The following is a 71,344-nucleotide window of genomic DNA, read 5'->3' as shown; positions in this document are numbered from 1 at the left end:
GCTGAAGTCGAGGTATATGATGTCTACAGCATTCCCACAGTCTACAAGGGAGGTGACTTGATCAAAAAATGAGATCAGATTTGTCTGGCAGGACTTGTTTTTGACAAATCCATGTTGGCTTCGAGTAATCACGGCATTGTTGTCAAGGTGCTTCCAGATGGATTGCTTTATGATCTGCTCCAGAATTTTCCCAGGGATTGATGTCAGACTGACTGGTCTGTAGTTCCCAGGTTCCTCCTTTTTGAAGATAGGGACAACGTTAGCCCTCCTCCAGTCATCTGGCACTTCCCCCGTCCTCCATGATTTCTCAAAGAGAATAGACAGCGGTTCTGAGAGTTCTTCTGCCAGTTCCTTTATGACTCTAGGATGCAGTTCATCTGGCCCTGGAGATTTGAACTCATTCAAAGTAATGAGGTGTTCCTTGACCATATGCCTGTCGATCTCAAGCTGCAATCCTGCCCCTTCAGCCTGTACTTCGCCTTTGCCAGGGGGGTCATAGACCCTCTTTTGGGAGAAGACTGAGACAAAGTAGGAATTGAGCACCTCTGCCTTTTCTTTGTCATCTGTTATCATTTTGCCATCCTTATTTAATAGCTGAACCACCATTTCTTTCCTCTGCCTTTTACTATGCACGTAGCTGAAGAAAGCCTTTTTGTTGTTTTTAACATCCCTTGCTAACCTCAGCTCATTCTCAGCTTTAGCCTTCCTGACGCCATCCCTGCAATTCTGTGCTATCTGCCTGTATTCTTCCTTTGTTACTTGGCCTTCTTTCCACTTCCTATATGTGTCCTTTTTTGTTTTCAGGTCATCCCTAAGCTTTTTGTGAAGCCACATTGGCTTCTTCTGTTGTCTTCCACCTTTTCTTCTTGTTGGAATTGTTTGTGATTGTGCCTTGAGAATTTCCTATTTTAAAAGCTCCCACCCATCTTGGACTCCTTCTCTCGCTAGCATCGCTTGCCATGGGACCTTACTGATCATTGTTCTCAGTTTATGAAAATCAGCTTTCCTAAAATCCAGAGTACGCATTTGATTACACTCGGCTTTTGCTTCCCTTAGAACCAAGAACTCAAGTACAACATGGTCGCTTTCCCCCAGAGTTCCTGTAACTGATACTTTATCCACTAAGTCACCTCTGTTGGTTAGGATCAAGTCAAGGATAGCCGATCCTCTAGTTCCTTCCTCTACTTTCTGTAGGAGGAAGTTATCCGCCACACAAGTCAGGAATTTCCTGGAGGGGCCATTGGTCATTCCTGTCAGGCCATTGGTCAATCTAGCCCAGAATTGTCAACAGTGACTGGAAGCAGCTGTCCAGGGTTTCAGGTGGGTGTTTTTCCAGGCCTACCTGGAGATGCCAGGAATTGAACCTGGGACCTTCTGTATGAAAAACAAACAAATAAATAAATAAATGGTCTACTACTGAGCTCAGATGACAATCAGGAGTTCTAGCAAATGGACACGATGATACAGATATATTCCTGACCCTTACCAAGTAGTTGCATGTGGACTAGGAAATCTAGAAGTTCAAAAATGGTAGTATAGTATGAACCCTAACTGGTGTAACATTTCATGCATCATATCACCTACCCGTTTGGTTTGAAATCTTCCCTTCTGGACACAGATTACAATCATAGCAACAGAATTTCTCCCCTTCCTTCTTTCTCTTCTGAGATCCAGGCTGGCAGGAGTCACTACAGACAGAAAGGGGCAGGACCTATCCATAAAGATGAAGAACATTTACAGTAGTAAACATTGGAAACATTTATTGAAATCGTTAGCTGATACAGAACTTTCTTTTTTTAAAAAATGATCACTTGGTATGGAAGATGCAGAACATGGTACATGCAAGCATCTTCTAGAACTTTCTGGGACATGGCAAATTTTACTTTTACCATGTGTAGGTTCCCTGAGAAATACTTAAAAACTCAAAGAAAGAAATGGCTAACTTTGCTGAATGACTCATTGCAGAAATTCAAGGACAGCCAATTAGTGATGTACGGACTGTGTTAAATCAGCTCCATCTGTGTTTTGGGGATTGTCAGGCGCCTTTTGTTCTGTCATCCTCTTATCGCCGGAATTAGATTTTTAGGGGTGCACGAAAGTCACTTACCTGGTCTCGCAGCTTTTCGCGGTGGGGGGGGAGGCACTTCGCTGCTCTCCCCCCGAAATTCAGGCCGGGGAGGAGGCGCCTCGCCCGGCCGCGAACTAAAAAGTTAAAAACAAAAACACGCCCCCGTGATAGGCTACGTGATGATTAACGTAGCCTATCACGGCTAGATCTGCAAAGTCAGCCGTGATAGGCTACGTAAATCGTCACGTAGCCTATCACGGGTGACTTTAAAAAAAAAAAAGCCTGTACGCAAATGGCGGCCCCCATAGGGAGCCGCCATTCGCGTTCCTTATTTGGTCGCTACAGTCTACGTAAATCTTTACGTAGACTACAGCGAAATAAGGGCAATGCAAATAGCGTAGGCTCCCCCCACAAATTCTGGCCAGGGGGGAGGTGCCCCGTCACTCCCGCTGCGAATTCTGGCCGGCAGGTAACACAAATGGCGGTGACTGTAGCCGCTGCCATTTGCATCCCTACAGTCAGCCGTGATAGGCTACGTAAATGTTTACATAGCCTATCACGGCTGAGTGGAAAAAAACAAAAAAACCCCGCGCGTATGCAAATGGCGGCACCCATGGGCGCTGCCATTTGCATTCCTTATTTTGGCACGTGTACTCTACATAAACATTTACGTAGACTACGGTGAAAATAAGGGGAACCTTTATGCGGTTGTTATTTTTTTCCACTCAGCCGTGATAGGCTACGTAAACATTTATGTAGCATATCACAGTATTTTTTGAAAATCTAGCCATGATAGGCTACGTAAATCTTTACGTATCCTATCCCTTTTTTCTTTTTAATGGAAATGGCGGCGGCGGCAGCCGGTCGGAAGACCGGCCGCCGCAGCCGCCCCTGCTGAACCGCCGCCGAACCACCGCCGCAGCCACCGACGCCAGGGAGATTCGCCAAAGGTAAGTCCCATTCCGGGGGGGCTGGGGGGCAGACCATTTCGCCACCAATTTTGGGGGGCTGAATGTGCTGGCATTCGACCTCCCTGAGATTCGTGGAGAAATTCTCTGACATCCCTACTGGAATATGGTTTTTTGAGCAGCCTGGTCCAAAATGCTGAAAGGATTCAAATGCAGAAGATTTTGCCTTATTCCCAATGGGATCGTCTTGATGAAGAAACCTATTTGCTTATGTATATCCATCCTCTTTGTCTCCCCCATCCCACCCCAGGGTATATATGGCCAACTCCCAAACCTTTATTTGTTACACTAGTATTCCAAAATTATACTCTCATGGTTGCTACTGAATAGAAACTTTCAGCTTTGTCAAATACTGTCCTAAATCCCAATGGTTTAAAAAATTTCCAGACATCACGACTTATCCTACCAACTTTATTATTTATGTACTTTTCTTTTCTTTTTTAACTTCAGCAAATCTACATTCCCCATGTTTGACTTGGCAGGAGAAGGCTTATGTTGCTACAGAGATATGATCCTGATGTCTGATATCTAGGATTGGACGAAAGTCCCTTACCTGGTCCCGCAGCTTTTTTCGGGGGGGGGGAGGTGCTCCATTTCTCCCCCTGAAATTCTTGGCAGGTAGGGAGGCACCCTGCCCCTCCCCGCCAAAATTCTGGCCGGGGGGGAGCGTCCCGTCTCCCCGGCCACGAAAGAAAAAAGTAAAGTAAAAAAAAAAAGTGATAGGCTACGTAAAGATTTACGTAGCCTATCACAGCTAGATTTTCAAAGTCAGCTGTGATAGGCTACGTACATCTTTACATAGACTACCCATGCCCAAATAAGGAACGCAAATGGTGGCACCCATGGGCGCCGCCATTTGTGTACGTTCTTTTTTTTTTCAAAGCCAGCCGTGATAGTCTACGTAAAGATTTACATAGCCTAGCACAGCTGACTTTGAAAATCTAGCCGTGATAGGCTACGTAAATCTTTACGTAGCCTATCACTTTTTTTTTTTTTTTTACTTTACTTGGAAATGGCAGTGGCAGCAGCCGGTCGGAAGACAGTCCGCTGCCGCCGCCGCGGCCGAAACGCTGCCGGGAACCACCGCCGTGAGGGACATTCGCACGAGGTAAGTCCCATCCCGGGGGGGGGGGGGTGTCAGAGAATTTGGGATTGGGATTCGGCCTCCCAGAGATTCGTGGAGAAATTCTCCGACAACCCTACTGATATGACCGTTTTTTATTGTGGAACTAGCTATCTCATTCAGGATCAGAGGTAGTGGAAGAGGCTTTAAACTTGGCCAGGGAATACCATCAGCTGATTTCAATTCAAGAAAGGCAAATTTCAACATACAGATTCAGTTGAATTGATTTCTATGTTGGTGGAGGGAAGAATATGTGTGGACATGTGGACACACTTGTAACCCAGCACATTGCAGTGCCTTTGGCCCTCAAGGCCAGAAAGCTCACCCATGCCTGACTGAGGGCATTCCTGGTCATTCATAATAGGGGGATCTTCAGGTTTCTTCCTCCCTGCATAGAATACAACAGCTTGAACCCTTCAATTTCATTTGAACCTCAAATGCTTGCCATTTTATCTCGACATTTTGCAGAAGAAGTCACTCATATCCATGCCGACTTGCAGGTTCTTCTTTTCACAAAGTCTGAAATGGATACAGCAAGTGCACCATCCAGAATGTTTTATTGATACTAGGGATGTAAGAGAATTCTGCCACGGATCTCGGTGAGGCTGAATGCCAGTGCATTTTGCCCCCCAAAAACTGTGGCGGAACGGCCTGCCCCAGCCCCCCCATGGATCCCCCCTGGGATGAGACTTACCTGGGGCGGATCTTCCAGGTGGCGGTGGCTCTGGCAGCAGCTCTGGAGGCGGTTTCAGCTCCGGCGGCAGCGGCAGCCGGTCCTCCTTCCAGCTGCCGCCACCGCCATTTCCAGGCTTATGAAAAAAAATAAAAACGTGATAGGCTACGTAAATCTTTACATAGCCTATCAAGTCTGGGGGTGGGTTTTAAAAAAATGTGTACGCAAATGGCGGCGGCTATGGCCGCCGCAATTTTTGTTCCTTCTTTTTACTGTCTTAATCTACGTAAATATTTATGTAGACTATGATGACAAAAATGAAGGGGAACGCAAATAGAGTAGCGGGCGCTATTTGTGTCCCCTTTTGATTCACCGTTTTAGCCAACGTAAAGATTTATGTAGGCTAAAACGCTGAATGAAAAAGGAACGCAAATAGCGCCCGCTACGCTATTTGCGTTCCCCTTGATTTTTGCTGTCATAGTCTACATAAATATTTACGTAGATTAAGACAGCCAAAAAGAAGGAACACAAATGGCAGCAGCCATAGCCGCCGCCATTTGCGTACGCGGTTGTTTGTTTGTTTGTTTGTTTTTTACCCAGAGCCCTCCGTGGCCATAAATTTTATCTAGAGCCCTCCGCAGCCATGGAGCACAGCCGGCCACTTGAGGATTCCGGGGGGAGGAATGGAGCGCCTCCCCACCAGCCAGCATTCCGTAGGGGTGGACAAAAATCACTTACCTGTCCTCGAAGGACGTTCGCGGTGGGGGGAAGGCGCTTCGCTGGTCCCCCCGCGAAGTTCAGCCCATGGGGGGAGACTTCCCGCCTCGCCCCGGCCGAAATTCAGGCCAGGGAGGAGGCTTCCCGCCTCGCCCGGCCGCGAACGCGAAAGTTAAAAAAAAAAAACAAAAAACGCCCCCGATAGGCTACGTGACGATTAACGTAGCCTATCATGGCTAGATCTGCAAAGTCAGCCATGATAGGCTACGTCAATCGTCACGTAGCCTATCACGGGTGACTTTAAAAAAAAAAAAGCGCGTACGCTAATGGCGGCCCCCATAGGGAGCCGCCATTCGCGTTCTTTATTTAGTCGCTGTAGTCTACGTAAATGTTTACGTAGACTACAGCGACCAAATAAGGAAGGGGAATGGCGGCTCCCTATGGGGGCCGCCATTATCCGTACACACTTTTTTTTTTTTTTAAAGTCACCCGTGATAGGCTACGTGACGATTGACGTAGCCTATCACGGCTGACTTTGCAAATCTAGCCGTGATAGGCTACGTGAATCGTCACGTAGCCTATCAGGGGGCGTTTTTTTTTTCTTTCATTGCAATGGTGGCGGCGGCGGCAGCCAGTCGAAAGACTGGCTGCCGCTCCCGCCTCGCTCGAACACCCGCCGAACCGCCGGCCGGACCAGCCACCAGGAGGGACATTCGGTGAAGGTAAGTCCCGTCCCGGGGGGGCGGGGGGCGGAGGATTTCTCCCTGAAACTTGTTCGGGGGGCCGAACACGTTGGCGCTCCGCCCCCGAAGTTTCGGGGAGAAATTCTCCGCCTTCCCTAGCATTCCAAGGGGAGGGATGGAATGCCTCCCCCCATCAACATAATCCGCAAAAGGTAAGTCACTTTCGTACATCCCTAATGGATACCTTTCAGCTTGTGCAACCCTATCTATAAAGAAGCAATGCTTAAGATAGTTTTTCAAGGGACAACGTTATATATTAAATTGTACAGATATCATTTACTGTGATGCGTAGGAATGGCGGAGAATTTCTCCATGAATCTCGGTGAGGCCGGATGCCAACACATTCAGCCCCCCCAAATTGGTGGTGAAATTCTCCGCCCCCCGCCCCCCCTGGGATGGGACTTACCTCTTAGAAATGGTGTCCCTGTGTTAGCCATGATAGGCTACGTAAGTATTTACTTTGCCTATCACGGCAGAAGAAGGAGGAAGCGAATGGTGGCCACAGGATGGCCGCCATTCTCATGGCAGCACGGCGGGAGCAGGTAAGTGCTCCATTTTGAGCTCCTTTCGTGGGGTGGGGGGCAGGGGCTTCGTTCCACATCGGTTTTCAGGGGGCCGAATGCACTCGCATTTGGCCTCCCTGACATCCCTAGTAAAAAATCAGATCAAATCATTTTATGGCTCTTGGACAGTATTGTTCATAGTACTGTTGTATTATTCCAGCATTTCATTGCCTTATTAACCAAGTCAGGTGCTGGAGCCTCTGCCTGCTGCTCCTCCTTCAACACACCCTGGAGGACCTCATCCTCTTCTCCCTCCGCCATGCTGGGGACGTCAGACACCTCTAACTGAATGCCCATCAGTGGGCTCCCCTCTTCCACTACAGAAGGAGATGCTGCTCCTCCTTGGTCAAGAGTGCGACTACTGCACTGCCCACACCAGCCTCCTCAAACACTGACCCCCGGGCACTGCACCTGGCCTCTGCACTCCGCTACCGTACTGCACTGGGATGCACTGTCTGGACTAGGGGACAGACAGCTTGCCTAAAGGTTGCTGCTACTAGGGATGTCAAAGAATTCCGCCACAGATCTTGGTGAGGCCGAATGCCAGTGCAGTCAGGCCCGAAATCCATGGCGGAAAAAAGCCCCCCACCCCCCCAACCCATGAAATGGGCCCGGATGGAGCACCTACCCAGTGCCATCTGCACTGCATTGTCTGCTTTCATATAGCCATGATAGGCTATGTAAATACTTACGTAACCTATCACGGCAAAATACAGGGACGCAAATGGCAGCACCTACAACAGCCGCCATTTGCGTCCCTGCAGGCTGCGAAGTGGCCAGATGTCCAGCTGCGGGCGTCCCTGTCCGGCGGATCCACAGAATGTCTGCAGAGTGGAGCTGGCCAGAGAGAATTTCGGTGGGAGGGACGGAGCGCCTCCCCCCCACCGCAAATATCACCCTTCGAAAAGGTACGTGACTTTTGTATATCCCTAGCTGCTAGTAACAGCAGCACTTCGCCCACTTCTGCCCCTGCCAGCACCCCAAAGATGCCTCATTTTGCACTGGATTTCTTTGCCACACAGCGGAATGTTATTGGAATAAGAAGGTAATTAATATAAATAGTTTGGGCCTAGTATTTTTTCAACACTGTCTTGAAATCGGGACATGTAGCATTGATGGAACAACAACTTAACACACATGCATGGAGACACACACACACACACACACACGGACACGGACACATACACACAAGAGCAAAAGAAAAGCAGAACTACCTAAGCCAATAATGGGTACATTTAATTTTTTTATATATATACAGTGTATTTCACTTTTTTTATGGAAGGCAGGTTAACTTCAAGAAATACAGGATAACAGCGGAAGTGATAAGATAAGAGCCAAGCGTGAGCAAACAATAACATATATTGTTTAAAAAACTTTAATTGCTGTTTTGGGACAATCAACATAGAGAGGACACAGACGGTTGACTTCAGCACAGGAGGGTGGGGGGATCCAAACACTGCACACATAGGCTGCTATAATATGTCTTTTAAAAGAGTTTAGAAAGCAAGACAAAACTAAATGGTTGAATATGACTGTAATGGGGGGAGGGGATCCTTGCGAGCCCAGAACTCAATGTATGTTTTTAAAAATTAAAATAAGACTGGGTTTTTAAAAATCTAGAGAGACAGAGTTGAAAGACAAAAATTACAAGCAAATAGATTGGAGAAAGCAGAAGTGAGGGTTGACCTTAAACAACCCCTTGTCTGCTTGCCTTCCCCCTCCTCCCTTCCACTCTCCCTGCTCTATCCTCCTTCTCCTCTTCCTGCCCCTCCGTGTGAGCTTTCAGAAGTTGAAACATTTTGGAACACTTCACAGGCATTAAGTAGAGCTCCAAATATATGAGCTGGAAGAGGTGCTTCATGGTGTTTCGCCTTGGGGCGCCTCGGTTTTGCTCTGATCCACTCTGATTTCTGAGCCGCCACCATTTGCGTTCCTTATTTTTGCCCTCTTAATCTACGTAAATATTTACGTAGACTATGATGGTGAAAATAAAGGGGAACGCAAATAGTGTAGTGGGCGCTATTTGCGTCTCTTTTTGATTCCCCGTTTTAGCCTACGTAAATATTTACGTAGGCTAAAACGGTGAATCAAAAGGGGACACAAATAGCGCCCGCTACGCTATTTGTGTTCCCTTTATTTTCGCCGCCATAGTCTATGTAAATATTTATGTAGATTAAGATGGTAAAAAGAAGGAATGCAAATGGTGGTGGCCGTAGCTGCCGCCATTTGCATACACGTGTTTTTTTTAAACCCACCCCCAAACATGATAGATAAATCTTTACATAGCCTATAACATCTTTTTTTTTTTTTACACAAGCCTGGAAATTGCAGCATAGAGTAAGACATGCCGAAATTAGGAATGCAAATGGCAGCGCCCATGGGTGCTGCCATTTGTGTACGCGCATTTCTTTTTTAATCAGCCGTTGGGATGGCGTAGAATTTCTCCACGACTCTCCGGGAGCCCAAATGCCAACGCATTTGGCCCCCCCGAAATTGGTGGTGAAATTCTCCACCCTCCCCCCGCCCCGCCCGGATGGGACTTCCCTCGTGCAAATGTCCCTCTTGGTGTCGGGTCCCGGCGGCGTTTCGGTGGGTGTTTCGGTGGCAGCAGCGGCCGGTCTTCTGACCGGCTGCCGCTGTCCCCATTTCCCCGTAAAGTATATATATATAAAAAACACGTGGTAGGCTACGTACCCCTTCATGGATCACTGCCTTGTTGTGGCGAAGGGGCTTGTGAAACTCAGTGAAGCCATAAGCTATGCCATACAGGGCCACCCAAGACGGGCAGGTCATGGCAGAGAGTTCTGACAAAATGTGGTCCACTGGAGAAGGAAATGGCAACCCACTCCAGTATTCTTGCCAAGAAAACCCCATGGAACATATCACAAGGCTAAAAGAGATGACGCCGGAAGATGAGCCCCTCAGGTCTGAAGGTGTCCAATATACTACTGGGGAAGAGCAGAGGGTATTTCCAAGTAGCACCAGAAAGAGCGAAGCGGCTGGGCCAAAGCCGAAAGGACACTCAGCTGTGGATGTGTCTGGTGGTGAAAAGAAAATCTGATGCTGTAAAGAACAATATTGTTTAGGAACCTGGAATGTCAGATCAATGAATCAAGGCAAGCTGGAGGTGGTCAAACATGAGATGGCAAGATTGAACATCGACGTCTTGGGAATCAGCGAACTAAAATGGACAGGCATGGGCGAATTTAATTCAGGTGACCATCATATCTACTATTGTGGGCAAGAATCCCTTAGATGAAATGGAGTAGCACTCATAGTCAACAAAAGGGTGGGAAAAGCAGTACTGGGGTACAATCTTAAAAATGATAGAATGATCTCAGTACGAATCCAAGGCAAACCATTCAACATCACAGTAATTCAAGTCTATGCCCCAACCACTGATGCCGAAGAAGCTGCTCCCCATGCTTTTCAACATCTAAAAGAAGCTGCAGAGGGAGGTCGTCAAGGGACCTATAATGGGTGTGTTTGTCATCAGTTTGCTGATTAGTAAAGGGACCAACCACTGATGCCGAAGAAGCTGAGGTTGATCGGTTCTATGAAGACATACAACACCTTCTAGAACTAACACCAAAAAAAGATGTCCTCTTCATCATAGGGGATTGGAATGCTAAAGTAGGAAGTCAAGAAATCACTGGGATATCAGGCAGGCATGGCCTTGGTGTACAAAATGAAACAGGACAAAAGCTAATAGAGTTTTGCCAAGAGAACACGCTGATCATAGCAAACACTCTTTTCCAACAGCACAAGAGACGACTCTACACATGGACATCACCAGATGGTCAATATCGAAATCAGATTGATTATGTCCTTTGCAGCCAAAGATGGAGAAGCTCTATACACTCAGTCAAAACAAGACCTGGAGCTGACTGTGGCTCAGATCATGAGCTTCTTATTGCAAAATTTCAGCTAAAATTGAAGAACGTAGGGAAAACCACTAAACCATTCAGGTATGACCTAAATCATATCCCTCATGAATATACAGTGGAGGTGAGGAATAGATTTAAGGCATTACACCTGATAGACAGAGTGCCTGAGGAACTATGGACAGAGGTCCGTAACATTGTTCAGGAGGCAGCAACTCAATCCATCCCCAAGAAAAAGAAATGCAAGAAAGCCAAGTGGCTGTCTGAGGAGGCTTTACAAGTAGCTGAGGAAAGAAGGGAAGCGAAAAGCAAGGGAGAAAGGGGAAGAGATATCCAACTGAATGCAGAGTTCCAGAGAATAGCAAGGAGAGACAAGAAGGCCTTCTTAAATGAGCAATGCAAAGAAATCGAGGAAAACAATAGAATGGGAAAGACTAGAGATCTCTTCAAGAAAATCGGAGATCTCAAGGGAATATTTTGTGCAAAGATGGGCATGATAAAGGACAAAGAAGGCAGGGACCTAACAGAAGCAGATGAGATTAAGAAGAGGTGGCAAGAATACACAGAAGAACTTTACAGGAAAGATCTGAATGTCCCTGATAGCCATGATAGTGCGGTCACTGAACTTGAGCCGGGCATCCTAGAGAGTGAAGTCAAGTGGGCCTTAGGAAGCATTAGTAGCAACAAAGCTAGTGGAGATGACAGTCTTCTAGCTGAGCTATTTAAAATCCTAAAAGATGATGCTGTTAAAGTGCTGCATTCAATATGCCAACAAATTTGGAACACTCAACAATGGCCATAAGACTGGAAAAGGTCAGTTTACATTCCAATTCCAAAGAAGGGCAACGCCAAAGAGTGTTCAAACTACCGCACAATTGCGCTCATTTCACATGCCAGCAAGGTGATGCTCAAAATCCTACAAGCTAGGCTTCAGCAGTATGCGAACCGAGAACTACCGGAAGTGCAAGCTTGGTTTCAAAGAGGCAGAGGAACTAGAGATCAAATTGCCAACATTCGCTAGATCATGGAGAAAGCAAGAGAATTCCAGAAAAACATCTATTTCTGCTTCATTGACTACGCTAAAGCCTTTGATTGTGTGGATCACAACAAACTGTGGTAAATTCTTAAAGAGATGGGAGTACCAGACCACCTTACCTGTCTCCTGAGAAACCTGTACGAGGGTCAAGAAGCAACAGGAATAACCAGACATGGAACAACCGAGTGGTTCAAAATTGCGAAAGGAGTACGACAAGGCTGCATATTGTCACCCTGCTTATTTAACTTATATGCAGAGTACATCATGAGAAATGCCGGGTTGGATGAATCAGAGGTTGGAATTAAGATTGCTGGGAGAATTATCAACAACCTCCGATATGCAGATGATACCACCCTAATGGCAGAAAGCGAAGAGGATCTAAAGAGCCTCTTGTTGAAGGCGAAAGAGGAGAGTGCAAAAGCTGGTTTGAAACTCAACATTAAAAAAACGAAGATCATGGCATCTGGCCCTATCACTTCCTGGTATATAGAAGGGGAAGAAATGGAAGCAGTGACAGGTTTTACTTTCTTGGGCTCCAAGATCACCGCAGACGGTGACTGTAGCCATGAAATTAAAAGACGCTTGCTCCTGGGGAGGAAAGCTATGGCCAACCTAGACAGCATAGTAAGAAGCAGAGACATCACCTTGCCGACAAAGGTCCGTCTATTCAAAGCTATGGTTTTCCCAGTAGTAATGTATGGCTGTGAGAGCTGGACTATAAGGAAGGCTGAGCGCCGAAGAATTGATGCTTTCAAACTGTGGTGCTGGAGAAGACTCTTACGAGTGCCCTGGACTGCAAGGAGGTCAAATCAGTCAATCCTAAACAAAATCAACCCTGAGTGCTCACTGGAAGGACAGATACTGAAGCTGAAGCTCAAATATTTTGGCCACCTAATGCGAAGAGAAAACTCTCTGGAAAAGACCCTGATGCTGGGAAAGACTGAAGGCAAAAGGAGAAGGGGACGGCAGAGGATGAAATGGCTAGATAGCATCACCGATGCAATGAATATGAACTTGAGCACACTCCGGGAGAGAGCGCAGGACAGGAAGGCCTGGCGTGCTATGGTCCATGGGGTCACGAAGAGTCGGACACGACTGAACAACTGAACAACAACAAGGCTACGTAACGATTTAACTAGCCTATCATGGCTAGATTTTCAAAGTCAGCCGTGATAGGCTACGTAAATCATTACGTCGCCTATCATGGGTGACTTTGAAAAAAAAAAGCGCGTACACAAATGGCAGCACCCATGGGCGCCGCCATTTGTGTTCCTAATTTTGGCATGTCTACGCCGCAATTTCCAGGCTTGTGTATAAAAAAAAAAAAAAAAAGATATGATAGGCTACGTAAAGATTTATCTATCATATCATAAGGCAAAGCCTTATTTTCACAGTAGTCTACGTAAATCTTTACGTAGACTACCCGTGCCCTAATAAGGAACGCAAATGGCGGTGCACAGGGGCGCCGCCATTTGCGTTCAGGCTTTTAATTTTTTTCTCCAAAGTCACCCGTGATAGGCTACGTAATGATTTACATAGCCTATCACGGCTGACTTTGAAAATCTAGCCGTGATAGGCTACGTAAATCGTTACGTAGCCTATCACATGTGTGTGTGTGGGGGGGGGGGTTTACACTTTATTTTTTTCTTTCGCAGCTGGGGAGACAGGGCGCTTCCCCCTGGCCAGAACTTCAGTGGGGAGGGATGGGTCGCCTCCCCCCCAGCCTGAATTTTGGCAGGGAGGGGCGGGATGCCTCCCCACCCACCAAGAATTTTCGGGGGGAGAACTGAAGCGCCTTCCCCCCATCCTGAAAAAAGCTGCGGGATGTGGTAAGGGACTTTCGTCCATCCCTAAGCCGTGATAGGCTACATAAAGATTTACGTAGCCTATTACGGCTGACTGCAGGGACACAAACGGCGGAGGCTATGGCCGCCTCCTTTGCATCCCTGCTACCCAGTGGCCGGATGTCCGGCCGCTGGCGGAGCCGGCCGGTGGCTCCGCAGAATCGCTGCGGAGCACAGCCGGCCAGCCAGGATTCCGGGGGGGGGGGACAGAGCACCTCCCCCCCAGTGAGGATTCCGGGGGGAGGGACGGAATGCCTCCCCCCGCACCATCAGCATAATCCCCGAAAGATAAGTGATTTTCATACATCCCTAGTCATACACTTTAACTGATTTCCTGGCTTCCTCCAGCTAGTTTCACTTTGATTGCAGATTTGACCAAAGCAGGATTATTTACTGAGCTGAAATCTCCTGTGTGCAAAATCATCCCTGCACTAAAGGAGTTCAGATCGTGCAGTGATCCAACTCTAGACATTTCTTCACAGTGAACATCAGGGTCATGGTAATTTTGCACAGGAAGTCCAGCATAGCTGTACAATTATAGAGACAGCTTGAATTTAGAACTATTACACTAATAAAAGTGCCAGATGGAGAATTGAAGATGATTATAAAGACTTTTATGAAGCATAGTTATTACTTGGTAGATGAAGGGTGTACCATTATATAAATGGCAGAAATTTTTACATCTCAAAAGAGCAAGACTATGACAGGCAAGAAGGCAACTGACCATACTATGAATTAAACTTACCATACCATGAATTATTGTAGTGTGGATCTCTCTATGAACTGCCCAGAGAGCTTTGGCTATTTGGCAGTATAGAAATGAAATGAAATGAATAAAAGACAAAATACAGGAAATAATTAAAAACAAAGATTTTTTTTTTTCATTTTCAAAGTAACACCTTTTATGAAATAGTAAGAATAAATTTTTGCTGTGGTACATGGAGCTCTTTCTAGACTTGGTTCCTGGCTATGAAAGCCACAGTGAAGCTGATGAGGGACAGAAGTCCCATATAGCTTAGGACAAGAGAAAACACGATGGCAGATACTACATTACATTTCACAATGATTTCTTCAGTGATTGAGTGCATGTCTAATTATGGGACAGATGGAGAGGTTCTGAGCCACACAACACAAATGCCAGCTTGAATTGCAGAACATGTAAGGACAATGGAGTTGGACAACCGTTTCCCCACCCAGTTCCTCAAGCGGGACCCGGGCTTGGTGGCCATGAAAGCTACAACCACAGTGATGGTTTTGGCCAACACACAAGAAACAGCTACTGAGAAGATCAAACCACATACTGGTTGTTGGAGGAGGCAGGTCAGTTTCCCAGGCTGGCCAAGGAATAGCAAAGAAGAGAGGAAGCAGAGTAGAAGGGAGACAAGGAGCATGTAAGAGAGCTCCCTATTATTTGCTTTGACGATGGGGGTATTTCTGTGATTAATAAATGTCTGCAGCACCAAGACTGTGATTAAGGAAAAAGAAAGAGCAACTGAAACTGAACTTTTCCCCAATGGTTCTTCATAGGACAGAAAGCTTATAACTTTGGGGATGCATCGGTCTTGGTCCTTGTTTGGATAATGATCTTCTGGACATGCAGAACAGTCATCCACATCTGGGGGGGGGGAAGAGTGAGGGATCAGAATGATGAGGCATATGTGAATGGTATCCATTTTCCCTGAATAATTTGCACATTGGAATCACTGCTTCTGTTCTCTCCTCTCTTGAAGTTTCACATATGATGTCGATAGCGTGAGAAGATATTGTGGTATAGAGAGGGATAACCCAGGCTGCTGGCCCTTCCTAAATGAAATGAAACTAAAAAAAGAAAAGAAAAAAAGAGGCCCATAAGAAGAAGCGTGCTATGGTCTCTTTCCCTGGGCTTTAATTCAAGTGTGGTAAGCCGAGGAAGCTACAGGCTGCTGGAGAGAGGATTGTACAAAGACAGGGGAAAGATGTGAACAGAGTTTCATCATAAGTAAAGTCAGCACATGAACCCTGAACCCAACCCATAAGAATTTCTTTAAAATTGTTCTCTCCTTTGAATTACTTCATGGAAATATTTTCTTTTCTATCAAGTTGAAAGAGAATGGTTGAAAAATATGTTGGAGCTCTAGTTTTCACCCTATTTGCTGGAAGATTTCATGCATCACATCACCTACCTATTTCAAATGAAATCTTTCCTTCTGGACATAGATTACAATCATAGCAACAAAACTTCTCCCCTTCCTTCTTTCTCTTCTGAAAACCAGGGTGGCAGGACTCACTACAAACAGAAACGGGTAGGGCCTATCCATAAAGATCAAGAGTGTTTAGGATGGGAAATATCAGAAATAAAATGTGATCATAAAAGTATATATAATATAGGGATGTTAGAGAATTCCACCACAGATCCCAGGGGGGCTGAATTCAAGTGAATTCAGCCTCCCAGAATCCGTGGCAGAACAGAGCACCCCGACCCTCCACCCTGCGAAAGCCCCGCAAAACGGAGCCTGCCTGGCAGCGGCGGCGGCTCCAGCTGCTGCCGGGCTGCTGCAGACACAAAAGTTTTCCTGAGTAGTGGATGCCATTTGTGTCCCTATGGTAGCCCATAATAGGCTACATAAATATTTATGTAGCCCATCACAGCTAAAGCACAGATGCAAATGGCATCCGCTAAACCATTTGCGTCCCTGTTCTTTGCAGTAATAGGTTACATAAAGATTTATGTAGCCTATTACTGCAAAGAATAGGGACACAAACTGTGCGAGCTACGCGGACACCATTTTCGTCCCAGTAGCCGGAGCTGGCTGGTGGCAGCTGGCAGTTCTGCAGACTCACCATCTGCCACAGATGAATGCCTTATCCCATAAAAACATGGATAGCCAATGATGGTCCGCAGTCCTTTTGTTGCTCATATATGTATATATATATATATATTCTGTTTGTTCTTAGTTGTTCCAAATTTATTCAAGGCCTAGTAGGTAGGGATGTGTGTGTGTGTGTGTTTGTGTGAATTAAAATACTTTGGGCTTTAATGTTTTATCCCCCATGCCTTTTCTTCCTTTAATGTGAATGCGGCTATGGCCAATAGAGAGCCTAATCACCGATGACAGAATCAAATTAGCTGGCAAAGGATATTTCTGCATCTGGCTCCCAGTTTACATATCCTCAAAATGGTGTGCCTGCCGACAATATGAAATACCATAGGATTCACACCTGGTTGTAGCTCCTATGCCAACTAATCATGTCCTCATTAATGATGAATTCTTTTCCGTCAAGAGCATTCGGATCTACTCATCCAACATTCACTTTCAGGAAGGACTTGTTTGGAAATGTAACCAAGTTAATTATATCAAATCCACCAGCTATTTCCCTGTTATCATTCAAAGACACTATTTCTCCAGCAGAGTTGTTAAATGAAATGCCTTGAAGAAATGCATGGAGCTAGTTGAAATAGAAAAAAGAAAACTAAACCATATTAAAATCTGCACACTGAAAATTAATCATATTGCCTTCTCTGGATAATATGGTGTTCCATCCAGACTTAATTATGGATAGAGTAGATCAACTGAATTCAATGGGACAGAACAGGGAAGAATAGTTTGTACTATTGATTTCACTGGGTCTACACTAAACGTTACTAAAGCTGGATCCCACCCATTGTTTTATGCAGTTTGATCTAACCAGGTTTGACCCTAAAACAATATTTCTTCAGTGAAAGACATGGAAATTCACCGCTTCCGCAACAGAAATAAGAACTCATAAATCTTTGTGAAGGATTTAACATCTATAACACCGTTCACCAATGTTTTGGAGAAGTGTTGGTTTAATAGTGTTTTTTTATAGTGACCAATATATCTAAAAATATCTCTAAGCCGTTTAAAAGGAAACATTTGAATGTGTTAAATACATCGGAATGATTATAAAATCATTTCTATAAATCATACACACACACGCACACACACATGTGCGCGCACACACACACACACTTAAACCAAATACTCAATATACAATAATTAGAGGCAGTCTTAGTTTGTGCTAATGTAGTCATGGAAATAATGCTATTAAATTGCAGAGACTTTACCTGCATTGGTTGCAAATGTTGAAGTTCATCTTTTATTCCACCCACCATGGCTCTGTATTTGGATCTAGTTGAATGAAAGGCCGATAAAGCATGTGACACGGCATAGACAGCATTATAAATGCTGTAGCTGTGGCCAGTCATGTGTATTCCAAAAAAAGGCCCAGGAAGGCTCTCCAGCCTCTCCTCCCCAGTACATCTTCCAGAAACCTTGTATGGCAACCTGGGATCTGGAGCCGAACATTGAAAAGATTGCTCCCAGAACTCCTCGAGAAAATCGTCTGCTTTTGTCCAATCAGGGATTAGGGTCTGAAGATATTTCTGGAACCCAATTGGCTCATTGGATTGAATTGAGAAGGCAATGGCACCTTGGAACACTTGCAAATCAGATTCCCGCCTTCTGCCTCCTAGGATAAAATCAATTTGCGTGGTTATAATCCACACCTTTCCAACAAGTGTATTTTCCTTATGTTTGGCAATTCCTATGCCATCTGTAAAAAACCACACATACGTAAATGTAAAAGTTTCACCATAGATGATAAATATTCTGGATTTCCTAAAATTGATGAGTTGATACATATTATGGGCCACATCATTCGCTATATTTACAGAATTCAAACGCTCTTGTCTGGGGATCCATTCTGTGAAGTCTGAACAGAGTCCATTTTGGGACAGCAGAGGCTCCAGGGCCTGCAAGAAACGTTCTCCTTGATCATCACCCACCACAAAGAGCCCAACCCACATCCATCCGAAATGTTTCAGCAGGCTGATAATTCCCCTGTGCTGATGGAGTTCATTTGAGACCATGCGGTAAACGGAAGGGAGCTGCATCATCTCACTCTCTGCTAGTGCAAAGGAGCTGTAAGTGAGCTGAAAGAATTTAGAAATAACCATTACAACATACATTTGAGCAAGAAGCTAAGTTCACAACAGTTATTTTTATGTACCATTCACACTGGAAGATCAGTTCAGTTAGAATCAAAAATCCATCCACAGTATTAGGAACCACATGGAAAAGAAAAGTTATTTACTTACTTATGTATTTATTTATTTGTTGTTGTTGTTGTTGTTATATTTATGCCCTGCCTTTTTCCCAGTACTGGGACACAAGGCGGCTTACAACAATTAAAACAATTAAATTAAAAAGTTAAAATATAATTAAACAACAATACAATTAAAATTATATCAAAACAGCATTTTAAAACAGCATTAATTAATTTTAGGACAATTATATACAAGCTTTTCATCTATAAAGTCCTAAAAAAAGCCAGAAGAAAAGCGCCCCGCATTGGAATTGTGGGTTCCTGATGCTGCTCCCCAGAAAAGTGATGATGGCAAAGTATCAGCACTGGGAAGGATATTGTCCTTCAGAGCTTTATCTCATTCCCACCACGTCCCTTTGCTGTCACAACTGTTGCCGTTGCTGGCCTGGGCAGACATTTGTTTGCTTTTTCTGGTTAACAGTTGTTTTCAAGTATGTGCCATCACTGTAGAGATGGTTTCATAGGAGTGCTTAGGTGTGTGTGTGTGTGTGTGTGTGTGTGATGTAATGCAACACAATGAATATTTACAGTGGTAAATATTGATTTGAATATGCAGTTTTGGCAAGTGTTAAGGATTCTTCTGTCTGAAACGTGGGGATTGGATAATGCCATTTCTGAGAAGGAAATCTGATAAAAGTGCCAGACTCTACCCTGCCTCACTCCCCACATTCCAGTTTTCCTTTGTCCATGTTGTTCCTAGTATATCCAGTCATTTGTTCTTGTGTTAAACATTAGGCAAGACTTGCTTTTCAGGCTCATTCTTTGTAAACTCTAAAATCCATGACCAGAAAATTAGTAGACCACACGCACGATATCCATTAATGTCCCAGAACCCCCTACAGAAATCCTACCTGTGGAATCTTGTAGGGATTTAAGATGCTTGCCATGTAGAGAGAGGTATCGAAGCCAAGTGCCCCGATGATGCCTATCATTTTTTTGTGGGCATCACATTCATAGTTGGGGATGAATCTATGGAATTTGAAGAGGAGATCCAGGGTGGTACGATAGGTCATTTGGGCATCATTGTAGTTGTCATAGATATGGAATCCAAGGGTGACATTCTGTAAGATCTTAGGATTCTTGTTAATCTCATTTACAGCAAAATCCAAGGACAAGATGTCCTGGTAGAACTTTGTCACCACTCTTTAAATAAAGATGCAGTTTTTCAGTGGAGAATTCTACCACATGCAAAGTTCTTGTATCACAGTATTGGTCTGTCCTGTTACATTTTAGTTGTCTGACTGGAAGAATGCCCTTCTGTTTCTTACTCTGAAATATTACATAGCTCACTTTCTTAATTGCAAATCAGATTTCTCATGAATTGCCCCAACATCTCACTGCACCTTCCTTCCTCCCAGTTTCTGCCATTTGAGGCCTCTGCGACACACTGCCTAATGGTACAGTCAGCCCTGACCGGGACTCGACCATTTTGCTATATCATCGTCATCATACTGTAGTTGAGGAACTAAGCTGTGCCACATAGTTTTGATGCAACAGCAACCATTACCCACTTCCTGCTTTTATTGAAAATGCATTTGCTTCACACACCATTTGTATATATTTACTACAGGGGTGGGGAGCTTGTGTCCCTCCAGGGAGCTGGACTACAGCTCCCATCATCTGTGATGATTTGCCATGATGGCTGGGGCTGAGGGTAGTTGGAGTCTAATAGCAGCTGCAGGGACACAGGGATCCAACTCGTGCTTCTGTACATCAGAAATGCCTGTCAGTACGAAGGCGCCTTCCTTTAGTCATCAAATCAGATCGCCATAATTAAGAACACGTTGTTGTTGTTACTAAGAACACATGAGGCAGTCAAGATGCAGTTGTCAGTAAAAAGAGGTTATGAGAACATCATGAAAGTAGGTGCGGTCACAGTGCAGAAAAACTATTTTGAGGCCAAGCTATACAAACATGAGCTTGCATCCTAATTAACATACAAGAAAATATTAAATTCAGTGCACACAAGGAAAAAGAGAAGAAGGGGTGCATCAAGGAGAAGTCATAGTAAGCAAGCGATGCATTGTACAACCTAAATGCATTGTGGGAGCCCTATTTTTAATCCAGGACGCCAGTGGCTCATATTCTGTACAATTGTGTCACAATGAATTCTGTTCTGTATCCAGGTCTGACATGCATTTCGAAAGCCAAACTAAACAATAGGACTCAGCAGGACAGCTCCCAACTGGACCACCACATTCTTTGGCAGTAAGAGCCATCATCTGGAGAAAGCAGTGGGATCTGCACAATATCCTCACCCCCTAGCAGGAGTACTCCTGTTCAGGGTTCCAGCCAGCCAGCCTTGCTCTCTTCCAGGACAGTATAAGCTGTAAGAATCGCAAGCAAGCATTTGATTGTATTCCCCACACCCAGCCTTGCTCTCACATTCTTCTTTTCTCACACTCAACATTTCATGGCAACTGAACATGCTCAGTCCTCACTGGATTCTGTCCCACTCCCAAAATGTATGGGTTTTAAGATCCTGTATACTTCTGAAACCATTGGGGTTCTCCGTAGCACACATTTACCTCCCTGTTGCTTTTCAGTGTCCCCATTTTTACTCCATTTCTATCAGTATACATTTCTGTTCATTTATAGAGATATTTTCATTAGAGCTGTATGCAAGTGACCTATTGAAATTCTCCACCCTATTTGTGAGCAGAGAAATTGGCATGGGAGAGGGACAATTTCACCAAATTGCTCCAGGGGAAGGACAAATTCTCCAAAAAATTCTCACAGGTGGGCCTCACCTTTGGCGAAGGTTGTAACACAGCTACTTTCTCCCCCACCTCTTCCCCCCCCCGAACACTTTTGTTGTTGTTTTTAAGAACATAAGAACATAAGAAGAGCCCAGATGGATCAGACCAAGGGTCCATCTAGTCCAGCATTCTGTTCACACAGTGGCCAACCAGCTGCTGAGCAGGAACCCACAAGCAGGGCATGATCACAACAGCATCCTTCCAGCCATGTTCCCCAGCAGCTGGTGTACATAGTCCCTGCCTCTGTTACTGGAGGTAGCACATAGCCCTCAAGACTGGTAGCCATTAATAGCCTTTTCCTCCAGGAATTTGTCCAGCCCCCTTTTTAAAGCCAGTCAAGTTGGTGGCCATCACTACATCCTATGGTAGCAAAATAGTTGGAGAATTTCTCCTCCCCCTGGATAAATTTTGCTTTCTGTAGTGCAAGCAGCAACAGCAGCAACTGTGCTAGAAGGCTGGCCTCCATCTTGCATCCTTCACAAAACTCCATACCTAGCATTATTCCATGGCAAGGTGAGGTGGGAACGCAGCCAACACAAAAAACAATGGTGAAGGAAATCTGGAGAAAATTATGCAAGGTGTTTTTAACCTGGGGCTGAGGGTGCTCTCTCTCTCTCTCTCTCTCTCTCTCTCTCTCTCTCTCTCTGTGTGTGTGTGTGTGTGTGTTTCTTTCTTTTACGCACCTCTTAATTGACTTGCAGTGTCCCAGGTTGCCTGCACTTCCTGATCTGAGAAAGCCTATGGGAGGAATTACTTCATGATATCTTCACCTGGGCAGGAAGGTTGGGAATCCAGGGAGGCTACAAGCTGCCGGAGACGATTGTACAATGAAAGACAGCACACCCATGCACACTCATCAGCCACCTCATAGTTAAGGTAAAGCATACCAACCCTGAACCAAACCCAATATGTCTCCAAAATGTCATGTCCTTGGAATTTCTTTACAAAAGCAATTTCTTTTCTGTCACATTTAATAAGAGTTGTTGGGAAATATGGGGGATAATTTTTTGGCAGAGCAGCACTAATTGTCAGACCAATCCAAGGTCATTGTCCACTGTCATCTACCTTGGTGTGTAATGTCAGAAAATGTTGGGATATATATACCCCTCCCACTCTGATTTTTCTTGATTTCAACATGTTTTGGAACTACTGTAAGATATGGCTTTCATGTATATCTTCTTCTACACCAAAAACCTCATACTCAGTTCTTCACACTCTGCAAATTCTTACACCATGCCCTGATCCAAATCAAATGCATGAACAGGAAACACTAAGTGCCCCCACCCCAAAACAGACCTGCATACATGCACATCAGAATGAGATCTCTCATGGGGAGAGGCAGATGCCATGTATAAGCAGGGTAGAATACAAGCAAGTGTAAACCATTGAAAATGAAGGTACAGGAGCAATGCCTACGTTCCCTAAGCATTACTTGGTATTTATCATACTTTGGGGTTATGAACTGGCCAAATTCACATGATGCAGGGAGGATAAAATAAGAATTCCTTACACTCTAAATTCAGAGAACTGCTGCCAAGGAAGTTCCTTGAAAGTAAATTCTGGGGAATAGGAAGTGATCTGAGAAACCATCCCACCAATAGTGAAGTCTCCCGACTGATACGACTCATATGGAACGGGGGCAGGATCAATTGTGGGGCAATTCATTGTATCCACTTCACGCACCCAGTGGAGAAGAAGAAGCAATAACAGTAAGACGGACAGCCCAGTATCCTGGTGGTAAAGCTTCTCTCCGGATGCAAACCCTCCCGCATCCATCTAGAGCCTATGCTTGGCTTCAGGAGGCTGCCTTGGCTGGCAACTGACTTTGCCAATATACTTCCTAGAAGGAGACGTCTCCGCCTTCTCCGTCTGATGAGAAGTTTTCTTTGCTCCTTAGTGGGACAAAAAGCAGATGGGTTTCAGATTTCCATATTAAGGAAATGAGCAGCAATTTCTGGCCATAAAATGAAGTCATCACCTTGACTAATGCCATCATGTGCTGCTACCTGCTGAAATGAAGCCCGTGTTTCACTTCCAATTTTAAAAAAGGAGTTGGGAGTCAAAGTCTATAAGATTGATAATAAATGAGGGGCCCTTATATCTAGGGATGAGTGACAGTGATGTACAAAAGTCCCTTACCTTTGACAAAATTTGCTTCATGGTGGGGGGGAGGCGCCCCGTTCCTCCCCCCTGAAATTCTGGTGGGGGGGAGGCACCCCATCCCTCCCGCTGCGAATCCTGGCCAGCCAGGAACGCAAATGGCAGTGTCCCTGCAGTCAGCCGTGATAGGCTATGTAAATGTTTATGAAGCCTATCACGGCTGAGTAGGGATGGCGGAGAATTTCTCCCCGAAACTTCGGGGGGCCGAGCGCCAACGTGTTCGGCCCCCCGAACAAGTTTCGGGGAGAAATCCTCCGAACCCCCCCCACCCCCCGCCCCCCACCCCCGGGACAGGACTTACCTTCACCGAATGTCCCTCCCGGTGGCGGGTCCGGCCGGCGGTTCGGCGGGTGTTGAAGCGGGGCGGGAGCGGCAGCCGGTCTTTTGACCGGCTGCTGCTGCCGCCATTGCAATCAAAGAAAAAAAAAAAACGCCCCCTGATAGGCTACGTGACAATTCACGTAGCCTATCACGGCTAGATTTGCAAAGTCAGCTGTGATAGGCTACGTCAATTGTCGCGTAGCCTATCACGGGTTACTTTAAAAAAAAAAAAAAGTGCGTACGGATAATGGCGGCCCCCATAGGGAGCTGCCATTCCCGTTCCTTATTTGGTCGCTGTAGTCTACGTAAATGTTTACGTAGACTACGGCGAAAATAAGGGCAACGCTATTTGCGTTGCCCTTATTTTCGCCGTAGTCTACGTAAACATTTACGTAGACTACAGCGACTAAATAAGGAACGCAAATGGCGGCTCCCTATGGGGGCTGCCATTAGCGTACGCGCATTTTTTTTTTTTAAGTCACCCGTGATAGGCTACGTGACGATTGACGTAGCCTATCACGGCTGACTTTGCAGATCTAGCCGTGATAGGCTACGTGAATCATCACGTAGCCTATCAGGGGGCGTTTTTTTTTTTTTTTAACTTTCGCGTTTGCGGCCGGGCGAGGCGGGAAGCCTCCTCCCCGGCCTGAATTTTGGCCGGGGCGAGGCGGGAAGCCTCCCCCCCGGCCTGAATTTCAGCCGGGACGAGGCGGGAAGCCTCCCCCCCCGGCCTGTACTTCGCAGGGGGACCAGCGAAGCGCCTCCCCCCCACTACGAACGTCCTTCGACGACAGGTAAGGGACTTTCGTCCACCTCTACGGCTGAGTGAAAAAAACAAATGGCGGCAGCGGCAGCTGGTCGGAAGACCGGCCCCCACAGCCGCCGCTGCCGAACCGCCGCTGAACCGCCGCCGAACCGCCGCCCGAGCCGCTGCCGCCAGGGAGATTCGCCAAAGGTAAGTCCCGTCCCAGGTTGGGGTGGGGGGGCAGACCGTTTCGCCATCGATTTCAGGGGGCCGAATGAGCTGGCATTCGGCCTCCCCAAGATTCGTGGCAAAATTATCTGACATTTCCCCCAAAGGCTAAAGTGTGAAAATGCACATTTTGGGGAGATGTGTGCATTTGGGGAAACATTCCAAATTTGTGCAAGTGTGAACTTGTGCAAATTTGGAAACAAAAGAAAACTACTGCATTGCTGACGAGACATCCGAATGAAAGGCATCTGGTGATCTGTGAAACACAGACAGAATGGATTTTACACGATCTGTACATCCCTAGTGTTGTTATCATGAAGGTTTCTACGACTAGAGATATGTCCAGTCCACTCTGGCCCCCTTCCTGAAAGCTGACAGACTCAGTGTACTCTGTAATTTCTTAGAGACGATTCAGACACTCTACAGGTCAATTGGAGAGTTACTCCTGGCCTCTTCACTCCACCACCCAGTTCTTTAAGTGTAACCTGTGTGGAAATGCCTGTATGCAAACCAAACAAGCATATGTTTTCCCTCCCCCCGCCGCCGCTTTGGTAAAGACTGAGACCCATTTTCTTTCAGTGATATCAACCTCAATTGAAAAACTGTGAATGTTTAGTAAAACCTGGAGGGCATCACTTTGTGTGTTTAAATGTTGTACGTTGTGTCTAGACTGGGTCATGGTGGTGGTATGTGTGTGTTCATTCCCGCTTATATGTTTGCAGTCTCACTATGGCAGATTTTGAGAATCCCTGCCTTGGAGGGGGAAAAAAAATGCTACTACTATCTTTTACATGTGGGATGATGTACTATCGATGATGTGGGACATCATGTTTTGGGATGAGGGAAGGATCAGGCTATTTACACTTAGGGCACAACATTGTGTGCATGACTAAAGTCTGATTTCCTGAGAAGGGTGCTTTTTAAAGTAAATTTGAAAAGATGATTTCCACTTGACTCCCCACACAGTAATACATGGTGGAATCATTGGGCTTCTGGCCACCCAGTCATGGGATCATTTCGCTTTTTGAGACATCCCCTGTGATGGTGATATAACTTTTGAAAGTATAGATAAAAGAAGTGCTGCTATCACTGATGAATTGTCCTCAGGGGGCCATACCTGCATAAGGGTCATGCCTGCATACCTGATCTGTGCCTGTGACTTAATCTCCAAATTCTTATTCTGACAAGTCGGTTACCCACGAACATAGTTCGCAGAGAAAAATCAAATATGATGAAAGGTTTAACTTACCTAACCACATTCGAAATGGTACATCTTTTATCTTTTCAAAACTTCCTTAAAAGCAAAGTTCTTGCTGTAATCTCCAGGATGGCCCCTGGAACGTTCTCGTTCTGGTTCATCGATGACTTGAATCTTGAGGTTTGCCATTGACAGCACATGGCTCATGGCAACAAAGACTTGTCCAGGGAAGTGGACAGGTGTAGGGAAACAGATGCCAAATTGGTTTGCCTGGCTGCAACATGTGCCATGCCAGGGCCCCATCCAGCCTCACCGTGAAAGTGCAGCAAAGGGTAAACTGAAGGGTGGCCATAACTCTCCATGCAGGAGATCTCGCGGCACTGTCAACCTTTAGGGTATACCATCAGACAACTATCAGCCAGAGGAAAGCTGTTTGAGGTAACCAACACAGCAGTGGGGAATGTTATAGCATCCACAGTGCTCATCAGTCTGCAGTCATGATGGAAGCACAGCGAGGTGTCCTTTGGTGCACGACTAGCAGCAAGTGCGGCTGTGTTCTCATGCTCAAGGGTTCCTCTTTATTGATGATACTCCTTAGCAGATGGGTTAACATTTAGTAGCAGGACGGTGAGTGACTCCAGCAAGGTGCCGTCTAGTATGTTCTCCACTTGCTCAAGGGATGCCATTGTGGCCTCGTTGGTATCAAGAATGTTTCCCTATAGGTGGTGGCAGTGCTTGGGAGGGGAGATCGCCATCACCTGCACACTTGAAAGGCTAGGTGTAAAGTTCTGGTTTATTTTTCTCTTGCATTTCCTTTCCTTTCTCAAAAGAGAACGGATGTAAAGATATGAAAAACAAACAGACAAAGAAAAACAAATAAACCCTGCATTCAGGCTGAGGAAGCTGTGCTTCCTGGGAGGAACCAGGGAGTGTTTGAGAGTGTCAGGGTTCCCCTTATGAGCAAGACCACACGAGCAACCCCTTAAGGATTTCCTGTCTCCTTAAGAGTCCCACTTTCCTTCTTTTAACTTCCCCTTCCCAGGAACATGGGGTTTGGGTTGTAGAAGTGGGGTGATGGACACTATAGACACAGGGTTGAACCCCAACAAGCAAACCATCTCAACTAAAGTTATTTACACAGTAGAGCTGAGTGATACAAACAGCATGAAAAGAAAAGAAAAATTGCAAAACACAAGTTCCTTTATCCTAGGTGTCCTTATTCATGTCTACGCTGCTTCTTCCTGCCCACTCCTCAGACTCTGGAGCCTGAGATTTTAAAGGGTCACATTTTTTTCCTGTAACCCTTCACCTTAGATTAGCTTTCCTGAAAACCTACCCCCTCTACCCCACTCCAGACTGCTTCTCCTGAACCCTTTCCCCATTCTTTTCCTACCCCCACAAGTGTTAGGGAATCTACTTGACCCAACAGTCTCCTTCCCCTTCTTCTGGTAATATCACCCAATCCAGTCCTTCCCTTGCAGAAAAAAACAGTCCATTTCTGTCCACAGCCTCCATTTGGTTCCAGAACCAGACTATCCAAGAATGTGGCTAATTTCTCCACAAAGAGTACAGTTCTCATGGAAGTCTTGCCGGTTCATTGCCATTGTTATCCATGTGTTTAAAGCGATATTGCTTTACCAAGTTAATTTCCCTGGATTCAATGTGTGCATTATATATCCATGTTCGTAACTAATACATGTGCCAAGTGGCTTTTTCTTAAGTTCTCTGTGTGTGTTCATGTTGGGGGTCACCTCTTAGTCGACTGACACTCTATGACCACTGTCTAAAGGTGATATGATTTAGCAAATGTGCATCTATGAGAATAATAGAAACCTCGTCTCCTGCCAGGACGCAAATGGCGGTAGGGATGTCAGAGAATTTCTCCACGAATCTTGGGGAGGCCAAATCCCAGTGCATTCAGCTCCCCGAAATTGGTGGAGAAATGGTCTCCCCCCCCCCCGGGACAGGACTTACCTTGCTTGAATGTCCCTGGTGGCGGCAGCTCCAATGGCGGTTCGGCGGCGGTTCGGCGGCAGTTCGGCGGCGGTTCGGCGGCGGTTCGGCGGCGGCTGGTCTTCTGACCGGCTGCCACCATTTCCAAGTAAAACAAACAAACAAACAAACATGAAAAACACCATGATAGGCTACGTAAATGTTTATGTAGCCTATCATGGCTGACTTTTTGGGGAAAAAAAAGTGCATACTTTCGGGGAAAAAAAAAGCGCGTACCCATGGGCGCTGCCATTTGCGTTCCTTATTTTGTCACGTGTAGTCTACGTAAACATTTATGTAGACTACGGTGAAAATAAGGGTAACGCAAATAGCGTTCTGTACACGAACTGTACACATCTGTACACGAATTGAGTCTCTGATATGGCTGTGCAATAATACAAAAAGTCTAAATTTAGAGAAGCTTTTTTCTTGTCACATACAGGATCTCAGCGGAATATACAGACCCCAAAATGTAGTGTGGTTATTATTTGGTGCATGAAGGATGGACAATTAAATAAGTAGCAGGAATTTTTTAAAAAAATTCCTGGAACTCTACTAATTCCTGGAACACTACTAAAAATGTAGTGTGGTTATTATTTGGTGCGTGAAGGATGGACAATTAAATACATAGCAGGAATTTTTTAAAAAAATTCCTGGAACTCTATAAAGGATTAGATCATGTAAGAAGGTCAAAAGGAAAAGTAATGTAAATCCATTCATATTATGAATCATTGTATTGCTGCTTTCTCTATAAAGAAGCAATGCTTAAGATATATTTTCAAGGAACAACGTTATATATTAAATTGTACAGATAAGATTTACTGTGATGCATAGAGGTTTGTCTAGAGCTGGTTCCCCCCTCCCATGTGTGTGTGTGTGTGTGTGTGTGTGTGATATACATGTCCACTGGGAGCTGTCATTCAGGGATTTGGAGCTAAATGCCATCAGCATGCTGATGACATGCAGCTCAATCTCCCTGTATCATCTGAATCAGGAGAGGCTGTGCAAGTTCTGAATCAGTGCCTAGACTCAGTAATGTGCTGGATGAGTGCCAGGTAACTCAATCCGAATCCTGGCAAGTTGGGTGGGTGAGTGGGTCCTGAGTCCGGGAGTCCTCCCATCGTAAGCAACTCAGAGTACGGTTTGTTGTTGTTGTTTATTCGTTCAGTCGCTTCCGACTCTTCGTGACTTCATGGACCAGCCCACACCAGAGCTTCCTGACAGCCCTCACCACCCCCAGCTCCCCCAAGGTTGAGTCCATCACCTCCAGAATATCATCCATCCATCTTCCCCTGGTCGGCCGTCTTCCTTTTGCCTTCCACTTTCCCTAGCATCAGCATTTTCTCCAGGGTATCCTGTCTTCTCATGAGGTGGCCAAAGGACTTCATTTTTGCCTTTCATATCATTCCCTCAAGTGAGCAGTCTGGCTTTCTTTCCTGGAGTATGGACTGGTTTGATCTTCTTGCAGTCCAAGGCACTCTCAGAATTTTCCTCCAGCCCCACAGTTCAAAAGCATCTATCTTCCATTGCTCAGCCTTCCTTATGGTCCAGCTCTCGCAGCCATAGGTTACTACGGGGAGTACCATTGCTTTAACTCTGCGGACCATTGTTGTCAGTGTGATGTCTCTGCTCTTCACTATTTTATCAAGTTCTGTCATTGCTCTCCTCCCAGAAGTGAATGTCTTCTGATTTCCTGGCTGCAGTCAGCATCCGCAGTAATCTTTGTGCCTAGAAAGACAAAGTCTGTCACTGCCTCCACGTTTTCTCCCTCTATTTGCCAGTTCTCAATCAAGCTGGTTGCCATAATTTTGGTTTTCTTGAGGTTTAACTGCAACCTAGCTTTTGCACTTTCTTCTTTCACCTTTGTCATGAGGTTCCTCAGCTCCTCCTCACTTTCAGCCATCCAAGTGGTGTCATCTGCATATCTGAGATCGTTCATGTTTCTTCCAGCGATTTTAACTCCAGCCCTGGCTTCATCAAGCCCCGCACAATGCATGATGTTTTAATTCCCATGCACAGGCCTCCCACAACCTTGAGCCCTCCAGGTGTTTTGGACTTCAACTCCCACCAGCTCTCATCCGCATGGCATCATTTTATGACATTTCTCGCTGCCTGAAATCTGCACTTATTTAGGAAAGCATTTGGTTGCTCTTTCACTGCATTGCTCATAGTATTATTTTTATTTATTTTTATTCTTATTTCAGCATCTCAGTGCCTTTCTATTACACTGAAGCTTTTAGGGTCCTCTTTGATAGTACTTTGGTTTACCTCTTGTGAGGAGCTGTGTTTTCAGTTCTACCTGCTCTTTTCGTCTGTAAATGCTGTATTGCATTCTGTTCTTCTCTATGCACACCATACACAACTAGGGAGGGAGTTCTTGTCGGGACAGTGAGGACTTTGAGGGGGGCAGGACTCACTTATACTCCTGGGAATAGGGAGGGGTTGGATGAGCCAGGGGATGGATGAAGGGGTTGGATGAACCAGTCACACATGCACTCCTTAGCTTCCTCTTGAAAACACACACACACCTTGCTATGCCACTTCCTACACATATGACAACTTAGTGGATCTGGACCACTGCTCAGAGACCACGGTGGGGATTCCACTCCATGCCACTTCCCCCCCAACTGTGCTCCTTGCAAAGCCTTAGAACCCGTGGAGGGCTGGGTGAGGTGCCATCCAGAAACATGCCCAAATTAGGTTCCAACCCATGCCTTACTGTAATCTCTGCCCTTGCTAAGCTACTGTAGACCTGCATCAGCAGGAATTTCATCACCTTTGCCTAATACTCAAATTCCTATACAGTGCTAATACTGTGTCACACATATGTGGTTAGTATGTATGTTTGTAACACATGGATGTGCACACATGTGTTTAAATTGCATATACCTTAACACTCCTACGGCAGAAAATCTGCATGCAAATACACAAAAAACAGGTTCTCCAGTCAGAGAAAAGTCAGTTTCAGGTGATATTTATTCATTTCTCTTAAGAATTCAACCACTTTGTGACTTTATGTGCAGAAAAAAAACAAATTAAATCATTTTATGGGTCTTGGACTATATTGTTCATAGTATTGTTGTATTATTGTGGCATGGATGAACCAAGTTCAAGGAATAGTTTTTCACCTACCAAGGAGTTCAAAGTAGGGATGTTGGAGGAATCCTTTCTGGGGGGTGAAGCTTGCTGGTCTTTCTGCAGTCCCCCCCCCCAGCCCAGACTTTGGCTCACTTTCCCGTGAGCTGGCTGACTCAATCTGCATTGCATGAACTCACCGTTTTCTGTGTGTGCGGGTTTGTTTGTTTGTAAATGTTTTTTGTGTGAAAAGTAATTTGTGCACATTCTAGCTGCTTTGGTGAAATGGCAGCAGTATATAATTGTTGAAAATAAATGCAGTGCTAATAAAAGGAGTGCCACCTGAATCATACGCACACTTATGGATTATTGGTGATGAAGCCATTAAGTCTTTCTTTCTTTTTTTAATTGGTGACGCTTGTATACTGCTGGATACAGTATACTGTCACCTTCTCTGCCGCGCCTTTGCCGCCACTGCTACTGTCTTGTCTGCCGCCCGCCGCTGCCACTGCCACCATCTCCTGAGGCCTGGACACACGGAGACTCTTCTTGCAGGGTGTCGCCATTTTTAAAATGGCAACCTCCTGGAACTTCCAGGAGGTTGCCATTTTAAAAATGGTGACTCCCTGGAAGAAGACAAGTCTCCGTGTGTCCAGGCCTCAGGAGATGGCAGCGGCGGAGGCAGGGGGCAGCGGGCGGCAGCCAAGACAGTGGTGGCGTGGTGGCAGCCATGGCAGAGAAGGCTCCATCATGCTGGTGGCGAGGAGAAGGTGGCGGCGGCAACAGAGAAGGTGGCTCAGGTAAGGACCTGGAGGCATTGGGGGGGCTGGGCTGGGGGTGAGCCACTAACCTGCTCCGGGTTTCTTCGTGCCCCTCTGGTTTGCCTTGGAAGGGGCACAAAGTGACCCAAAGTGTCCTGCTTTGACTCGGGGTTCAGGCCTAGGGCCAAAGCAGCGCACCGCCCTAGTTAGCACCATATTTTGACATTTCCTGCTGCCTGAAACCTATAATTTTTTACTCAAGCATTATATTGCTCTTGGACTGTATTGATCACAGTATTGTTATATTTTCCTAGCATTGAATTTTCTTACTAATATACTGAGACTTTTGTTTGACTGAGTCAGCCCTTTAGGGTCCTATTTGATTATACTAGGGATGGTCGAAAGTCCCTTACATGGTCCCGCAGCTTGCTTCGTGGTGAGAGAAAGGCGCTCCGTTTCTCCCCCCGAAATTATTGGCGGGGGGGAGGCGCCCCATCCCTCCCCGCTGAAATTATGGCCAGGGGGGAGGCGCCCCGTCCCTTTGGCTGAAATTCTGGCTGGGGGGGAGGCGCCCCGTCCCTCCTGCCGTGAATCCCAGCTGGCCGGGAAAGTAAATGGTGGTGGCTGCCGCCGCCGCCGTTTGCGTCCATGCAGTCAGCAGTGATAGGCTACGTAAATGTTTACATAGCCTATCACAGCTGACTTTGGGGGGAAAAAAGCATGTACGCAAATGGCGGAGCCTATGGGTGCCGCCATTTGCATTCCTTATTTGGGCACGTGTAGTTTACGTAAACATTTACGTAGACTATGGCGAAAATAAGGGCAACGCTATTTGCGTTGCCCCTATTTTCACCATAGTCTACAAAAATGTCTACGTAGACTACACATGCCCAAATAAGGAATGCAAATGGCGGCACCCATGGGCGCCGCATTTGCGTACGCACTTTTTTTTCCCCCCCAAAGTCAGCCATGATAGGCTACGTAAAGATTTATGTAGGCTATCATGGTGTTTTTTGAAAATCTAGCCATGATAGGCTACGTAAATCTTTACATAGCCTATCACATTTGTGGGCTTTGGGGGTTTTTTTACACTTGGAAATGGCAGCGGTGGCAGCCAGTCAGAAGACCGGCCGCCGCCACCACCGAACCGCTGCCGAACAGCCGCAAGGAGCCACCGCCGCCAGGGACATTCGACCACAGTAAGTCCCATACCGCGGGGGGCGGGGGGGCAGACCGTTTCTTCACCACTTTCGGGGGGCTGAATGAGTTGGCATTTGGCCTCCCGGAGATTCGTGGAGAAATTCTCCGACATTCCTAGATTATACTTTGGATTATCTCTGTGGAACTCCCTCCCTAGGGAACTCCGCCGTGTCCCCTCTTTAATGAGCTTCCGCCATGCACTGAAAAGTTGGTTATTCAAGCAGGCATTTGGGGTGGGTTAGGGTATTTCTAAATAAGGTATTAATGTATAATTTTACTGTTTTAAATTGTACTGTTGTACATTGCCCAGAGTGGACAGGTGACCAGCCAGCGGGGTGATTAAGGAAATAAATAAATACATACCTACATACATACATACATACATACATACCTCTTGCAAGGAGCAGTGTTTTAAGATCTACCAGATTTTGGCCTTTTAGTCTGCTTTATTTCATTCTGTTCATCTGTCTTCACATGATATTCAGCTAGGTATTGAATTGTTGTCTGGGCAGCAAGGTCATTTGGAGGGGCGGGTGGGGCAACCCGATTTCAGTTAGGGATGTCAGAGAATTCTGCCATGGATCTCAGTGAGGCCGAATGCCAGTGCATTTGGCCCCCTGAAATCCGTGGTGGAACGAAGCCCCCCCAACCCATGAAAGGTATGTGAAACGAAGCACTTACCTGCTGCCGTCTGCACTGACTTTCGATTGGCGGCCACCCTGCGGCCGCCATTCACTTCTCCATCATAGCCGTGATAGGCTACATAAGTATTTACGTAGCCTATCAAGGCAAGCAAAACAAAAAACAAAAACCGCATATTCATACGCAAATGGCGATGGCTATGGCGGCCACCATTTACATTCCCTATTTTGCGCTTTTTTATCCTACATAAATATTTGCGTAGGCTATTACAGCAAAAAGAAAGGGGAACGCAAAAAGCTTAGTGGGCACAATTTGCGTTCCTTCCCCCCCCCCCGCCGTAATAGCCTACATAAATATTTACATAGGATAGAACAGTGAACAAAAAAAACAATGTAAATAGTGCCTACTACGCTATTTGCGTTCCCCTTTTTTTGCCGTAATAGCCTATGTAAGATAAAATGGCGAAAAATAGGGAAAGCAAATGGCTGCCGCTGTAGCTGCCGCCATTTGCATACACTTTTTGCTTTTTTTGGCCTGCCGTGATACGCTACGTAAATACTTACGTAGCCTATCATGGCAGCCTGGCCGGATGCAAATAGTGGCCGCTATGGCGGCCGCCATTTGTGTCTGCAGCAGCCCGTCTGCGGCCAGAACTCCGGCTACGGACAGGCCTGGGTGGTTGCTCTGTAGAGCCGCTGCAGAGCAGAGCCAGCTGGGCAGGATTCCAGGGGGGAGGGATGGAGTGCCTCACCCCCACCGCTAATCACATCCGCGAAAAGTTAAGTGACTTTCGTACATCCCAAATTTCAGTACTCATGGGCATAGAGAAGGGTTTGATGAATTCCAGGTTTGGTAAAGGGGTGGACGAACCAGTTACACACACACTCCTTAACTTACTCTTTTTAAAAACGTTTATGCTACTTGCTGCATGCAGGAAAACTGAGTTGACCTGGCACTTTGATCAGAGTTAAAAAATGGGGATTCCGTTGCAAACCACTCCTCTCCCCCATTGTGCTACTTGCAGAGTGCAAAGTCATACAGCCCACAGAGGGATGAGTGAGGGTTCATATGGAAACCCATCCATATTAAGTTCCCAGACCTGCCTTACTGTGATCTCTGCCCTCACTAACCTAGTACAGACCTTTATTAGCAGGCTTTTCGTAACTTTGCCTAATATTCAAATTAATATATGATGCTAATGCTGTGTCACATTCTGGCTGTGCACAGATCCCTGATCCATTTTGGATGCTGCTTTGGATCCTCTAAAGTGACCCCTATCCACTTCGGATCAATTCGGACCCCTTCAGCTTCCACTCGGATCTGAATGCGAAGCAAAATTCGGATATCTGGATCACCCTTTTTTGGCATTTTCCCATTGACTTGCATGGGCAAACACCAACAGTCATATCTTTCCAGTTTTTATGATGCAGATATGAAACTTGGGAACCTCGCAGCCCTCCTCACTGGCATCACACAGGCCAACATTTAGGCAGTTTGGCCCAGTGGATATAGTGCTAGGTGCAGTTGAAATTTGAGTTTTTCCACAAAAACTCTCAAAGCAAAGAGCTCTAACTTCTCCCTGTTATCAGGGACGTGCGTGACACCTGGGCCCCTCCCAGCCGCCCTTGAAGGCATCCCACCCACCAAAGTCCAGGCAGTTTTGCCCACTGGCTTGTGGCCTGGGCACAGGTTGAATTTGATATTCCAAGAAACTCAGACCAAACTCAGAAGGGAAAATGTGTGGAAGCAGAGGTCACTATCCCGAATCTCTGCTGCAGGTTTCTTTGAACTGCAAAACAACCCTTATTCTGAAGAATCACCAGCTCAGCCTTTCTATGGCTGAATGCACATATTACTTGGCAGGCGGGCTGCAAGGGGTTATTCTTTTTATCGGCTTTTGTTTATTTCTCACACAAACTAAATGAGTATTTTGAATGCATCTTGAATGAACACAGTCAGTGCCTGGCCCACCAGGGCCACTGATTCCTGAATGCTGGGGACCTCCCCCTCGTGGACCCATACTTCCTCCCCCATCTCCTCCACAGTGGCCTGCCTAAGCCCCTTGGGTGTGAGAGACAGAGAGCTGGCAGGAGTTCTGGCAGCACTACCAGCCATATGCTTTGTCCTGCTGCTGGCCTGCTGGGACGTGGGGGCCTCTTTCCTGAGCAAGACTGACGGGTGCCGCCTCCTTAAGTGCAGGAGCAGGCTGCTGGAGCTTTGCTGCCCTGGCTGTTTCCCCCTGCCTCAAAGATCCCAGCAGTGCTGGGATCTGCTCCGAACTCAAAGTGGTCCCACACAATGCTGCCCCAATGTTTCAGGGAATGAGAAGATGCAGACTGCCTGCCTTGAGTCTGGGGTGCACCACTTGAGGGCGGGAACAATGGGAGAGCAGGCGGGTGCTGGAGCCTCTGCCTGCTGCTCCTCCTTCAACACACCCTGGAGGGTCTCCTCTTTGCCCTCCGCCATGCTGGGGACGTCAGACACCTCTAACCGAATGCCCACCAGTGGGCTCCCCTCTTCCACTACAGAAGGAGATGCTGCTCCTCCTTGGTCAAGAGTGCGACTACTGCACTGCCCACACCAGCCTCCTCAAACACTGACCTCCGGGCACTGCACCTGGCCTCTGCACTCCGCTGCCGTACTGCACTGGGATGCACTATCTGGACTAGGGGACAGACAGCTTGCCTAATGGTGCTGCTAGTAACAGGAGAACCTCGCCCACCCCTGCCCCTGCCAGCACCCCAAAGATGCCTCATCTTGCACTGGATTTCTTTGCCACACAGCAGAATGTTATTGGAATAAGAAGGTAATTAATATAAATAGTTTGGGTCTAGTGATTTTTCAAAACCGTCTTGAAATTGGGACATGTAGCATTGGTGGAACGACAACCTAGCACACATGCACACACACACACACACACACACACACAAACACAGACCCAGACACACAAGAGCAACAGAAAAGCAGAACTACCTAAGCCAATAACGGGTACATTTAATTTTATATATATACACAGTGTATTTTTAGGGATGGCCGTGAATTTCTCTACGAATCTTGGGGAGGCTGAATGCCAACGCATTCGGCCCCCCGAAATTGTTGGTGAAATTCTCTGCCCCCCACCCCCCTGGGATGGGACTTACCTCCCTCGAATGTCCCTCTTGGCGGCGGGTCCTGGCGGCGTTTCGGCGGCGTTTCGGCGGGGGCGGGGGCGGCGGCCGGTCTTCCGACTGGCTGCCGCTGCCGCCATTACAAGGTGAATGAAAAAAAAAACACCGGTGATAGGCTATGTAATGATTAACGTAGCCTATCACGGCTGACTTTGGAAATCTAGCCGTGATAGGCTACGTTAATCATCACATAGCCTGTCACGGGTATCTTTTTTTTTTTATTCACTTTTTTATTTCGCAGCCAGGGAGACGGGGCGCTTCTCCCTGGCCTGAATTTCAGCCGGGCGAGGCGGGGCGCCTTCCCCCCCGGCCTGAACTTTGGGGGGAGAACCGAAGCACCTCCCCCCCACTGTGAAGCAAGTTGCGGGACCAGGTAAGTGACTTGCGGACATCACTAGGGAGGAAGAATGAAACAGCAGTTGTTCCAAGCCAGGCTCATGAAAGAACTCCTAGAGAGCAATGCTATGCCCACTAGACAGCATAGGGGAAGTGGGGATGCAAAAGTTTGGTTTCCTGGTTCCAACCTTGGAGACAGGGCTCCAAGCTCAGAAAAGGAAACCATGCTCCCTGCTCCTCCCATCCCCCTCATAGCCTGCATGGAAAGAACTGTGCTGGCTACCTCGCCATGCTCTTGCAAAATGGAGTGCAGAGATAGAGAAAAGGTTTGTTCCCAGGGGCAGGTAGGGGAGAAGACCAAGGTGGCTGCCTTATGCCATTTCCTATGTCCACCCCAGCCTCCTTCCAAGACACTACTGTTAGATGGGTGAAATCGCCTGTGTAGCAGAAATGCAGGGTTGCTGGAGCACGGAGCTGCCATTCTCCTCCTGCTCTGCATTGGATCCTCAAAGTTTGGAGGCTACCAACACTCTGGATAGCATTGTGCCCCTAATGTCTTACCCCTACCTCTCAGGATAGACAGAGGTGATGTGTGAATAAGATGGTTTGACCTGGGATATCTGTTATCTCTTAACTGTACGCCCACTGCCTCAATGTATTAGACAACACAGATGTAATGCATCTAATTGAGCAGAGTGATGCTTAATTTTTTCTCCTCACTAGCTTCTCCCTGCTGTTCAGCTCAGGCTTGAAGAGGATAATGTAACATTTTGGGAGAAAGATACAGCATAATAACCCAGCACTGGAGGCCAAGATAGAGAAGATCTCCACACCTACCATGTATTTGCCCTTGGTGCTTATGTAGGCTGGAACAAAAGACAACCAAACACTGCAAAAAATCAGCATGCTGAAGGTGATAAACTTGGCTTCATTAAAAGCATCTGGCAAATTCCTGGCTATGAAAGCCACAGTGAAGCTGATGAGGGACAGAAGTCCCATGTAGCTTAGGACAAGAGAAAACATGATGGCAGATCCTATATTACATTTCACAATGATTTCTTCAGTGATTGAGTGCATGTCTAATTCTGGAATGGATGGAGAGGTTCTGAGCCACACAACACAAATGCCAGCTTGAATTGCAGAACACGTAAGGACAATGGAGTTGGACAACCGTTTCCCCACCCAGTTCCTCAGGCGGGACCTGGGTTTGGTGGCCATGAAAGCTACAACCACAGTGATGGTTTTGGCCAACACACAAGAAACAGCTACTGAGAAGATCAAACCAAATACTGGTTGTTGGAGGAGGCAGGTCAGTTTCCCAGGCTGGCCAAGGAATAGCAAAGAAGAGAGGAAGCAGAGCAGGAGGGAGACAAGGAGCATGTAAGTGAGCTCCCTATTATTTGCTTTGACTATGGGGGTATTTCTGTGATTGATAAATGTCCGCAGCACCAAGACTGTGATTAAGGAAAAAGAAAGAGCAACTGAAACTAAACTTTTCCCCAATGGTTCTTCATAGGACAGAAAGCTTATAACTTTGGGGATGCATCGGTCTTGGTCCTTGTTTGGATAGTGATCTTCTGGACATGCAAAACAGTCATCCACATCTGCAAAAAAAAAAAAAAAAAAGGAGTGAGGGATCAGAATGATGAGGCATATGTGAATGGTAGCCAGTTTCCCTGAATAATTTGCACATTGGAATCACTGTTTCTGTTCTGACCTCTCTTGAACTTTCACATATGATGTTGATAGTGTGAGAAGATACTGTGGTATAGAGAGGGATACCCCAGGCTGCTGGCCCTTCCTAAACTAAATTAAACTAAAGAAAAAAAATGCCCATAAGAAGAATCGTGTTATGGTGTCTTTCCCTGGGCTTTAATTGAAGTGTGGTAAGCCGAGGAGGCTACAGGCTGCTGGAGAGAGGATTGTACAAAGACAGGGAAAAGATTTGAACAGAGTTGCATCAAAAGTAGTGATGTCCGAAAGTCACTTACCTGGTCCCGCAGCTTGCTTCGCGGTGGGGGGAGGCACTTCGGTTCTCCCCCCGAAGTTCAGGCAGCGAGGGGAGGCGTCCCGCCTCACCCGGCTGAAATTCAGGCTGGGGGGGAGGCGCCCCGCCTCGCCCGGCCAAAATTCAGGCCAGGGGGTGAGGTGCCCCACCCTGCCCGGCCAAAATTCAGGCCGGGTTGGAGGCGCCCCGCCTTGCCCGGCCGAAATTCAGGCCGGGGAGAAGCACCCTGTCTCCCCCACCGTGAAATACAAAAGTGAATTTAAAAAAAAAAAACACCCGTGATAGGCTACATAACGATTTACATAGCCTATCACAGCTAGATTTCCAAAGTCAGCCATGATAGGCTACGTAAATCATTACGTAGCCTATCACGGATGACTTTGAAAAAAAAAAAGCACGTACGCAAATAGCGTTGCCCTTATTTTCGCCATAGTCTACGTAAATCTTTACGTAGACTACCCGGGCCCAAATACAGAACGCAAATGGCGGCGCCCATGGGCGCCGCCATTTGCGTACGCACTTTTTTTTTTCCAAAGTCACCCGTGATAGGCTACGTAACGATTTACGTAACCTATCACGGCTGACTTTGGAAATCTAGCCATGATAGGCTACGCAAGTCGTTACATAGCCTATCACATGTGTGTGTTTTTTTTTACTTTATTTTGTATAAGGGTGCACGAAAGTCACTTACCTGGTCTCGCAGCTTTTCGCGGTAGGGGGGAGGCACTTCGCTGCTCTCCCCGCGAAGTTCAGGCCGGGGGGGGAGGCTTCCCGCCTTGCTCGGCTGAAATTCAGGCCGGGGGGGAGGCTTTCTGCCTCGCCCGGCCAAAATTCAGGCCCGGGAGGAGGTGCCTCGCCTCTCCCGGCCGCGAAATGAAAAGTTTTAAAAAAACAACGCCCCGAGATAGGCTACGCGACGATTAACGTAGCCTATCATGGCTAGATCTGCAAAGTCAGCCATGATAGGCTACGTAAATCGTCACGTAGCCTATCATGGGTGACTTTAAAAAAAAAAAAAAGCACGTACACAAATGGCAGCCCGCATAGGGAGCCGCCATTCACATTCCTTATTTGGTCGCTGTAGTCTACGTAAATCTTTACGTAGACTACGGCGAAAATAAGGGCAACGAAAATAGCATTTTTTTTTCTTTTATTGGAATGGCGGCGGCGGCAGCCGGTCGAAAGACCGGCTGCTGCTCCCGCCCCTGATGAATACCCGACGAACCGCCGGCTGGACCTGCCACCGGGTGGGCCATTCGGGAAAGGTAAGTCCCATCCTGGGGGGGTGCAGGGGGCGGGGGGGTGCAGAGAATTTCTCCCCGAACTTTCTTCGGGGGGCAGAACACATTGGAGCTCGGCCCCCAAAGTTTCAGGGAGAAATTCTCCGCCATCCCTAATTTTGTAATGGCGGCGGCGGCAGCCAGTTGGAAGACCGGCCGCCGTCCCAGCCCCTGCCGAACCGCTGCCGGGACCCACCGCCAAGAGGTACATTCAAGGGAGGCAAATCCCATCCTGGGGGGTGGCAGGGGGGTGGAGGTGAATTTCACCAACAATTTCGCGGGGCTGAATGCGTTGGCATTCGGCCTCCCTGAGATTTGTGGAGAAATTCACGGCCATCCCTAATCATAAGTAAAGTCAGCACATGAACCCTGAACCCAACCCATAAGAATTTCTTTAAAATTGTCCTCTCCTTTGAATTACTTTATGGAAATATTTTATTTTCTATCAAGTTGAAAGAGAATGGTTGAAAAACATGTTGGAGCTCTAGTTTTCACCCTATTTGCTGGAAGATTTCATGCATCACATCACCTACCTATTTCAAATGAAATCTTTCCCACTGGACATAGATTACAATCATAACAGCAAAACTTCTCCCCTTCCTTCTTTCTCTTCTGAAAACCAGGGTGGCAGGACTCACTACAAACAGAAACGGGTAGGACCTATCCATAAATATCAAAAGTGTTTAGGATGGGAAATATCAGAAATAAAATGTGATCATAAAAGTATATACAATATAGGGATGTTAGAGAATTCCACCACGGATCCCAGGGGTGCCAAATTCAAGCGAATTCGGCTTCCCGTAATCCATGGCAGAACGGAGCTCCCTGACCCTCCACCCCGCGAAAGCCCCGCAAAATGGAGCCTGCCTGGCTGTGGCTGTGGCTGCAGCTGTGGCTGCGGCAGCAGCAGCGGCTCCAGCTGCTGCCGGGCCGCTGCAGACGCAAATGGCATCCTGAGTAGGGGACACCATTTGCGTCCCTATGGTAGCCCATGATGGGCTACATAAATATTTACGTAGCCTATCACAGCTAAAGCTGAAATGCAAATGGCGTCCGATACACCATTTGCGTCCCTGTTCTTTGTAGTAATAGGTACATAAAGATTTACGTAGCCTATTACTGCAAAGGACAGGGATGCAAATGGTGTGAGCTACGCGGACACCATTTGCATCCCAGTGGCCAGAGCCAGCCAGTGCTGACCGGCAGCTCTGCAGACTCACCATCTGCCACAGATGAATGCCTTATCCCATAAACACATGGATGGCCAATGATGGTCCACAGTCCTTTTGTTGCTCATATACGTATATATATATTCTGTTTGTTCTTAGTCGTTCCAAATTTATTCAAGGCCTAGTTGGTAGGGGTGCGTGTGTGTGTGTTTGTGTGAATTAAAATACTTTGGGTTTTAATGTTTTATCCCCCACACCTTTTCTTTCTTTAATGTGTATGTGACTTTGACCATTAGAGAGCCTAATCACCTATGACAGAATCAATTTAGCTGGCAAAGGATATTTCTGCATCTGGCTCCCAGTTTACATATCGTCATAATGGTGTGCCTGCCGACAATATGAAATACCATAGGATTCACACCTGGTTGTAGCTCCTATGCCAACTAATCATGTCCTCATTAATGATGAATTCTTTTCCATCAAGAGCATTCGGAGCTACCCATCCAACATTCACTTTCAGGAAGGACTTGTTTGGAAATGTAACCAAGTTAATTATATCAAATCCACCAGCTATTTCCCTGTTATCATTCAAAGACACTATTTCTCCAGCAGAGTTGTTAAATGAAATGCCTTGAAGAAATGCATGGAGCTAGTTGAAATACAAAAAAGAAAACAAAACCATATTGAAATCTGCACACTGAAAATTAATCATATTGACTTCTCTGGATAATATGGTGTTCTATCCAGACTAAATTATGGATAGAGTAGATCAACTGAATTCAATGGGACAGAACAGGGAAGAATAGTTTGTACTATTGATTTCACTGGGTCTACCTAAACCTTACTAAAGTGGGATCCCACCCATTGTTTTATGCAGTTTGATCTAACCAGGTTTGACCCTAAAACAATATTTCTTCAGTGAAAGACATGGAAATTCACTGCTTCCGCAACAGAAATACGAACTCATAAATCTTTGTGAAGGATTTAACATCTATAACACTGTTCACCAATGTTTTGGTGAAGTGTTTGTTTAATAGTGGTTTTTTATAGTGACCAATATATCTACAAATATCTCTAAGCCATTGAAAAGGAAACATTAGAATGTGTTAAATACATTGAAATTATTATAAAACCATTTCTATAAAGCATACACACACACACACTTAAACCAAATACTCAATACACAATAATTAGAGGCAGTCTTAGTTTGTGCTAATGTAGTCATGGAAATAATGCTATTAAATTGCAGAGACTTTACCTGCCATGGTTGCAAATGTTGAAGTTCATCTTTTATTCCACCCACCATGGCTCTGTATTTGGATCTAGTTGAATGAAAGTCCCATAAAGCATGTGCCACAGCATAGACAGCATTATAAATGCTGTAGCTGTGGCCAGTCATGTGCATTTCAAAAAAAGGCCCAGGAAGGCTCTCCAGCCTCTCCTCCCCAGTACATCTTCCAGAAACCTTGTATGGCAACCTGGGATCTGGAGCCGAACATTCAAAAGATTGCTCCCAGAACTCTTCGAGAAAATCGTCTGCTTTTGTCCAATCAGGGTTTAGGGTCTGAAGATATTTCTGGAACCCAATCGGCTCCTTGGAGTGAATTGAGAAGGCAATGGCACCTTGGAACACTTGCAAATCAGATTCCCGGCTTCTGCCTCCTAGGATAAAATCAATTTGCGTGGTTATAATCCACACCTTTCCAACAAGTGTATTTTCCTTATGTTTGGCAATTCCTATGCCATGTGTAAAAAACCACACATACATAAATGTAAAAGTTTCACCATAGATGATAAATATTCTGGATTTCCTAAAATTGATGAGTTGATACATATTATGGGCCAAATCATTCGCTATATTTACAGAATCCAAACGCTCTTGTCTGGGGATCCATTCTGTGAAGTCTGAACAGAGTCCATTTTGGGACAGCAGAGGCTCCAGGGCCTGCAAGAAACGTTCTCCTTGATCATCACCCACCACAAAGAGCCCGACCCACATCCATCCGAAATGTTTCAGCAGGCTGATAATTCCCCTGTACTGATGGAGTTCATTTGGGACCATGCGGTAAACGGAAGGGAGCTGCATCATCTCACTCTCTGCTGGGGCAAAGGAGCCGTATGTGAGCTGAAAGAATTTAGAAATAACCATTACAACATATATTTGAGCAAGAAGCTAAGTTCACAACAGTTATTTTTATGTACCATTCACACTGTGAGATCAGTGAAGTTAGAATCAAAAATCCATCCACAGTATTAGGAACCACATGGAAAAGAAAAGTTACTTACTTATTTATTTGTTGTTGTTGTTGTTGTTATATTTATGCCCTGCCTTTTTCCCAGTACTGGGACACAAGGCGGCTTACAAGAATTAAAATGTATGAAAGTATACAAAAGTTACAATATAATTATCAACAATACAATTAAAATTATATCAAAACAGCATTTTAAAATAGCATTAATTAATTTTAGGACATTTATATACAAGCTTTTCATCCATAAAGTCCTAAAAAAAAGGCAAAAGAAAAGCGCACCTCATTGGGATTGTGGGTTCCTGATGCTGCTCCCCAGAAAAGTGATGATGGCAAAGTATCAGCACTGGGAAGGATATTGTCCTTCAGAGCCTTATCTCATTCCCACCAGGTCCCTTTGCTGTCACAGCTGTTGCCATTGCTGGCCTGGGCAGACGTTTGTTTGCTTTTTCTGGTCACACCTCCACATTGCACCATTTGTCTGGTAATTAACAGTTGTTTTGAAGTATGTGCCATCATTGTAGAGATGGTTTCATAGGAGTGCCTAGGCGTGTGTGTGTGATGTAATGCACCACAATGAATATTTACAGTGGGAAATACTGATCTGAATAAACACAGTTTTGGCAAGTGTTAAGGATTCTTCTGTCTGAAACGTGGGACTAGGATAATGCCATTTCTGAGAAGGAAATCTGGCAAAAGTGCCAGACTCTACCCTGCTTCACTCCCCACATTCCAGTTTTCCTTTGTCCATGTTTTTCCTGGACTGGTATATCCAGTCATTTGTTCTTGTTGCTTAAACATTAGGCAAGACTTGATTTTCAGGCTCATTCTTTGTAAACTTTAAAATCCATGACCAGAAAATTAATAGATCACACATAGGGATGTCAGAGAATTTCGCAATGAATCTCGGGGAGGCTGAATGACTGCGCATTTGGCCCCCCAAATTCGGTGGCAGAACGGTCTGCCCCCCACCCCCCCAGGACAGGAGTTAACTTGTGCGAATCTTCCTGGCTGCGGCAGTGGCTCCGGCGGTGGTTCGGCGGCGGTTCAAGGGCTGCGGCTGTGGCGGCCGGTCTTCCGACTGGCTGCTGCCGCCACCATTTCCAGTAAAAAACAACAACAAAAAAAAACTGTGATAGGCTACGTAAAGATTTGCGTAGCCTATCACGGCTAGATTTTTAAATCTAAAGATTTTTAAATCTAGATTTTTAAATCTAAATTTAAAGGAGCTCCATCGCTCCCCTCCCGAATCCTGGCTGGCCATCTCCGCAAATGGCGGCAGCCGTAGCCGCCGCCTTTTGCGTCCCTGCAGTCAGCTGTGATAGGCTACGTAAATGTTTATGTAGCCTATAACGGCTTACTTAAAAACAAAACAAAACAAGAAAACGCATGTATGCAAATGGCGGCAGCCATGGCCGCCGGCATTTGCATTCCTTATTTTGGCACATCTTAGTCTACGTAAACATTTACGTAGACTAAGACGGCGAAAATAAGGGGAACGCAAATAGCGTAGATGCTACGCTATTTGCGTTCCCCTTATTTTCGCCCTCTTAGTCTACATAAATGTTTACATAAACTAAGACGTGCCAAAATAAGGAATGCAAATGGCGGTGCCCATGGGCGCCACCATTTGCATACGTGAATTTTTTTCTTTTAAATCAGCCGTGATAGGCTATGTAAACATTTACGTAGCCTATCACAGCTGACTGCAGGGACGCAAAAGGCGGCGGCTACGGCTGCCGCCATTTGCGGAGATGGCCAGCCAGGATTCGGGAGGGGAGCGATGGAGCTCCTCCCCCCCGGCCAGAATTTCGGGGGGGAGGGATGGAGCGCCTCCCCCCCACCGCGAATGTCACCCTTCGAAAGGTTGGTGACTTTCGTACATCCCTAAATTCACACACGAGATCCATTAATGTCCCAGAACCCCCTACAGAGATCCTACCTGTGGAATCTTGTAGGGATTTAAGATGCTTGCCATGTAGAGAGAGGTATCGAAGCCAAGTGCCCCGATGATGCCTATTATTTTTTTGTGGCCATCACATTCATAGTTGGGGATGAATCTATGGGATTTGAAGAGGAGATCCAGGGTGGTACGATAGGTCATTTGGGCATCATTGTAGTTGTCATAGATATGGAAGCCAAGGGTGACATTCTGTAAGATCTTAGGATTCTTGTTAATCTCATTTACAGCAAAACCCAAGGACAAGATGTGCTGGTAGAACTTTGTCACCACTCTTCAAATAAAGATGCAGTTTTTCAGTGGAGAATTCTACCACATGCAAAGTTGTTGTATCATTTTAGTTGTCTGACTGGAAGAATGTTTCTTACTCTGAAATATTGCATAGCTCACTTTCTTAATTGCAAATCAGATTTCTCATGAATTGCCCCAACATCTCACTGCAACTCCCTTCCTCTCAGTTTCTGCCATTTGAGGCCTCTGCGACTCACTGCCTAATGGTACAGTCAGCCCTGACCAGTACCCGACCACTTTGCTGTATCATCGTCATTATACTGTAGTTGAGGAACTAAGCTGTGCCACATAGTTTTGATGCAACAGCAACCATTACCCACTTCCTGCTTTTATTGAAAGTGCATTTGCTTCACACACCATTTGTATATATTAACTACAGGGGTAGGGAGCTTGTGTCCCTCCAGGGCTACAACTAGGGATGTACGAAAGTCACTTACCTTTTCGCAGGGGTGATTTGCGGTGGGGGGGAGGCATGTCGCTTCTCCCCCCGAAGTTCAGGCAAGGGGGGGGAGGCGCCCCGCCTCACCCAGCCGAAATTCAGGCCAGGGAGAAGCGTCCCATCTCCCCAGCCACGAAAGAAAAAGTAAAAAACAAACAAACCCGTGATTAACGTAGCCTATCACGGCTAGATTTCCAAAGTCAGCCATGATAGGCTACGTTAATCGTCACGTAGCCTATCATGGGTGACTTTGGAAAAAAAAAAAACAAATTTGGAAAACAAAAAACAAAAAAAGAAATTCCCCATCTACCCGGCCGCGAAAAAAAAGTAAAAAAAAAACCACACACACACACCCGTGATGGGCTACGTAACAATTTACATAGTCTATCATGGCTAGATTTCCAAAGTCAGCCATGATAGGCTATGTAAATCATCACGTAGCCTATCACGGGTGACCTTGGGGGGAAAAAAAAGTGCGTACGTAAATGGCGGCGTCCCATGGGCACCGCCATTTGCGTTCCTTATTTTGGCACGTCTAGTCTATGTTAAGATTTACGTAGACTACAGCGAAAATAAGGGAACGCTATTTGCGTTGCCCTTATTTTCGCCGTTGTCTACGTAAATCTTTACATAGACTAGATGTGCAAAAGTAAGGAACGCAAATGGCGGCGCCCATGGGCCGCCGCCATTTACGTACGCACATTTTTTCCCCCCAAAGTCACCCGTGATAGGCTACGTGATGATTTACATAGCCTATCATGGCTGACTTTGGAAATCTAGCCATGATAGACTATGTAAATTGTTACGTAGCCCATCACGGGTGTGTGTGTGTGTGTGGTTTTTTTTTTACTTTTTTTTCGCGGCCGGGTAGATGTGGAATTTCTCCCTGGCCTGAATTTCGGCAGTAAGGGATGGGGCGCCTCCCCCGCAGCCTGAATTTCAGCCGGGTGAGGCGGGGCGTTTCCCCCCCCCTCGCCTGAACTTCGGGGGGAGAAACGAAGTGCCTCCCCCCCACCGCGAAGCAAGCTTGGAGAACAGGTAAGGGACTTTTGTCCATCCCTACTTCCATGTATATCTTTTTTTACACCGAAAACGCATACTCAGTTCTTTTCACTCTGCAAATTCTTACACCTTGCCCCAATCTAAATCCAATGCATGGACACGAAACACTAAGTGCCCCCACCCCAAAACAGACCTGCATACCTGCACATCAGAATGAGATCTCTCATGAGGAGAGGCAGATGTCATGCATAAGCAGGGTAGAATACAAGCAAGTGTAAACCATTGAAAATGAAGGTACAGGAGCAATGCCTACGTTCCCTAAGCATTACTTGGTATTTATCATACTTTGAGGTTATGAACTGGCCAAATTCACATGATGCAGGGAGGATAAAATAAGAATTCCTTACATTCTAAATTCAGAGAACTGCTGCCAAGGAAGTTCCTTGAAAGTTAATTCTGGGGAATAGGAAGTGATCTGAGAAACCATTCCACCAATAATGAAGTCCCCCGCCTGATACGACTCATATGGAACAGGGGCAGGATCAATTGTGGGGCAATTAATTGTATCCACTTCACAAACCCAGTGGAGAAGAAGAAGCAATAACAGTAAGACGGACAGCCCAGTATCCTGGTGGCAAAGCTTCTCTCCGGATGCAAACCCTCCCGCATCCATCTACAGCCTCTGCTTGGCTTCAGGAGGCTGCCTTGGCTGGCAACTGACTTTGCCAATATACTTCCTAGAAGGAGACGTCTCTGCCTTCTCTATGGCAGCAGCATGGTTACATCTGCCAGTTTGACTAAGCCAACAGGGATTAGCAATACACAGATAAAGTCTGGCCTAGAAAAGGGGAAGAAAAGCAAGTGTCAGGGATCAAAGTGACAGAGCCCTGCCTGCCTCTTGTCCTGAATGGCACAAGAGGCGGGCTTTATGGAACCACTTCCAGGCATGCCTCATGATTGTTTACAAATCTTCTAAAGATCCACTGGACCTTTCTCTGGGAGTCACAAAACAAAAACAAAAAACAAATTGCACTTATTCAGATAATGACAGGGAAGATAATTATGTCTTGTCTCCGAGTGTCAACATGGTAGTCAAACATGTTTTTCAAATTTGATGAAAAGTTTTCTTTGCTCCTTAGTGGGACAAAAAGCAGGTGGGTTTCAGATTTCCATATTAAGGAAATGGGCAGCAATTTCTGGAAAATAAAATGAAGTCATCACCTTGACTAATGCCATCATCTGCTGCTACCTGCTGAAATGAAGCCTGTATTTCACTTCCAATTTTAAAAAAGTAGTAGCGAGTCAATGTCTATCAGATTGATAATAAATGAGGGTGCCTTATATCTAGGGATGGGTGCACCAGTGATGTTTGGGTGTGCCAAGATTCTCCAAATATCAGCTCACCACTTGTCTCTCCTTAATGTGTACTTGGGTTTGTGACTGCTGTTCATTTTATGTGAATCGGAAAATTGTGCAAAAGAAACAGCTGTCAAGTGTGAACGTTTTGCAAAAAATCCCCAAATTTGTGCCAATTTCCCACATAAATAGAAGCATGGGTGATTTTAAAGTGTCACATTTTGAGAAAGTTCTGCATTTTTTAACTGCACATTTCACAAGTGCAAGTTTGGGAATTTGCAAACATTTTCAGAGTGCATGTGCTACTATTTGTGTTCAGAGTTGCAAATGGGACATTTCCGAGTGATTTGCATTCTGAAACTAAATTCTCATATATCAAAATTTCCTCAGTCTGTCTCTTGCACAATAATGCCTGTCCATGACCTCAGGCACAATTTTGGAGAATGCTATTTAGGGATCTCAGAGAAATCCGCAATAGAATCAAATGCATTGAGATTTTTATGAATCTGATCCATGGATTGTGCAGCAGATTGACGTTTCCCCATTTGGGAGGATTCTACTGACCTGTGGACCTTTAAAAAAAAATCCAGAATTTTGTTCCATTTTAGCAATGGAAGAATATGCAAAATTTAAAAACCTGCCCAGGAAATATGCATTTCCCCCACAGGCTACAGTGTAAAAATGCACATTTTGGGGAGATGTGTGCATTTGGGGAAACATTGCAAATTTGTGGAAGTGTGAACTTGCGCAAATTTGGAAACAAAAGAAAAAGTCTGCATTGCTGAAATCTACAATTTTTTACTTTTACAAGTTGGTTACCCAGAAACATAGTTCGCAGAGGAAAATCAAATCTAATGAAAGGTTTAACTTATCAAACCACATTCGAAATTGTACATCTTTTATCTTTACAAAACTTCCTTGAATGCAAAGTACTTGGTGTAACCTCCAGGACAGCCCCTGTAACATTCTCATTCTGGTCCATCGATGACTTGAATCTAGGGATGTCAGAGAATTCTGCGACGGATCTCGGTGAGGCCGAATGCCAGTGCATTCGGCAGCCTGAAAACCATCGCGGAACGAAGCCCCCACCCCCCAACCCATGAAAGGCATGCGAAATGGAGCACTTACCTGCTCCCATCCATGCTGCTTTGCGAATGGTGGCTGTCCTGCGGCCTCCATTCGCTTCCTCCTTCTTCAGCCGTGATGGGCTACGTAAATACATACGTAGCCTATCACGGCTAACGCAGGGACACCATTTGCGTCCCTGCGGAGTCCATGATAGGCTACGTAAGTATTTACATAGCCTATCACGGCGGAGGGGGGAAACCCAGCCGACACAAATGGCGGCGGCTACCGCCATTTGCGTAAGCTAGTTTCCCCCCCCCGCCATGATAGGCTACATAAGTATTTACGTAGAATATCACGGCGCGGGGAAAAAAAACCCAGCGTACGCAAATGGTGGTGGCTACCACCATTTGCGTATGCTGGTGTTTTCCCCCTGCCGTGATAGGCTACGTAAATATTTATGCAGCCTATCATGGCTCACTACAGGGACGCAAATGATGGCGGCTATGACAGCCGCCATTTGCATCCCTGTAGGGTTGCCCAGCGGCCAGATGTCCAGCTGCGGCCAGCCGGAGCCAGCTGGTGGCTCTGCGGCTTGGCCGTGCAGCGGAGCCGGCCAGGCAGGATTCTGGTGGGAAGCATGGAGTGCCTCCCCCCCCGTCGAGCATTCCAGGGGGAGGGACGGAGCGCCTCCCCCCACCTGCGGAACCTGGTGGAGCCAGGTAAGCAGGTTTTGTACACCGCTACTTGAATCTTGAGGTTTGCCATTGAGTGCACATGGCTCATGGCAACAAAGAGTTGTCCGGGGAAGAGGACAGGTGTAGGCAAACTGATGCCAAATTGGTTTGCCTGGCTAGAACATGTGCCATGCCAAGGCCCCATCCAGCCTCACTGTGAAAGTGCAGCAAAGGGTAAACTGAAGGGTGGCCATGAATCTCCATGCAGGAGATCTCGCGGCACTGTCAACCTTTAGGGTATACCATCAGACAACTATCAGCCAGAGGAAAGCTGTTTGAGGTAACCAACACAGCAGTGGGGAATGTTTTAGCATCCACAGTGCTCATCATTCTGCAGTCATGATGGAAGCACAGTGATGTGTCCATTGGTGCCCGACTAGCAGCAAGTGCGGCTGTATTCTCATGCTCAAGGGTTCCACTTAATTGACAATACTCCTTAGCAGATGGGTTAACATTTAGTAGCAGGTCAGTGGGTGACTCCAGCAAGGTGCTGTCTAGTATGTTCATCACTTGCTCAAGGGATGCCATCGTGGCCTCGTTGGTATCAAGAATGTTTCCCTATAGGTGGTGGCAGTGCTTGGGAGGGGAGATCGCCCACAACTGCACACTTGAAAGGCTAGGTGTAAAGTTCTGGTTTATTTTTCTCTTGCATTTCCTTTCCTTTCTCAAAAGAGAACGGATGTAAATATATGAAAAACAAACAAAGAAAAACAAATAAACGCTGCATTCAGGCTGAGGAAGCTGTGCTTCCTGGGAGGAACCAGGGAGTGTTTCAGGGTGTCAGGTTTCCCCTTATGAGCAAGACCACCCAAGCAACCCCTTAAGGATCTCTTCCCTCCTTAAGAGTCCCACTTTCCTTCTTTTAAACTTCCCCTTCCCAGGAACATGGGGTTTGGGCTGTAGAAGTGGGGTGACGGACTCTATAGACACAGGGTTGAACCCCAACAAGCAAACCATCTCAACTAAAGGTATTGACGCAGTCTAACTGACTGATAGAAACAACATGAAAAGAAAAATTGCAAAACACAAGTTCCTTTACCCTAGGTGTCCTTATTCATGTCTACGCTGCTTCTTCCTGCCCACTCCTCAGACTCTAGAGCCTGAGATTTTAAGGGGTCACATTTTTCCTGTAACCCTTCACCTTAGATTAGCTTTCCTGAAAACCCACGCCCTCTACCCCACTCCAGACTGCTTCTCCTGAACCCTTTCCCCATTCTTTTCCTACCCCCACAAGTGTTAGGGACTCTACTTGACCCAACATTCTCCTTCCCCTTCTTCTGGTAATATCACCCAATCAAGTCCTTCCCTTGCAAAACAAACAGTCCATTTCTGTCCATACAGCCTCCATTTGGTTCCACAACCAGACTGTCCAAGAATGTCACTAATTTCTCCACAAAGAGTACAGTTCTCATGAAGTCTTGCAGGTTCATTGCCTTTGTTATCCATGTGTTTAAAGATATATTGCTTTACCAAGTTAATTTCCCTGGATTCAATGTGCGCATTATATATCCATGTTTGTAACTAATACATGTGCCAAGTTTTTCTTAAGTTCTCTGTGTGTGTTCATGTTGGGGGTCACCTCTTAGTCGACTGACACTCTATGACCACTGTCTAAGGACGATATGATTTAGCAAATGTGCATCTATGAGAATGTGTGTAGAGGTGCACACATGTCTGCAAATGAGAGCATATTTGGTAATACTACAGTGACATATGTGCCTACAATACCTCCATATGAGGGAGATCAATATACTAACCCCCTTGCATTGAGGACTTCTATGCATGTATGTTGGTAATAAGGGAAGGGTTTTGGCCACGGGGTGCATCAGCTGTGTGTGTGGAGTTACCCCATATGTCTTCATGACATGACCCACTCCCTCACCCTTTGAAGAGTGTTGCGAAGATTTTCTTGGCATGGAAATAATTAGTAGGAAAAGATCTGTGTAGTTACCCAGTGTTGAAGGCAAAATAATAAAGTAAGGTCAACTACAAATCTTTCTCCTAACCAAATACTATTGCGCAGACTCCTTGGCATTAACGGTGTGAATCAAAGGCTGTTAAGACTGAAAAGAACACCATTCATTTTATTTCTTCTTCTTCTTCTTCTTCTTCTTCTTCCTCTTCCTCTTCCTCTTCCTCTTCCTCTTCCTCTTCCTCTTCCTCCTCCTCCTCCTCCTCCTCCTCCTCCTCCTCCTCCTAAATGTACTACAAAATATCCATGGCAAATATTCTTTCTCCTACATACTGCTGCATGGAGAAGAACAAATAAAAGATGAGCAAAGTAGCTAATTTTAGCTGTGAATTAAGTCACAGCCAAAGAGAAAATAAAATGCTTAGTTCCTGTTTCAGACAGGTCGCTGCAACCCTGCCCTGCATGCAAATGGTATCGCTCTTGCTTGGTGGATTGAACAGCATGGCTCATGTATTCATGAAAGCACACAGACGGGTTACATTTTACAGAATTTAGTAAGAGAAGGCAAATGTATTCATGACAATTGTGGAAAGAAGATGCTATTATATTACAGTTAACAGAATTTGAAGCACGCAGTTAAAACATGACATGCGAGTTTATGGAAATACAATGCATACATTACCAAATATAGTATTCTGCTAGCAGAGGTGGGTGAGTCCACCCGATATCTTCACTTCACTTGTATACTTCCACACTAGGACATGATGTGTGATGTGATTGGTTACTATACGTTTTTACTCCTACCAGTTCCCATCTCCCCACACCTTCCCTTCACATCATATTTACTATGTATTCATTTATTATGTATTTGTTACATTTATATCCCACCATTCTTCCTTTGTAGAACTCAACATGGCTATATGTGGTTCCCAGGTGGTCTCCTGTCCAAGAACTGACCAGCCCCATACTTGCTTAGCATCAGAAGGGTGGCTGCCTCATGTGCCTTCAGACCATGACCTGGGACCATAATGATCACCTCTTTCTTTCAGTGACCTCTCTCCATTGACCACCACCCCTGGCACTCAATTTCTGCATCAATAACATTGTAGTCTTTCTATATTCATATGTTCCTGATTTAACCACAAGAGGGTCACATTCCTGTTGTACTCAGTAGGTCCCTTTCTTTAGGACAGGGCTGCAGAACGTCAGGCCTAGGGGCAACATTGAGCCCTCCTGGGTTCCCCAAATGGCTGTGCCCCATTTCCCCAGTCCCAAAAGTTTCTCGAAAGTGAAATTTGGCCCTTGTGCTGAAAGAGGTGTTGCACCCACATTTTATACCTTTCCGTGATGTTGCATAAATACCAACTTAGTTACTGCTTTTGTGATTTCTCCTATGCTTAGTATAGGGAAGGGGAATCACCAGGCCTGACTCACTAGGCTGGTCCCTCAGGCCGATTGGACCATGGGAGAAGCCCGTTTTCCCTCCCTATCAGGGTTAACAGGGAGAGGGCTCCCTCCCTGCTGTTTGCTTCAAACATATAACAGCAGGGATTTCTTTGTACTCTGGCCCCCTCCCAATTGAGAGGGGGAGTGGCACCTCACATCATGTGGCCCACAGAAGGGATGGGGCCATCTGGCCCCCTCACCCAAGTTAAGTTCCCCATCCCTGCCTTACTGTGTCCCCTTGCTAAGCTGCTGAAGCCATATTTTTTAGCAGCATTGTTGTAGCGTAAGCCTTACATTGCTATTTCTACACTGCACTAATTCTAGGCCACACAGAAGTAATTTCTAGTTGTGTGATGCCGGTGTGTGCATACATGACCGTATATATCATATACCATAACACTGGTAGACTAGAAAACATTAATGCAAATGCACAAAAACCATTTTCTCCCATCAGACCTAAATCTCTAGTGAGATTTACTCCTTTTCCTTAAGCATTTGACTTGATTGCGACTTCCAGTGAAGGGTAATATGTAACCTGACAAATGACGACCGGCAGGAGTAAAAGATGGAATTGTGCTGAGTGCATTGATTCCCTGGCTTCCTCCAGGATTCGCTGTTACTTCTGATTTTATTCCAGACTTGTGTTAAGGAGGATTAGTTCCTAAGCTTCTGTCTCCCCACCACCATCACCACCAACATCCCTTTCATCAAAGAGTGATTCATACACGGAAGTGTGGTAACTCTATCCTGAGGTGTTATTTACCTCTGTAATAGGGTTGTTTCACATCTGTACATGAACTCTGACATGGCTGTGCAATGATACAAATGCCTAAATTGAGAATTCTTAGAAAGATACTTTGTCAAAGACAGAATCTCAGCTGAATATACAGACCCGAAGACATAGTGTGGTTGTTTTCTGGTGTGTGAAGGATGACAAATTAAATAAAAAGCAGGATTTGTTTTTAATTCCCAGACCTCAAGAGGACTAGATCAGGTAAGAAGGCCAAAATGGAAAGCAAAGTAAATCTGCTAACATTCTTTCTCTATAAAGAAGCAATATTTAAGATATTTTTTCAAGGAACAGCATTACATGCTAAATTGTAAAGATAACATTTAATGTGTTGCATAGAGGTTTGTCTAGAGCTGTGTCCTCCCTCTTTATACCAACTACCTAGGGAGTCAAGCCACTCTGAGCCAGTTCTCCATAACATCAGCTGTATGTATGCAATGCAGCTTAAAAAGATAGTTTCCTATTCCCACAACGAGGGGTCTACAAATTTGGTATCTCCTACATTCATTGCAAAAGAAGAAGAAACTCTCAAGTTCTTTCCATCCAGAATATGAAAAGGTTTGAGAATTTGGTGCATTCTTATCAAAACCTGAGCCAAAAGAAAGTTCACACCCATGAATAACTAACGCATGCAATACAAAGGAAAAGGTCGGCAAAGCAAGGAAACTCAGGTACAGAGTCTGAATGTTATATTATTATCTGGGTTGTGTGTGTCTGGAATGGGAACTAAGGATGTATGAAAGTCACTTAACTTTCCGCGGATTATGTTGATGGTGGGGAGGAGGCCTTCCGTCCCTCCCACCGGAATCCTCGATGGGGGGGGAGATGATCCGTTCCTCCCCCCCGGAATCCTCCATGGCCGGCTGTGCTCTGTGGCAGCTCTGTGGATTAGCTGGGCAGGTCCAGCCAGGCCAGAGCCATCCACAGCCAGATTTCCGGCCGTGGAGGGCTCTGGGAAAGAAACACACCAAAAAACACATACGCATATGGCGGCCTTTTTGATTCACTGCCGCCTGGAAGATCCGCCCAGGTAAGTCTTGTCCTGGGGGGTATCCGCAGGGGGGCAGGGGAGTGGCAGGCTGTTCCGCCACGGAGTTCGGGGGGCCGAATGCACTGGCATTCGGCATCACCAAGATCCATGGTGGAATTCTCTGACATCCCTAATGGGCACTGAAGAAAGAGTTAAGGAAGAGGAGGATCCAAAATGAGAGTTGATCCCACTTGACTCATTGGAGTGGGCTTCACTGCCAGATGAAATTGATGGCTGAAAGAAGTGTTTCTGAAGGAAGAGGATTGAAATGATAGTTCATCCAACTGAAATGGCAAGGGAATGGAAAAAAGAATTGATGTCATACCATTCCTTCTGGTGACATACAGAGATGAAATATTAAGAAGATGGGCAGGACTGGCATGTCTGGAGTCTCCACTTCGTAAATTGTAGGAATAATTTCACTCTCTCCATGCAACGGAAATAATACCTCTAATTGGAAATGTTGATGCTTTAATGCTTTCTCCTCATTAGCTGCTCCCTGTTGTTCAGCTCAGGCTTGAAGAGAATAATGTAACATTTGGGGGGAAAGATACAGCCTAACACCCCAGCACTAGAAGCTACGATAGAGAAGATCTCCACAGCTACCATGTATTTGCCCTTGGTGCTTAGGTAGGCAGGAACAAAAGACAGCCAAACACTGCAAAACATCAGCATGCTGAAAGTGATAAACCTGGCTTCATTAAAACTGTCAGACAACTTCCTGGCAAGGAAAGCCACCAGAAAGCTAAGGATGGACAGAAGTCCAATGTAGCCAGGACAAGAGAACACATGAGGGCAGACCCTGCATTACATTGCACAATGATCTCCTCCATCACTGAGTGCATGTCTAAATCTGGGAATGGGGGAGAGGTTCTGAGCCACACAACACAAATGCCAGCTTGAAAGAGGGAGCAAGAAAGGACAATGGAGGTGGCCAGCCCTTTCCCAACCCATCTTCTTATGCTGGACCCTGGCTTGGTGGCCATAAAAGCAACAACTACAGTGATGGTTTTGGCCAAGACACAAGAAACAGCCACGGAGAAGATCAAACCAAACATTGGTTGTTGGAGAAGGCAGCTCAGTTGGCCAGGCTTGCCAAGGAAGAACAAAGAAGAGAGGAAGAAGAGCAGGAGAGAGATGAGGAGAGTGTAGGTGAGGCCCCTGTTGTTGGCTTTGACTATGGGGGTATCTCTGTGTCTAATAAACGTTTGCAGCACCAAAGCTGTGATCAGGGAAAAAGAAAGAGCAACAGAAGCTAAACTTCTCCCCAATGGTTCTTCATCGGACAGAAAGCTGATAACTTTAGGGATGCATCACTCTTGGTCCTCGTTTGGATACTGATCTTCTGAGCATTGAAAACAGTCATCTGTGCCTGGAAAAGAAAGAAGGAGGAGTCATCTATTTAATTTCTCTCTGGAATACGCTTTTTTGAGCAGCCTGGTCCAAAATGCTTAAAGGAAGCAAATGTAATAGGATTTTGCCTTATTCCCAATAGGGCCGTCTTGATGAAGAAACCAATTTGCTTATGTAACCCCATCCTCCTTGTCTCCCCTGTCCCACCCCAGGGTGTATATCGCCAACTCCCAAACCTTTATTTGTTACACTAGTATTCCAAAATTATACTCTCATGGGTGCTACTGATTAGAAACTTTCAGCTTTGTCAAATACTCTCCTAAATCCCAATGGTTTAAAAAACATCATGACTCACCCTACCAACTTTATTATTTATGTACTTTTCTTTTTTAATTTCAGCAAATCTGCATTCCCCATGTTTGACTTGGCAGGAGAAGGCTTATGTTGCTACAGAGATATGAACCTGCTGTCTGATATCACTGTTTTCTATTGGGGAACTAGCTATCTCAGTCAGGATCAGTGGTAGTGGAAGAAGCTTTACACTTGACCTGGGGATACCATCAGCTCATTTCAGCTCAAGAAAGGCACATTTCAACATGCAGATTCATTTGCATTGAGAGATGTGTGTTGGTGGAGGGAAGAATGTGTGTGGACATGAGGACACACTTGTAACCCACCACATTGCAGTGCCTGTGGCCCTCAAGGCCAGAAAGCTCACCCATCCCTGACTGAGGCCATTCCTGGTCATTCATAATAGGGGGATCTTCAGGGTTCTTCCTCCCTGCATAGAATACAATGACTTGAACCCTCAAAGGCCTGCCATTTTATCTCGACATTTTGCAGATGAAGTCACTCATATCCATGCCGACTTGGAGGTTCTTGTTTTCACAAAGTCTGAAATGGATACGGAAGTGCACCTTCTTGCTGTTTTATGGATACCTTTCAGCTTGTGCAACCTATGGACAAGGAGAAATTGCTTTGAGGACTTAGGCCAGCATCATGCTCTATGGATTCCTCTCCACCCTAGTTTGTGGAATACTCTGGAGCTGGGCTGGATACTTAGACCTGTGAGGTGGCCAATTCCTCCTTGGGGGCATTGAGATCCCTGCAGCATTGAAGGAAGCATGTTGAAGCCCTTGTTGAAGGAATCAAATGTTGATCCTCTGGTTCTGGATAACTACCGTCCCGTGACAAACTAACAATTCTTGAGTAGTGTTCTTCTTTGCCTGGAAGAGACCCAGTTGTAGGGCAATTTGAGGGCTAAATCCAAGAGCAATGCAAGAGGCCCAGGGTCAAGCACAGAGGCACCAGTCCAGCAAGAGCACAATGCAAGGTAGGAGTAGTCAGTAAAGAGCCAATGGTCACAGTATTCCCAGCAAGAGAGAGTGGGTGCCAAGAAGCAGAGTCAAGCAGAGGTCCAAAGATCAGTGGAATGAAGGTTCAGTCAAGGAGCAAGGTGATGGAAAAAAGGGTTCATGGCACTGGAGCTCATGCTAAGTGTCTTGCCCCACCCCCAGCAGCTCTCAAGATGTAATTGAGAGCTGATATAGCCAGAGCTTCCAGGGCCCCTCCCAAAGAGACAGCACCAAGTCCTCCTGATTCTGGTAGATGTTTTACTCAGGAAGCATAACTTTACTCCTCAGTAGACCTTTACTCATGAGGAGTCAAGCAGCTAAGATTGTTGAGGCTCACCCTTTGGGCTGAAGTGTCATCAGTCTGTGTATAATATTCAGGTCTTCTTCCCATTTCCAACTACAGACCTTTGGGAGGCTGTAGGACTCTTGAACCAGGGTCTACAGGGGCTATTATAACCAGGGGCTATTTTGGGCTGGATGAGTGTGAAAAACCTGAGTCTTACTCCAGATAAGACTGAGGTACTGTGGGATGCAAACCAAGTCCTTTGGAAAGATGTTTACAACTCATTTTACAGGGAGTTCCACTCCACCTAAACCTCTAAGTGCATAGAGTTGGAGTCCCTCTGGGCTTTGTACTCACTAAATTGTAATAAATGCAATGGTGATTTCTTATAATAAACTTCTAAGAAATCAGAGGGTATTAATCAAATATTTAGTGTCTACATAACTGGCTATTTGATACAACCTAGAAGAATGGATGGCTATCATCAGTCAGAAGTTCTTTCCCAAATGAGGAAAGTCTTAACTGAGATTTGGACATCAACTGGATCTTTGGATCTTAGGAAGCTGCCTTATATCCTGTCAGGTCATTGGTCCATCTAGCCCAGAATTGTCAACACTGACTGAAAGCAGCTGCCCATGGTTTCAGGTGGATGTTTTTCCAGGCCTACCTGGAGATGCCAGAAATTGAACCTGGGACCTTCTGCATGAAAAATAAATAAATAAATAAATAAATAAATAAATACATGGTCTACTACTGAGCTCAGATGACAATCAAGACTTCTTGCAAATGGACAGGATGATACAAATGTATTCCTGACCCTAGCCAAGTGGTTTCATGTAGACTAGGAAATCTAGAACTCCCAAATATAGTATAGTATGAACCCAAGATGGTGGAATATTTGATGCATCACATCACCTACCCGTTTGGTTTGAAATCTTCCCTTCTGGACACGTATTACAATCATAGAAACAGAATTTCTCCCCTTCCTTCTTTCTCTTCCGAGATCCAGGCTGGCAGGAGTCAGTACAGAAAGAAAGGGGCAGGAACTATCCATAAAGATGAAGAACGTTTACAGAAGGAGACATTGGAAACCTTTATTGTAATCACTAACTGATACCCAATATTTTTTTTTAAAAGTGATAGGGATGGCGGAGAATTTCTCCCCGAAACTTTGGGGGGCCGAGCGCCAACGTGTTCGGCCCCCCGAACAAGTTTCGGGGAGAAATTCTCTGCACCCCCCCGCCCCCCGCCCCCCCTGGATGGGACTTACCTTTGCCGAATGTCCATCCCGGCGGCGGGTCCGGCCGGCGGTTCGGCGGGTGTTCGTCCTGGGCGGGAGTGGAAGCCGATCTTTCGACCGGCTGCCGCCGCCACCATTGCAATCAAAGAAAAAAAAACGCCCCCGTGATAGGCTACGTGACGATTAACGTAGCCTATCACGGCTAGATTTGCAAAGTCAGCCGTGATAGGCTACATCAATCGTCACGTAGCCTATCACGGGTGACTCTAAAAAAAAAAAAAAAGCGCGTACGGATAATGGCGGCCCCCATATTGAGCCGCCATTCGCGTTCCTTATTTGGTTGCTGTAGTCTACGTAAAGATTTACGTAGCCTACGGCGAAAATAAGGGTAACGCTATTTGCGTTGCCCTTATTTTCGCTGTAGTCTATGTAAAGATTTACGTAGACTACAGCAACCAAATAAGGAACGCGAATGGCGGCTCCCTATGGGGTCGCCATTAGCGTACGCACTTTTTTTTTTTTTAAAGTCACCCGTGATAGGCTACATGACAATTTACGTAGCCTATCAGGGCTGACTTTTCAGATCTAGCCATGATAGGCTACGTTAATCCTCACGCAGCCTATCACGGGGGCGGTTTTTTTAAAAAACTTTCAAGTTCGCGGCCAGGCAAGGCGGAAAGCCTCCACCCCGGCCTGAATTTCGGCCGGGCGAGGCGGGAAGCCTCCCCCCCGGCCTGAATTTCGGCTAGGCGAGGCGGGAAGCCTCCCCCCCCGGCCTGAACATGGCGGGGGGAGCAGCGAAGCGCCTCCCCCCACCGCGAACAAGCTTCGAGGACAGGTAAGTCACTTTCGTCCACCCCTAAAAAGTGATCACTTGATATGGAAGATGCTGAACATGGTGCATGCAACCATCTGCTAGAACTTTCTGGAACACAGCAAATATTACTTTTCCCATCTCTTTGTTCCCTGAGAAATATTTCAAAGCTCAATGAAAGAAATGGCTAACTTTGCTGAGTGACTCATCCATAAATGCAGGGAGAGCCAATTAGTGATGTACGGATTGTGTTAAATCAGCTCCATCTGTGTTTTGGGGATTGTCAGGCACCTTTTGTTCTGTCATCCTCCCATCCCGGAGTAGGATTTTAATTTTTTTTTTGGTCTCTGAATTGGTCTCCAAAAATCTGCAAATTCCCCCCAAATGTGCATTTTCATACTTTAGCCTATGGGGAAAATGCACATCTTTGCCCAGCTTGCTTGCTTGCTTTCTTTCTTTCTTTCTTTCTTTCTTTCTTTCTTTCTTTCTTTTCTTTTCTTTTCTTTTTTTTCGTTTTGCATATTTTTTATCATGACATTTGTGCAAGATCTGAGAAAGTTTGAAAACTGGTCCACAAGTCCATGGAATTCCCCTAACAGGAAGAAAGCTGGTCTGTTGTGGAATCTGCTGGTCAGATTCATGAAAATATGAACTCTTTCGGTTCTGTTGTGGATTTCTCTAACATCCCTACAGCCAATTTGGAGAGTAATTTTGAGGTCCTGAGTCATACTGTAGCCCACATTTTGTTTTTGTCTGGCCCATTCTAAGCCTTACCAAAGTTTCATCAAGGCATAGTAAACCATTACCATGGCTCTGGAATATGGATGGCGGAGAATTCCGCCATGGATTTCAGTGAGGCCAAATGCACTGGCATTTGGCCCCCCAAAACCCGCAGCGGAATGGCCTCCCCCCCGCCTCCCCCCATGGATTCCCCCCAGAATGAAGCTTACCTGCGGTGGATGTTCTGGTGGTGGCGGCTCCGGCAGCGGCTCCAGCGGTGACGGCAGGTCTTTTGATCGGCTGCCGCGACTGCCATTTCCATTTGCTGTTTGCCGTAATAGGCTACATAAGTATTTATGTAGCCTATCACGGGAGGCCAAAAAAAAAACAGTGTATGCAAATGGAGGCGGCTACGGCAGCCGCCATTTGCATTCACTTTTTTTCGCTGTTTTAGCCTACGGAAATATTTACGTAAGCTATTATGGCGAAAAAAAAGGGGAACGCAAATAATGTAGTGGGCGCTATTTGCGTTCCTTTTTTTCACTGTAATAGCTTACGTAAATATTTATGTAGGAATAGGAAAAAACGGCAGGGGAAAAAAGGAATGCAAATGGCGCCCACTACGCTGTTTGCGTTCCCCTTTTTATCTGCCGTAATAGCCTATGTAAATATTTAAGTAGGATAAAACAGCGAAAAATAGGCAACGCAAATGGCAGCCGCCATAGCCGCCACCATTTGCGTATGCTGGTTTTTTTTTGTCCTGCCGTGATAGGCTACGTAAATACTTACGTAGCCTATCACGGCAAACAGCAGATGCAAATGGTTGCTGTGGCAGCCGGTAGAAAGACCAGCTGCTGCCGCTGCAGGAGCCGCCGCAAATTTATACTGTTATTTATGTAGCCTATCATGGCAGCCTGGCTTCATTTGCATACGCAGCAGCATGTTCTCGGCTGAATCTCTGGCTGCGGATTGCCCTGGCTGGCAGGATTCCGGGGGAGAGGACTGGATCACCTCCCCCCCCTCGAGGATTCCAGGGGGAGGGACGGAGTGCTTCCCCCCCAACCATGTATCACATCCGCAAAAAGGTAAGTGACTTTCGTACATCCCTACTCTGGACATTATTCCTGATTTTATCCATGTCTCTCTGTAGTGTAGCATGTGGCTTTAACTTGACAGGGTCAATTCAGACAGCAAAGTGTATCTCTGCTTCTGGATCCCATTTCACACACCCTCATAAGAGTGCACCTCCCATGATGATTAAATACCACTGAATCCACACCTGATTAAAACTCTTGTGCCATATAATGGTGTCCTCATTAACGATGAATGCTTTTCCTTCAACGGCATTGGGATTTACCCATCCAACTTTCACTTTAAGAAAGGACTTGTTTGGAAATGTGACAAAGTTTGTTATGTCGAATCCACCTTACAGTTCCCCATGATCATTCAAAGAGCCTCTTTCTTCAGCAGAGTTGTTAAAGGAAATGCCTTGAAGAAATGGCTGGAGCTAGTTGGAAAAGAAAGGAAAACAGAATAAAGCCTTATTGATGTTTTCACATAGAAAACCAAAATGCCTTCCCTTACTGATCTGTGGTTTCATCCAGACATAGACACACAGAGCACACTCACTGAAATTAATGGGAAACATTAGACATGACTAATGTAATGATTTCACTGTGTCTATTCAAAGCATGGCTAGGGCTGGATCCCAAACGTTGTTGTGTATGCAATTTCATCAGAAGGATAGAGAAATGTGAACCAATATGTCTTTGTGAATGAACAAGGTGTATTACACCTTTGACCAGTTCTTCAGGGAAGAGGAAGTTGAATACTGTTGGATACTGGGAATGAACTCGTACTGTTATGGAGCCATTACCCACCAAGGCTTCAGATCTTGAAGTTCACCATCTCTGCCATGCAGTGTTGCTCTGTGATTCAATCTAGATGAGTACAAGACATGTAAAGCATATGCCACAGCATAGACAGCATTATAAATACTGTAGCTGTGGCCAGTCATGTGCATCTCAAAAAAAGGCCCGAGAAGGCTCTCCAGCCACTCCTCCCCACTGCATCTCCCAGCAACCTTGTAGAGCACCCTGGGATCTGGAACTGAACAGTCAAATGCTTGCTCCCAGAACTCCTCGAGAAAATCATCTGCCTCTGCCCAATTGGGTTTCAGGATCTGAAGGTACTTCTGGAACCCCAAAGGTTCATTTGAGTGAATTGAGAAGTAAATGGCACCTTGAAACACTTCCAAATCAAAGTCCCGGTTTATGGTTGCTAGTATAAGATCAATCTGGGCTGTTATAATCCACACCCTTCCAACCAATGTATTTTGCTCATATCCAGGAGCTCTTGTACCAATTGTACAATACCATATATACATAAGCGTAAAAGTTTCACCATAGATGACAAATATTCTGGATTTCCGAAAATTGATAAATTGATACAGATTATGTGCCACAGCTTTATTTTCATTTGGAGAACGCAAGTGTACTTGGCTGGAGATTCGGCTTGTGAAGTCTGAACAGATTCCATTTTGGGAAAGCAGAGGCTCCAGGGCCTGCAAGAAAAGTTCTCCATGATCATCATCCACCACAAAGAGCCCAACCCACGTCCATCCGAAATGCTTTAGCAAGCTGATAATGCCGTTATACTGATGGACTTCGCTTGGGACCATGCGGTAAAAGGAAGGGAGCTGCATCATCTCACTCACTGCTGGGGCAAAGGAGCCATACGTGAGCTGAAGGGAGTAAAAATAACCAGAAGAGGAAGGATTTGAATGAAATAAATTGTCAAACCGTATATTGTATCTAACATTCATACTGGGAGACAAGTTACATTAGAAACACAAATCTATCCATACAATAAGGTACCATATGAAAAGCTGCTATTTAATGTATGTAATTCCATAGTATTTCTATGCTGTCGTTCAGCCATAATTTTATTTATGTATTTATTTAAATATTTCTGTGCCACTTAATATATGGAAATCTATATGGTTCTCTATGTGGTTCACATTAAAATAGGAAACAAAATATAACAGCCTTGTTAAAATAATGCATAATAAAAATGCTTTTAAATTTTACAGTTGTATTGCAGTAAAATAAGGTAGTAACAGAGTCTCTCACATATCAAGGAAAGCCATTGTAAACTGGGGTGTTTGCAGGAGCCATTTAAATTTGCCACAATTTCTGTCTTTCGAACCACATGTGGGTGACTCTTCCAAAAGCTGGGAGCCTCAGTGAGACAGCCCACTTATGCGCCGCTATCTGGCAATGTTTTGTTTCCTGTAGAACAACTAGGGATGTCGGAGAATTTCTCCACGAATCTCCAGGAGGCCGAATGTCAACGCATTCGGCACCCCGAAATTGGTGGGGAAATTCTCCGACACCCCCCCGCCCCCCCGCATGGGACTTACCTCATGCGAATGTCCCTCGCAGCAGCGGGTCCCGGCGGCGGTTTGGCGGCGGTTCAGCAGCAGCGGTGGTGGCCGGTCTTCCGACTGGCTGCCGCCGCCACCATTTCCAAGTAAAGTAAAAAAACAACAACACATGATAGGCTATGTAAAGATTTACGTAGCCTATCACGGCTGACTTTGAAAATCAAGCCATGATAGGCTACGTGTATCTTCACGTAGCCTATCATGCTTTTTTTTTTTTCAATTTACTTTTTTCTTTCGCATCTGGGTAGATGGGGCGCTCCCCCCCAGCCAGTATTTTGGTGGGGAGGGATGGGGCGCCTCCCCCCAGCCAGAATTTTGGCGGGGAGGAGTGGGGCGCCTCCCCACCCACCAAGAATTTTGGGGGGAGAGTCAGAGCGCCTCCCCCCCCCGAAAAAAGCTGCGGGACCAGGTAAGGGACTTTCATCCATCCCTAAGAACAACCATTAGGCCTCCTCAAAAGATCCCAAGGTTTTACTGGGTGTGTATAACGGAAGACAGAGAATGGAATGGAGGTCTCCTTGCTTTGCTGCCCAGAACATTGGTGTTGTCAAAGGGTCGGGGCTTGGTGGTGGTCGTGGTGGTACTGCCGTTCAGAATCATTTCTCCTACCTAGCAGGGATTCCTCCTGTCATGAGTCCTGCTGTTTTTGTCCCAGGAAGATGTTGTTTTCCATGTCAGAGTTCAATGTTTCACCATGTGCTTGACCCTTGCCCTTCATGGTTTATTACATCAAATAAGGAGGGGATGTCTGGCTGGGTCCAGGACATTATAAATTCCTCCTTGAGAGGGGGAGTGGTGCCAGCCACTTTAAAAGAGGAAGTAATCAGACCACTCCTGAAAAAGCCTAATGTGGACCCGGAGGATGTTAACAATTGTAGGCCAGTGGCGGACATCCCCTTCTTGGGCAAGGTGCTTGAGCGGGTGGTTGTAGGACAGCTCCAGGCACTCTTGAATGAAACGGATTATCTAGATCCACTTTAATTGGGCTTCAGGCCTGGTTTTGGAATGGAAACTGCCTTGGTTGCCCTGTGGGATGACCTCTGCTGGGTGAGGGACAGGTGGAGGGTGACCCTGTTGATTCTCCTGGACCTCTCAGTGGCTTTCAATACTCAGCAGCTTTCAAGACCATGGTATCCTTCTGGATAGGTTGTCTGGGTTGGGAGTTGGAGGCACTGCACTGCAGTGGTTCTGCTCCTACTTGGATGGCTGACTCCAGAAGTTGGTATTGGGGGATTATTGCTCTATGCCATGGCAATTATGGCATGGGGTTCCACAGGGCTCTATTTTATCCCCCATGCTGATTAACATCTACACAAAACCGCTGGGGGAGGTTATCCGGAGGTGTGGACTGAGGTGCCATCAATATGCGAATGATACCCAGAACTACCTCTCTTTCTCATCAAACCCAGGTGAGGCAGTGGCTGTTCTGAATCAGTGCCTGGGCATGGTAATGGACGGGATGAGGGCCAATAAACTGAAACTCAATCTAGACAAGACTGAGGTTCTGTTAGTGGGTGGTTCATCTGCCTGGCTAGGTGATATTCAACCTGTTCTGGAAGGGGTTGCACTCCCCTTAAAGGATCACGTTCATAGTTTGGGGTTCTCTTGAATCCAGAACTGTCACTTGAGGCACAGGTGAATTCAATGGCCTGGATGGAGCACTTTTTTTCAGCTTAGGCAGCTATACCAATTATGACCTTATCTGGACAGAGATAGCCTAGCTATAGTTATCCATGCTCTGATAACTTCTCGTCTGGATTACTGCAATGCAGTAATAGGGGGGCTGACTTTGAAAATGGTCTGGACACTTCAGCTGGTCCAAAATAGGGCAGCAAGATGGTTAATAGGGACTGGCCAACGAGCTCATATTATGTAGGGATGTACGAAATGACTTACCTGTTTCATTTTGTGACAGCCATGCTAGGGGGGAGGTGCTCCATCCCTCCCCCCGAAATCCTTGCCAGCCAACTCCGCTCTGCGGCAACTCCATGGAGCAGCCGTCCATGGCCGCCCGCAGCGACATCCAGCTGCTGCTGGGCTGTGCAGGGTCGCAAATTGCAGCCGCCGTAGCTGCAGCCATTTGTGTCCCTTTTTTCACTGTCATAGGCTACATAAATATTTACGTAGCCTATCACGGGAAAAATCATGAAGCGAATGGCGGCCACAGATGTGGCCGCCATTCACTAAGCAGCACGAACGGCACCAGGCAGGTGCTCCATTTCGCGTGCCTTTCATGAGGTGGTGGGGCGGGGGGCTTCATTCCGCCATGGATTTCGGGGGGCCGAATGCACTGGCATTCGACATCACTGAGATCCATGGTGGAATTCTCTGCCATCCCTAATATTATGCCAGTCCTTTTCCAGGCCTGATTCAAAGTGCTGGTATTAACATTCAAACCCTTAGAGGCTTGGGGCCAGGTTATCTGAAGGATTGCCTCCTCCCATATGTGCCTCAGTGCCTGCCTGGACCTTAAGATCATCCTCAGTGGCCTTTCTCTGTGAGCCCCTGCCAAAGGAAGTGAGGCAGGTGGCTACTAGGAGGAGGGCCTTTTCTGCTGTGTCACCCCGGTTGTGGAATGAGCTCCCTAGTGAGGTTCACCTGGCACCTACATTGTATTCTTTCTGGCACCAGGTGAAGACCTTTTTTTATTTTCCCAGGCATTTTAGCATTTTAGATTTCTAGACTTTTAGCTTTGCTGTTTTAAATCAGTATTTTAAATTCCTGCACTGCTGCTGGGATATATTCTGGTTTTATTCTGGTTGTATTGTTATACTGTGGTTTTAATGTTTTATATATTTAATATTGTTTTATTGTGTGCTCCTTGGTTTTAATTTTTGTGAACTGCCCAGACAACTTCGGCTATTAGGAGGTATAGAAATAAATAAATAAATAAATAAATGTGTCTGATAATCCATTTGTGCTTTCAAGTAGTTGGTCTGTTTGAAATAAAATATGCTTTCACTGTAGAGCTGTGTTTAGTGGGTGCCTTAGTGTGTCTGTGTAATATAAAACAATAGATATTTTGTAGGGCAAATCCTAACTTGAATTTGGAGTTTTGTCCTGGTGTTAAGTATGGGATTTTTAGGGTGCAATCCTGGGCATGTTTAGACAGAAAAAAAAGTCCTACAATTCCCAGCATTCGCCAGCAAGCATATCTGTCTTGGGAATGCTGGGAAGTTTGAGACTTTGTTCTCTCTAAACATGCACAGGACTGCACCCTTCGGGAAATTAATTTTAGCTTGTTTTTGACTGGAATCTACCCAGTTTGCTCCTCCAATCTCAAACACAGATTCAGTTAGGGGATGGCGGAGAATCCCGCCACGGATTTCAGTGAGGCCGAATGCCAGTGCATTCTGCCACGGCCCCCGAAACCCGTGGCGGAACAGCCTCCCACCAACCAAACCCTGCGGAATCCCCCTGGAATGAAACTTCTCTGGGGTTCTGGTGGTGGCGGCGGTGGCTGGTCTTTCGGCTGCCTTCTGAGGCCGCCATTTGTGTCCTGCCAAGCTGCCGTGATAGGCTACGTAAGTATTTATGTAGCCTATCACGGCAAAGAGCAGGGATGCAAATGGCGGCTGCTACGCCGTTTGCACCGCTGTTCTTTCCGTGATAGGCTACATAAGTATTTATGTAGCCTATCATGGTAAAGGCAGCCACGCAAATGGATTTGCATCCGCAGCAGCCCGGCTGCAGACGGAGCTCCAACTGCAGATGGCCCTGGCCGGCAGCTCCGTGGAGCTGCCGCGGAGTGTAGCCGGCCAAGGAGGATTCCGGGGGGAGGGACTGAGCGCCTCCTCCCCTACTGTGAATCACACCTGCGAAAAGGTAAGTGACTTTCATACATCCCTAGATTCAGTCTGTGGTCAAGGATGGGATATTTCCAAGTTTGTGATGTGATCCGAAGATGTGCATAGTTGAATATATATATTCAAATATATAGAATGATGAGGGTGGGATTTGAAAAAAAATAGATTAAATATATTTTTGAATACTATGTTTTTAGTCTTTCTGTCTTGTATAGATAGATATGGATGTAGATAATAGATACATGGGAAAATGTGTATGGGAAAATACATCACTTTGAAAAATGGACACAAACATTAATTGTTTGAGGTAAAATTCAGAGAACCTCAGTGAGCTTGGATTTAGCTGATTTGCACATCCATATTTAACATTAACAATTCTTCTGCCAGCGTAATAGGGAGAGAATGATAGAAATTTCGAGAAAGGAATCCGACCAAAGAAGCTGACTTTTCTGCTTCCTTCCCACATTCCCGCTTTTCTTATTGTTTAATTTAAATATCAGAGAAGACTTTGCTTTGCAGTCGCTCTCTTTCTAAACTTTTAAAACCATGATCATATAGTCTTTTAATGGAAAGCATTACATATGAGCCATGAAGGTCTCACATCACCAGTGCACAGATCCTACCTGTGGAATCTTGTAGGGATTTATGATTTTTGAAATGTGGAGTGAGGTATCAAAGGCAAGTGCCCCAATGATGGCTATTAATTTTTTGTGGGTATCACATTTATAGTTGGGGACAAATTGATGGGTGTTGAAGCGAAGATCCATGGTGGTACGATAGGTCATCTGTGCATTATTGTAGCTGACTACACAGTAGGGTGCACGAAACCCACTTACCTGGTCTTGCAGCTTTTCGCGGTGCGGGGGAGGCGCTTCGCTGCTCTCCCCCCAAAGTTCAGGCCAGGGGGGAGGCTTCCTGCCTCGCCCAGCTGAAATTCAGGCCGGGGGGGAGGCTTCCCGCTTCGCCCGGCCGAAATTCAGGCCGGGGAGGAGGCGCCTCGCCTCGCCCGGCCGCGAAATTAAAAGTAAAAAAAAAACACGCCCCCATGATAGGCTACGTGACGATTAACGTAGCCTATCACAGCTAGATCTGCAAAGTCAGCCATGATAGGCTACGTAAATTGTCACGTAGCCTATCACGGGTGACTTTAAAAAAAAAAGCGTGTAGGCAAATGGCGGCCCCCATAGGGAGCCGCCATTCGCGTTCCTTATTTGTTCACTGTAGTCTACGTAAATCTTTACGTAGACTATGGCGAAAATAAGGGCAACGCAAATAGCGTTGCCCTTATTTTCACCGTAGTCTACATAACCTTGACGTAGACTACAGCGAACAAATAAGGAATGGGAATGGCGGGTCCCTATGTGGGCCGCCATTAGCCGTACGCGCTTTTTTTATTTTAAGTCACCCGTGATAGGCTACATGACGATTTACATAGCCTATCACGGCTGACTTTGCAAATCTAGCCATGATAGGCTATGTTAATCGTCACTTAGCCTATCACGGGGGCGTTGGTTTTTTTTTTAGTTTTATTGGAATGGCGGCGGCGGCAGCCGGTCGAAAGTTCGGCTGCCGCCCCCGCCCCTGACGAAGACCCGACGAACCGCCGCCAGGACCCGCCACCGGGAGGGACATTTGGCAAAGGTAAGTCCCATCCGGGGGGGGTGCGGGGGGCAGGTGTGTGTGGAGAATTTCTCCCCGAAACTTGTTCGGGGGGCCGAACACGTTGGCGCTCGGCCCCCCGAAGTTTCAGGGAGAAATTCTTCGCCAACCCTACTAGACAGTGTCTAGGCCATAGGATCGTTTGGTTTCTAGGAATTGACCTTGGAGCTCACACTCTGAGATCGGTTCCCAGAAAGCGTTCCCCACCCGTCGCCCACTGGCTCTTAGGTGGTGTGGATCATCCCCGCACTTTGTGCTTGGATGAGCAGTGTGGAGGGGGGGAAAGGGGGCGTTTCTGGGGGCAGAGAGTGGTGGGAGTGTGGAAAGTGCTGTTCCGATGCTTCCTCTGTATCATCCGCCCTCCCCCTGCACCCACACTCTGAAGTCTCATGGCAAGACAGCCAAAATGTGCTGTCTTTCCGCGAATGCAGGGTGGCCAGAGCTCGAAGGAGAAGAACACCTCCACGCTCCACCCACCCTGTGTTGGATAGCCGGTTGCCTCTGATTTCAAAATTGGCCACCTATCCCAATAAGATTGCTCCCTCCATTTCTTGTCCTTCAGTTATTCCTCCCAAAACTTGCATTCTCAATCTTTTGAAGTATGGAGTAGAACGAACAAAAGTCAC

At 46.1% G+C, this 71,344-nt stretch overlaps 3 protein-coding genes and 1 pseudogene across 3 annotated transcripts; all 4 read right to left on the bottom strand.

Moving 5' to 3' along the window:
- The window catches only part of LOC146342857 (vomeronasal type-2 receptor 26-like), a 9,347-nt pseudogene extending 7,455 nt beyond the window's left edge, over positions 1–1,892 (bottom strand).
- Positions 1,893–17,413: 15,521 nt separating this feature from the next.
- LOC146342856 (vomeronasal type-2 receptor 26-like) lies at positions 17,414–23,260 on the bottom strand. The gene is made up of 3 exons (XM_084808041.1): positions 22,995–23,260; positions 19,577–19,868; positions 17,414–18,552 (listed from the first exon to the last, which is right to left on the bottom strand). Exons 1-3 carry the CDS (start codon positions 23,258–23,260, stop codon positions 17,536–17,538), a joined length of 1,575 nt encoding a protein of 524 aa, XP_084664167.1. The 3' UTR covers positions 17,414–17,535.
- Positions 23,261–36,328: 13,068 nt separating this feature from the next.
- Positions 36,329–42,217, bottom strand: LOC146342855 (vomeronasal type-2 receptor 26-like). Its single transcript, XM_084808040.1, has 4 exons — positions 42,188–42,217; positions 41,131–41,257; positions 38,030–38,913; positions 36,329–36,466 (listed from the first exon to the last, which is right to left on the bottom strand). Exons 1-4 carry the CDS (start codon positions 42,215–42,217, stop codon positions 36,329–36,331), a joined length of 1,179 nt encoding a protein of 392 aa, XP_084664166.1.
- A 541-nt stretch (positions 42,218–42,758) lies between these two features.
- Positions 42,759–48,380, bottom strand: LOC146342854 (vomeronasal type-2 receptor 26-like). The gene is made up of 3 exons (XM_084808039.1): positions 48,115–48,380; positions 45,958–46,249; positions 42,759–43,891 (listed from the first exon to the last, which is right to left on the bottom strand). Exons 1-3 carry the CDS (start codon positions 48,378–48,380, stop codon positions 42,905–42,907), a joined length of 1,545 nt encoding a protein of 514 aa, XP_084664165.1. The 3' UTR covers positions 42,759–42,904.
- Between the last annotated feature and the right edge of the window lie 22,964 nt (positions 48,381–71,344).

This window comes from Heloderma suspectum, chromosome 6 (genome assembly GCF_057233095.1).
Source record: "Heloderma suspectum isolate Gila_16-S chromosome 6, 16-S_ref, whole genome shotgun sequence".
NCBI classification, from domain to species: Eukaryota; Metazoa; Chordata; class Lepidosauria; order Squamata; family Helodermatidae; genus Heloderma; species Heloderma suspectum.
This window is presented reverse-complemented; position numbering and strand designations above follow the sequence as displayed.

What these genes read in the sequence shown, in the direction of transcription:
- LOC146342856 (XM_084808041.1), bottom strand. Translation starts at nt 23,260, where the DNA reads ATGGATGCGGGAGGGTTTGCATCCGGAGAGAAGCTTTACCACCAGGAT. An exon ending in CAGTTCTCTGAATTTAGAGT is followed by an intron (nt 19,869 to 22,994) that starts GTAAGGAATTCT and finishes CTTTATTTAAAG; the next exon opens with AGTGGTGACAAAGTTCTACC. An exon ending in ATCCCTACAAGATTCCACAG is followed by an intron (nt 18,553 to 19,576) that starts GTAGGATTTCTG and finishes AAATTCTTTCAG; the next exon opens with CTCACTTACAGCTCCTTTGC.
- LOC146342855 (XM_084808040.1), bottom strand. Translation starts at nt 42,217, where the DNA reads ATGATTAGTTGGCATAGGAGCTACAACCAG. An exon ending in GGCATAGGAGCTACAACCAG is followed by an intron (nt 41,258 to 42,187) that starts GTGTGAATCCTA and finishes ATTTATGGATAG; the next exon opens with GTCCTACCCGTTTCTGTTTG. An exon ending in AAAGATTTCATTTGAAATAG is followed by an intron (nt 38,914 to 41,130) that starts GTAGGTGATGTG and finishes TTTTTTTTGCAG; the next exon opens with ATGTGGATGACTGTTTTGCA.
- LOC146342854 (XM_084808039.1), bottom strand. Translation starts at nt 48,380, where the DNA reads ATGGATGCGGGAGGGTTTGCATCCGGAGAGAAGCTTTGCCACCAGGAT. An exon ending in CAGTTCTCTGAATTTAGAAT is followed by an intron (nt 46,250 to 48,114) that starts GTAAGGAATTCT and finishes CTTTATTTGAAG; the next exon opens with AGTGGTGACAAAGTTCTACC. An exon ending in ATCCCTACAAGATTCCACAG is followed by an intron (nt 43,892 to 45,957) that starts GTAGGATCTCTG and finishes AAATTCTTTCAG; the next exon opens with CTCACATACGGCTCCTTTGC.